The sequence below is a fragment of the Myotis daubentonii genome, chromosome X (genome assembly GCF_963259705.1).
Source record: "Myotis daubentonii chromosome X, mMyoDau2.1, whole genome shotgun sequence".
NCBI classification, from domain to species: Eukaryota; Metazoa; Chordata; class Mammalia; order Chiroptera; family Vespertilionidae; genus Myotis; species Myotis daubentonii.
In genome coordinates, this window is record NC_081861.1 from 112,276,990 (window position 1) to 112,348,389 (window position 71,400).

The 71,400-nt window shown below is 42.1% G+C and overlaps 5 protein-coding genes across 5 annotated transcripts; all 5 read left to right on the forward strand.

The window, feature by feature from the left end:
• The first annotated feature begins 27,298 nt into the window (after positions 1-27,298).
• Positions 27,299-27,679, forward strand: LOC132225007 (huntingtin-interacting protein M-like). Its single transcript, XM_059680210.1, has one exon. It carries the CDS (start codon positions 27,299-27,301, stop codon positions 27,677-27,679), a length of 381 nt encoding a protein of 126 aa, XP_059536193.1.
• Positions 27,680-34,409: 6,730 nt separating this feature from the next.
• Positions 34,410-34,790, forward strand: LOC132225006 (huntingtin-interacting protein M-like). The gene has a single exon (XM_059680209.1). The coding sequence runs from the start codon at positions 34,410-34,412 to the stop codon at positions 34,788-34,790; it is 381 nt and encodes a 126-aa protein (XP_059536192.1).
• A 6,730-nt stretch (positions 34,791-41,520) lies between these two features.
• On the forward strand, positions 41,521-41,901 carry LOC132225004 (huntingtin-interacting protein M-like). The gene has a single exon (XM_059680208.1). The coding sequence runs from the start codon at positions 41,521-41,523 to the stop codon at positions 41,899-41,901; it is 381 nt and encodes a 126-aa protein (XP_059536191.1).
• A 6,724-nt stretch (positions 41,902-48,625) lies between these two features.
• Positions 48,626-49,006, forward strand: LOC132225003 (huntingtin-interacting protein M-like). The gene has a single exon (XM_059680207.1). The coding sequence runs from the start codon at positions 48,626-48,628 to the stop codon at positions 49,004-49,006; it is 381 nt and encodes a 126-aa protein (XP_059536190.1).
• A 6,724-nt stretch (positions 49,007-55,730) lies between these two features.
• Positions 55,731-56,111, forward strand: LOC132225002 (huntingtin-interacting protein M-like). Its single transcript, XM_059680206.1, has one exon. The coding sequence runs from the start codon at positions 55,731-55,733 to the stop codon at positions 56,109-56,111; it is 381 nt and encodes a 126-aa protein (XP_059536189.1).
• The last annotated feature ends 15,289 nt before the right edge of the window (positions 56,112-71,400 follow it).

A 71,400-nucleotide genomic window follows, 5' to 3' on the forward strand; every position in this document is an offset into this window, starting at 1 on the left:
ACATCGAGTGGCTGAATGGATAAAAAAACATGACCCATAAATCTGCTGTCTACAAGAAACCCACCTCATTAGAAGGGACCCACACAGACTGAAAGTGAAAGGATGGAAAAATATCTTTCAGGCAAATGGAAAGGAAAAGAAAGCTGGGGTAGCAATACTTATATCGGACAAAATAGACCTCAAAGTGAAGGCCATAACAAGAGATAAGGAAGGCCACTTCATAATAATAAAGGGATCAATACAACAAGAAGATATAACCCTGGTAAACATATATGTACCCAATGTAGGAGCACCCAAATTCATAAACTCCTGGAAGATATCAAAGGAGAGATAGACAACAATACAGTCATAGTAGGAGTCTTTGATACACCACTGACAGCACTGGGTAAGTCCTCTAGACAAACAATCAGCAAAGATACAGCAATCCTAAATGACTCACTTGATCAGATGGACTTAACAGACATCTTCAGAACACTTCACCCCAAAGCCAGGGACTATACATTCTACTCATGTGCTCACAAGACATATTCAAAAATAGGCCATATATTGGGTCACAAGCAAAGTATCCCCAAATTCAAAAAGATTGAAATCATAAAAAGCATCTTCGCAGACCCCGATGGCATAATATTAGAAATAAACTACAGGAGACGGAAGATGGCGGTGATATAGGCAGAGGCGTCCCAGGTCGTGTCCCGGAGCAAATGGAGGGAGCAGCTGAAACTAGTAACACTCACACCGAATTGGCAAAATTGCTCAGCTGGTGAGAGGATTTGCAGCCGGGAAGAGCAGAACTCCCCTGGAAAGGTAAAAAAAAAACACAGGGATTTGGGCAGGAAAGTTTGCCAGACCTCTGAGCCCAGAGAGTCGGAGGGAGACAGCGTGGCAGACAGCCGCGTCCCTTGGGACAGGCACAGCCCCTGATGGGGGGAAAGGAGAACCGCGGGATTCCTGGCGCCGCCGGGGGAATTGAGATCTGGGTTCTGTGATCACGGAGGACTGAGCCTAAAGGGGGCAGCCTGAAGAGCTGACCAGACCATGCAGTCCCGGTAAGAGAAGAAGCTTACAGAAATCAAGCCTTCCCTGTTTCCGCGGCCAGCGTTTGTTTGTTTGTTTTCACTGAATCCTGTTCATGGGACATTTCGGATACAGACACTCACCTGTGCTGAAGAGAGGGAGAGTGTGCGGAGGAGCAGAATCTGGGGAGAGACTGGGGAAAGAGGGGTAGCCAGCAGAGGTGGCAGTGAATTGAGTGCTGAGACACCCCTGAGCCCAGGACTGGGGCAGCCATCCTCTCCGGAGAATGAGACTCCTCCCCCCAGCCCCCAGGCAAGGAGCACAGCCACACCCAGATTCCACCCTGTATGAGATCAAGGATTAAGATAACCTGATCAGTCCCTGGGAGTTAACAGGGTCTGGCCTATAGAGGGATTTTAAATCCCAGAAACAACATAGCGCTGGTAACTAACTATTACGCAGTCAGCTCTGAGCAGTGAAGTTCCACTGGACAGAGAGGCCCTATAGCCTCAGAGGCCAACCCCAGAACACTGCCACCCAGAGGCTGACCCACAAACTGACTCCTTGCTAAACACAAAATAAGGCAGTCTGGGAAATAAATGCGGCATGCTTTAAAATAAGGACTGTGGTTTACAACACAGAGGAACAGTATATCGCAGGGAAACTCAACACTCTCCTGAATACCTGGAAGGTCTAAGGCCAGCCACACTGAAGAATAGAAGAAACGAAGGACCTTCACTCCTGCAATTTTTTTTTCTTTTTTCACTTTTTAACTAAGAAACCAATTTTTTTTCTCTTTTCTTTTTCTGTTCTTTTTTTTTCTTTTCTTCTTTTTCCATCACCTGCTTTTACCCTTTTAATTACTACCTTCTTATTTTTAACCAGTATTATTACTGCTACCATTTTACCATTTTTTAAAGTGCCATTTTATTTTCTCTTTATTTTATTTTGGGATTAGTGTTCTCCATTCTATTTTCATCGTTATATTATTGGTTGTTTCTAGTTTGCATTCATATCCAGGGAGCTGTTGCTGGAATTTGTTGGGATTCGTGGCGGTTCTATAGGAGTATTCTCCTCATATAAAAAGTCTCTTCCCCTCTTCCACTTCATTCTCTCTTTTCGCTCTTTTTTTTCTTTTCTCTTTTCTTTTCTTTTCTTTTCCTTTCTTTTCTCACTTTTATGTTCCCCCCTCCTTTTTCCCAATTTCATTTTTGCACTCCCCTTTTTGATCTCTACTTTTCTTTTCTTTTTTCTCTTTTATCTTTTTCTCTTCCTTCTTCCTTATCCCCTAATTCTCTTAATTCGGGTGGTCACCTTTATTTGGGGTTATTAATATCATGAATATATTTGTGTATAGTGCCTGGTATGTGGTGCCTTGTTGTGTAGTATTTTGTGCCTTTAAATCAACGCAGCAGATCCAAGCAACAGCAACCTCCTGAGCACCACACCCTCTGCTGAGGAACAGCAGCTGTACGTGAAACCTCGCCCCACCAGCCAGAAGAGCCACCACAGCTGTGAACAGCACCCACCAGAGGAGCTGCTGCCAACTGAAGAGCAGCTGTTACCGCAACCTCCCGAAGAGCAACCACAGACCAAGGAGTCACTGCCACCAAGGGAGCAACCACTGAATGACTCAAAGTCTAGATATGTCAGTAAGATCAAACATGGGTAGACAAAGAAACCCCCAAAGGAAAGAGAAGGAGGACTCTCCAGAAAAGCAGCTAAGTAATACAGAGGCATGCAACATGACAGAAAAAGCATTCAGAATAAGGGTCCTAGAGTGCATAAACCGGATGGAGGAAAAAATCGACAACCTCTGCAAGAAGCAAGAAGAAACAGATGAAAAAATCGGTAACATATGGAAGAAGCTAGAAGAAACAGATGAAAAAATCAACAACTTAAGTAAGACCCAAGAAGAAATGAAGGGTGATATAGCTGCAAAAAAAAAAACACCATTGAAAGTATCAACAGTAGGCTAGGAGAAGTGGAGGACCCAAACTGTACTGCAATTGCAGAAAAAAATTAAAAGAGCGGAGGAGAGCCTAAGGGAGCTTTGGGACAACATGAAATGAAACAATATACAAATAATAGGAGTACCAGAACAACAGAAGGATGAACAAGGATTAGAAAACCTATTAGAAGAAATAATATCAGAAAACTTCCCTGAGGTGGGGAAGAAAAAAGTCACACAAGCCCAGAGAGTCCCAAACAAGGTGAACCCGAAAAGACCCACACCAAGACACATCATAATTACCATAGCAACTGTTCAGGACAAAGAGAGAATCTTACAGGCTGCAAGAGAGAGATGGAAAGTTACATACAAGGGATCTCCCATTAGATTGTCAAATGATTTCTCAACAGAAACACATCAGGCCAGAAAAGAATGGACTGAAATTTACAAAGTGATGCAAAGCAAAGGACTGAATCCAAGAATACTCTATCCAGCAAGGCTATCATTCAAACTTGAAGGGGAAATAAGAAGCTTCACAGACCAAAAAAAGGCTAAGGGAGTTTATCACCACCAAGCCAGCAATGCAAGGAATGCTAAAGGGACTGGTATAAAAATAAGAAATAAAAAGCTGAGAAAGAAAACAGCCACACCCAAAAAGAAATGGCTACAAACAAGTACCTTTCAATAATAACTTTAAACGTCAACGGACTAAATGCTCCAACCAAAAGACATCGAGTGGCTGAATGGATAAAAAAACATGACCCATAAATCTGCTGTCTACAAGAAACCCACCTCATTAGAAGGGACCCACACAGACTGAAAGTGAAAGGATGGAAAAATATCTTTCAGGCAAATGGAAAGGAAAAGAAAGCTGGGGTAGCAATACTTATATCGGACAAAATAGACCTCAAAGTGAAGGCCATAACAAGAGATAAGGAAGGCCACTTCATAATAATAAAGGGATCAATACAACAAGAAGATATAACCCTGGTAAACATATATGTACCCAATGTAGGAGCACCCAAATTCATAAACTCCTGGAAGATATCAAAGGAGAGATAGACAACAATACAGTCATAGTAGGAGTCTTTGATACACCACTGACAGCACTGGGTAAGTCCTCTAGACAAACAATCAGCAAAGATACAGCAATCCTAAATGACTCACTTGATCAGATGGACTTAACAGACATCTTCAGAACACTTCACCCCAAAGCCAGGGACTATACATTCTACTCATGTGCTCACAAGACATATTCAAAAATAGGCCATATATTGGGTCACAAGCAAAGTATCCCCAAATTCAAAAAGATTGAAATCATAAAAAGCATCTTCGCAGACCCCGATGGCATAATATTAGAAATAAACTACAGGAGACGGAAGATGGCGGTGATATAGGCAGAGGCGTCCCAGGTCGTGTCCCGGAGCAAATGGAGGGAGCAGCTGAAACTAGTAACACTCACACCGAATTGGCAAAATTGCTCAGCTGGTGAGAGGATTTGCAGCCGGGAAGAGCAGAACTCCCCTGGAAAGGTAAAAAAAAAACACAGGGATTTGGGCAGGAAAGTTTGCCAGACCTCTGAGCCCAGAGAGTCGGAGGGAGACAGCGTGGCAGACAGCCGCGTCCCTTGGGACAGGCACAGCCCCTGATGGGGGGAAAGGAGAACCGCGGGATTCCTGGCGCCGCCGGGGGGAATTGAGATCTGGGTTCTGTGATCACGGAGGACTGAGCCTAAAGGGGGCAGCCTGAAGAGCTGACCAGACCATGCAGTCCCGGTAAGAGAAGAAGCTTACAGAAATCAAGCCTTCCCTGTTTCCGCGGCCAGCGTTTGTTTGTTTGTTTTCACTGAATCCTGTTCATGGGACATTTCGGATACAGACACTCACCTGTGCTGAAGAGAGGGAGAGTGTGCGGAGGAGCAGAATCTGGGGAGAGACTGGGGAAAGAGGGGTAGCCAGCAGAGGTGGCAGTGAATTGAGTGCTGAGACACCCCTGAGCCCAGGACTGGGGCAGCCATCCTCTCCGGAGAATGAGACTCCTCCCCCCAGCCCCCAGGCAAGGAGCACAGCCACACCCAGATTCCACCCTGTATGAGATCAAGGATTAAGATAACCTGATCAGTCCCTGGGAGTTAACAGGGTCTGGCCTATAGAGGGATTTTAAATCCCAGAAACAACATAGCGCTGGTAACTAACTATTACGCAGTCAGCTCTGAGCAGTGAAGTTCCACTGGACAGAGAGGCCCTATAGCCTCAGAGGCCAACCCCAGAACACTGCCACCCAGAGGCTGACCCACAAACTGACTCCTTGCTAAACACAAAATAAGGCAGTCTGGGAAATAAATGCGGCATGCTTTAAAATAAGGACTGTGGTTTACAACACAGAGGAACAGTATATCGCAGGGAAACTCAACACTCTCCTGAATACCTGGAAGGTCTAAGGCCAGCCACACTGAAGAATAGAAGAAACGAAGGACCTTCACTCCTGCAATTTTTTTTTCTTTTTTCACTTTTTAACTAAGAAACCAATTTTTTTTCTCTTTTCTTTTTCTGTTCTTTTTTTTTCTTTTCTTCTTTTTCCATCACCTGCTTTTACCCTTTTAATTACTACCTTCTTATTTTTAACCAGTATTATTACTGCTACCATTTTACCATTTTTTAAAGTGCCATTTTATTTTCTCTTTATTTTATTTTGGGATTAGTGTTCTCCATTCTATTTTCATCGTTATATTATTGGTTGTTTCTAGTTTGCATTCATATCCAGGGAGCTGTTGCTGGAATTTGTTGGGATTCGTGGCGGTTCTATAGGAGTATTCTCCTCATATAAAAAGTCTCTTCCCCTCTTCCACTTCATTCTCTCTTTTCGCTCTTTTTTTTCTTTTCTCTTTTCTTTTCTCGCTTTTATTTTCCCCCCTCCTTTTTCCCAATTTCATTTTTGCACTACTTTTTTTGGTCCCTACTTTTCTTTTCTTTTTTCTCTTTTATCTTTTTCTCTTCCTTCTTCCTTATCCCCTAATTCTCTTAATTCGGGTGGTCACCTTTACTTGGGGTTATTAATATCGTCAATATATATTTGTGTATAGTGCCTGGTACGTGGTGCCTTGTTGTGTTGTATTTTGTGCCTTTAAATCAACGCAGCAGATCCAAGCAATAGCAACCTTCTGAGCACCACATCCTCTGCTGATGAACAGCAGCTGTACGTGAAACCTCGCCCCACCAGCCAGAAGAGCCACCACAGCAGTGAACAGCACCCACCAGAGGAGCTGCTGCCAACTGAAGAGCAGCTGCTACCGCAACCTCCCGAAGAGCAACCACAGACCAAGGAGTCACTGCCACCAAGGGAGCAACCACTGAACGACTCAACGTCTAGATATGTCAGTGAGATCAAACATGGGTAGACAAAGAAACCCCCAAAGGAAAGAGAAGGAGGACTCTCCAGAAAAGCAGCTAAGTAATACAGAGGCATGCAACATGACAGATAAAGAATTCAGAATAAGGGTCCTAGAGTGCATAAACCGGATGGAGGAAAAAATCGACAACCTCTACAAGAAGCAAGAAGAAACAGATGAAAAAATCGGTAACATATGGAAGAAGCTAGAAGAAACAGATGAAAAAATCGATAACATATGGAAGAAGCTAGAAGAAACAGATGAAAAAATCAACAACTTAAGTAAGACCCAAGAAGAAATGAAGAGTGATATAGCTGCAATGAAAAACTCCATTGAAAGTATCAACAGTAGACTAGGAGAAGCGGAGGACCAAATTAGTGAATTAGAAGACAAGGAAGCAAAACACACCCAAAATGTACTGCAATTGGAGAAAAAAATTAAAAGACAGGAGGAGAGCCTAAGGGAGCTTTGGGACAACATGAAACGAAACAACATACGAATAATAGGAATACCAGAACAACAGAAGGATGAACAAGGATTAGAAAACCTACTCGAAGAAATAATATCAGAAAACTTTCCTGACATGGGGAAGAAAAAAGTCACACAAGTCCAGAGAGTCCCAAACAAGGTGAACCCGAAAAGACCCACACCAAGACACATCGTAATCACCATGGCAAATGTTCAGGACAAAGAGAGAATCTTACAGGCTGCAAGAGAGAGACGGAAAGTTGCATACAAGAGATCTCCCATTAGACTGTCAAATGATTTCTCAACAGAAACACATCAGGCCAGAAAAGAATGGACTGAAATTTACAAAGTGATGCAAAGCAAAGGACTGAATCCAAGAATACTGTATCCAGCAAGGCTATCATTCAAACTTGAAGGGGAAATAAGAAGCTTCACAGACAAAAAAAAGGCTAAGGGAGTTTATCACCACCAAGCCAGCAAAGCAAGGAATGCTAAAGGGACTGGTATAAAAATAAGAAATAAAAAGCTGAGAAAGAAAACAGCCACACCCAAAAAGAAATGGCTACAAACAAGTACCTTTCCATAATAACTTTAAACATAAATGGACTAAATGCTCCAAACAAAAGACATTGAGTGGCTGAATGGATAAAAAAAACATGACCCATACATCTGCTGTCTACAAGAAACCCACCTCATTAGAAGGGACTCACACAGACTGAAAGTGAAAGGATGGAAAAATATCTTTCAGGCAAATGGAAAGGAAAAGAAAGCTGGGGTAGCAATACTTATATCGGACAAAATAGACCTCAAAGTGAAGGCCATAACAAGAGATAAGGAAGGCCACTTCATAATAATAAAGGGATCAATACAACAAGAAGATATAACCCTGGTAAACATATATGCACCCAATGTAGGAGCACCCAAATTCATAAAAAAACTCCTGGAAGATATCAAAGGAGAGATCGACAACAATACAATCCTAGTAGGGGACTTTAATACACCACTGACAGCCCTGGATAAGCCCTCTAAACAATCAATCAGCAAAGATACAGCAATCCTAAATGACTCACTAGATCAGATGGACTTAATAGACATCTTCAGAACACTTGACCCCAAAGCCAGGGAATACACATTCTACTCAAATGCTCATAAGACATATTCAAAAATAGACCATATATTGGGTCACAAGCAAAGTATCCCCAAATTCAAGAAGATTGAAATCATAAAAAGCGTCTTCGCAGACCACGATGGCATAATATTAGAAATAAACTACAATAAAAACAACCCAAAATACTCAAACAACTGGACGCTGAATAGCATGCTATTAAATATTGATTGGGTTACCAATGAGATCAAAGAAGAAACTAAAAACATCCTGGAAACTAATGACAATGAAAACACAACAATCCAAAACCTATCGGACACAATGAAAGCAGTCCTGAGAGGGAAGTTTATAGCTCTACAGGCCTATCTCAAAAAACAAGAAAAAATGGTAGTAAATCACCTAACTCCACAACTCTAAGAATTAGAAAGAGAGCAACAAGAAAACCCCACAGTGAGCAGAAGGAAGGAGATAATAAAGATTAGAGCAGAAATAAATGACATAGAGACCAAAAAAACAATACAGAAAATCAATGAAACCAAGAGCTGGTTCTTTGAAAGGATAAACAAGATTGACAAACCTCTAGCCAGACTCACCAAGAAGCAGAGAGAGAGGACCCAAATAAATAAAATCAGAAACGATAGAGGCGAAATAACAACAGACCCCACAGAAATACAAATGGTTGTTAAAAAATACTATGGACAGCTCTACTCCAACAAACTAGACAACCTGGAGGAAATGGACAAATTCCTAGAAAAATACAACATTCTAAAAGTCAATCAGGAAGAACCTAAAAACTTCAACAGGACAACAACTATGGAAGAAATTGAAGCAGTCATCAAAAAGCTTCCATCAAACAAAAGCCCAGGACCAGACTGCTTCACAGGGGAGTTTTACCAAACATTCAAGGAAGAACTAAAACCTATCCTCCTCAGACTACTACAAAAAATTCAAGAGGAAGGAACACTTCCAAGCTCATTCTATGAAGCCAGCATCACCCTAATACCAAAACCAGGTAAAGACAACACAATGAAAGAGAATTACAGGCCAATATCCCTCATGAACATAGATGCCAAAATCCTCAACAAAATCTTAGCAAATCGGATCCAGCAGTACATCAGAAAGATCATACACCATGACCAAGTAGGATTTATCCCAGGGATGCAAGGATGGTACAATATCCGCAAATCAATAAACGTGATACATCACATAAACAAATTGAAAGAAAAAAACCACATGGTCATATCAATTGATGCAGAGAAAGCATTTGACGAAATTCAACACCCATTTTTGATAAAAACTCTCAGCAAGGTGGGAGTAGAAGGATCATACATCAACATAATAAAAGCCATATATGACAGGCCCACAGCCAACATCATACTCAATGGACAAAAACTAACACCATTTCCCCTAAGAACAGGAACAATACAGGGATGTCCCCTCTCACCACTCCTGTTCAACATAGTACTGGAAGTGTTAGCCATCGCAGTTCGGCAAGAAGAAGAAATAAAAGGCATCCAAATTGGAAAAGAGGAAGTAAAACTGTCCTTATTTGCAGCTGACATGATATTATACATACAAAACCCTAGAGATTCCATCAAAAAGCTACTAGACTTAATATATTAATTTGGCAATGTAGCAGGATACAAAATTAACCCCAAGAAATCTGAGGCATTTCTATACACCAATAGTGAACTTTCAGAAAGAGAGATTATAAAAACAATCCCGTTTTCCATTGTACCAAAAAAATTAAGCTACCTAGGAATAAACTTAACTAAAGAGGTAAAAGACCTCTACTCAGAAAACTACAGGACGTTGAAAAAAGATATAGAGGAAGACATAAACAGATGGAAGAACATACCGTGTTCATGGATTGGTAGAATCAACATCGTTAAAATGTCCATACTACCCAAAGCAATCTATAAATTCAACGCACTTCCCATTAAAATACCAACGGCATACTTCAGAGATCTAGAACGAACTCTCCAAAAATTCATCTGGAATAAAAAAAGACCCCGAATAGCTGCAGCAATCCTGAAAAAGAACAAAGTAGTTGGGATCTCAATACCAGATATCAAGTTGTATTACAAAGCCACTGTTCTCAAAACTGCCTGGTACTGGCACAAGAATAGGAATATAGATCAATGGAATAGAAGAGAGAGCCCAGAAATCGGCCCGAACCAATATGCTCAATTAATATTTGACAAAGGAGGCAAGAACATACAATGGAGCCAAGATAGTCTCACTCAATAAATGGTGTTGGGAAAATTGGACAGATATATGCAAGAAAATGAAACTAGACCACCAACTTACACCATACACAAAAATAAACTCAAAATGGATAAAGGACTTAAATGTACGACAAGAAACCATAAAAATTCTAGAAGAATCCAAAGGCAACAAAATCTCAGACATATGCCGAAGCAATTTCTTCACTGATACAGCTCCTAGGGCACTTGAAACTAAAGAAAAAATGAACAAATGGGACTACATCAAAATAAAAAGCTTCTGCACAGCAAAAGAAACCATCAACAAAACAATGAGAAAACCCACTGTGTGGGAAAACATATTTGCCAATGTCATATCTGATAAAGGCCTAATCTCCAAAATTTATACGGAACTCATACAACTTAACAAAAGGAAGATAAACAATCCAATCAAAAAATGGGCAAAGGATCTAAATAGACACCTTTCAAAAGAGGACATTCAGAAAGCCAAGAGACATATGAAAACATGCTCAAAGTCACTAATCATCCAAGAGATGCAAATCAAAACAACAATGAGGTACCATCTCACACCTGTCAGACTGGCTATCATCAACAAATCAACAAACGACAAGTGCTGGATGGGATGTGGAGAAAAAAGGAACACTTGTGCACTGCTGGTGGGAATGCAGACTGGTGCAGCCACTATGGAAGACAGTATGGAGTTTCCTCAAAAAACTGAAAATGGAACTCCCATTTGACCCAGTGTTCCCACTTCTAGGAATATATCCCAAGAAACCAGAATCACCAATCAGAAAGGATATATGCACCCCTATGTTCATAGCAGCACAATTCACCATAGCTAAGATCTGGAAACAGCCTAAGTGCCCATCAGTAGATGAATGGATCAGAAAACTGTGGTACATCTACACGATGGAATACTATGCTGCTCTAAAAAGGAAGGAACTCTTACCGTTTGCAACAGCATGGATGGAACTGGAGAGCATTATGCTAAGTGAAATAAGCCAGTCAGAGAAGTATAAATACCACATGATCTCACTCATTTGTTGAATATAATGAACAACATAAACTGATGAACAGGACTGATCCAGAGACGGAGAGGCATTGATTGGAATGTCAGGCCTTGGAAGGAAGGTAGGGGAGGGTGGAGGTAAGGGGGAAAGATCAACCATATTACTTATATGCAAGCATATAGGCCTAACCAATGGACACGGACAACGGGGGGGGGGGGGTGAGAGCATGAGTAGGGGGGTAGGATAGGGTAGGGGGTAACGTGGAGATAAGGACACATATGTAACATCTTAATCAATAAAAAATATATTTTTTTTAAAAAAGGCCCCATGGCTCCAAACTGCCCTCCCTGGCCGTCCTGACTGCCCCCAACTGGACTCCCCAGCCGACCTCATGGCCCCCAAATGTCCTCCTTGGCCAGCCTTATGGCCCCCAATGGCCCTCCCCAACAGGCCTCATGGCCCCCAACATCCCTTCCTGACAGGTCTCATGGCCTCCAACAGCCCGCTCAGGCTGGGCACATGGCCCCCAACTGACCTCCGCTGCCGGCCTCATGGATCCCACATGCCCTCTCCTGCCAGCCTAATGGCCCTCAACTTCCCTCCCTGGCCAGATCCATGGTGCCAATCTGCCCTCCCTGGCCAGCCTCATGGCCCCCAACAGCCCTCCCTGACAGACCTCATGGCCCCCAACGGACCTCCCAGGCCTGGCACATGGCCCCCAACTGTCCTCCCCTTCGGACACATTGGTCCCTACTGCCCCCTCTTACAAACCTGCTTGCCCCTAACCGCCCCCCCCACCGCAGTCTTATAGGCCCCAATGCCCTCCCCTACCGGCCTCATGGCCCCCAGCTGCTCTACCCTGCCAGCCTAATGGCCCTCAACTTCCCTCCCCTCTGGACACATTAGTCCCCAACTACCCTCTCCGGGCTGCCTTATTGGTCTCAACTGCCCCCCCCCCCCGCCAGCTTGCTTGCCCACAACTTCCCCCCCGCACCGGCTTCATGGCCCCCAATGCCCTCCCCTGCCAGCCTCATGGCCCCCAACTTCCCTGGATGGCGTAATGGCCCCCAAATGTCCTCATCTGCCAGCCTCATGGCCCCCAACTTCCCTCCCCTGCCGACCTGATGGCCTTCAACTACCCTCCCCTGCTGGACACATTAGTCCCCAATGCCCTCCCCAGCCTGCCTGATTGGCGTCAACTGCCCCCCTTTGCCAGCCTGCTCGCCCCCAACTGCCCTCCCTTGCCAGCCTCATGGCCCCCAACTGCCCTCCCCAACAGGCCTTATGGACCCCAACTTCCCTCCCTGGCTGGCCTCATGGCCCCCAACTGCCCTTTCTGACCGGCCTTATGGACCCCAACTGCCCTCCCCTGTCGGCCTCATGGCCCCCAACTGCACTACCTGGCTGGAATCACGGCCCCAAAGTGTCCTCCCTGGCTAGCCTCATTGCCCCCAACTGCCCTCTCCAGCTGGTTTCATTGCCCCCAACTGCCCTTGCCTGCCAGCCTCATGGCCTCAATGGACCTCCCTGCCAGCCTGATCACCTCTAACTGCCTCTGCCTTCCTGATTGCCCCTAACTGCTTTCCCCTGTTGGCCTGATCCCACCTCCAACTGCCCTCCCCTGCCAGCCTGATCTCATCCCCAATGTCCCTCCCCTGCCGGCCTGATCTTGCCCCCAACTGTCCTCCCCGCCAGCCTGATCTCGCCCCTACTTTCTTCTTCTGCATGTCTGATTGTCCCCAACTGCCCTCCCCTGCAGGCCTGATCACCCCTAACTGCCTCTAACTCGGCCTCCCCCCCATCCCCCATGGCTTTGTCTGGAAGGAAGTTGGACGTCCAGAAGATTGCTGATCGACACGGTCTAATTAGCATATTACCCTTTTATTAGTATAGATGTGCGTATGTTGAGAAATTGATAGTATAATGAGAGATCCCTTGTAGGTAAGTTTCTGTCTTTCTCTTGAAGCCTTAAGATTCTCTCTTTGTTGTTAACGTTTGCCATTATATTTATGATGTGTCTTCGTATAGGACTTTTTGGGTACATCTTGCTTGAGACTCTGTGCTTGTGTGACTTTTTTCTTCCCCAAGTCAGGGAAGTTTTCTGTAATTATTTCTTCAAATAGGTTTTCTAATCCTTGCTCCTCCTCTTGTCCTTCTGGAACCCCTATTATATGGATGTTGCTTCATTTCATGTTGTCCCAAAGCTCCCTTAAACTCTCTTCCTGCTTTCTAATTTTTTTCCTCCAATTGCTCTTCTGATTGTTTTCTACCTATCTTCTAACTTGCTTATTCAGTCCTCTGCTTCTTCTATTCTACTCTTGAAACCTTCCATTTTGTTCTTTATTTCAGCTATATCAGGCCAGCTATATCATTCTTCCTTTCCCCTGTATTTTTACATATGTTGGTGCAGTTTTCATCTAGGCGGTTATCTTCTTTATGACCATCACTCTGAATTATTTTTCTGACACATTGCTTGCCTCCATTTAATTTAGTTTCTTTTCTGTTAATTTCTCCTTTTCCTTCTTTTGGGGATTGTTGCTTTGTCTCTCCACTTTTGCTGCCTCTTTCTGGCCAGTGGCTCACTCCTAATCTCCATAATTGAATGCTTCATTTCTGGAATTTCTGATTTGTTCTTTTTAAAAGTTTCACTATCTTTGGGAAAGCATTCATTTTTTCATTGATTTGTTTTCTGAGTGCATTGAATTGCTTGTCTGCATTTTCTTGTATTTCTGAATATTTTCAGAATTGCAATCTTGAAATCTCTTTCATTTATATCACATATTTCCATGTGTTCCAGCTTGCTTTCTAGGGATTTTTTCTTTTCTTTCTGGTCATCCTCATTATAGTAGTTATATGTGGTATTTGCTGTCCTCTGTTTCTAGGTATGTATGTCTGTCTATATTACTGGCCTTCTATAGCAGCTTTCTTTGAAGAGGTCTTTCTACTATCTTCCAGTGGATTTCGCTGAATCTCAAGATTTTTTTTAACCTATTATTAACTCCCAGACTTGTTGTCCACTGCTTCCATAAGAGAGTATATCAGGGCTGCTTGGGGGTAGGGTTTGTTTTGCCCTCACTGTAATGTTGACCCCTGACCTTGGTGGGGTTCCCACCCCAAGCATACCACATGTGGATCAGTCACAGAGGGAAACAGAAGTTTTACTGCAATAGCTCTTGGTTTACAGATAGCATGATCCTTGACCTGACACCAAGGGCAACAGGAGGTGAGTTTTGTGAGTCCAAGTGGTGGCAGGACTCTTTGGTTCTGTTTCTTTGTCTGAAACACCACCACTGAGCCTGACAGTGGAGAGTAGCATGGCAGAACCCTGTACTCTCAGTGTCTGCTGGCTCAGTCACTGTTTGCTTCACTTGCCCTGCTGGACTGCCCCCTGCAACTCCCTGTTCCTTCCAGCCACCAAAGGAAATACTTGCTACTGCTGGCTTCCTCCCCTCTCCAGGTCTAGTCATGAGCTCCAAGCTACAGGGCTGCTTCCACAGGTCATCTGAGCATCCCCCCTTCTCATTTCCCCATCTATTCCCGGTTGCCAATCCTTAGATGTTTCAATGTCTGGGTCTCTCAGGCATGCCTCTGTAATGAGTAGGGCACTCTTTGTTGAGTTATAGTTGGTTAACTTGTTGAAATTTCAGGTGGGGAGGCCATGGGGATCTCTCACACTGCTATTCCTCTGAAGTCTGCTTGTTACTATAACATAAGATTTGTTACTTTGGCCGAAACCGGTTTGGCTCAGTGGATAGAGCGTCGGCCTGTGGACTGAAGGGTCCCAGGTTCGATTCCGGTCAAGGGCATGTACCTGGGTTTCGGGCACATCCCCAGTGGGAGGTGTGCAGGAGGCAGCTGGTCGATGTTTCTCTCTCATCGATGTTTCTAACTCTCTCTATCTCTCTCCCTTCCTCTCTGTAAAAAATCAATAAAATATATTAAAAAAAATGATTTGTTACTTTGGCAAGTGTTTTAATCTTGCTATCTCAGTTTTCCTAATTATAAAATGGGAATAATCATAGCACTTAACTCTAGGGGTTTTTCTGATAATTAAATGAGAATACCCAGAACAAAGGCCAGCATATATTAAGTACTTAATAGTTAGTTACTATTAATTACTATCTGTGATTTATTTAGTAATAGTGAGCTTAATACATTTGCATTTATGAAATATAAATTACATTTGGTGGAATTAAAAGAATCTTGAGTTGGGACATATTGAAGAAGAAGAAATTTCTATTTTTTTTTTTTACTTTATTAATGGTTTCGTAAGAAGTTTCACTTTTTGTGAAACATCTTTGAATACTGTACGTCTTATTACAAAGAATAAGGAAAGTATACAGCCAGCAATACTTTAGTATCATTAATATATTCTTTCTGTGTTTGTTGCTATTACAGATTTTAAAGAACTCATAACTTCTGCAACCTCTAAATACCTGTCATGAGTATGTTGTTTTTCAAACTATGGCCCCATGATCATTTGATTTTTAGATCCCTTAGTTTCCAGTTAAAGCTGGTCTTTAAATCAGCAGCTTCCTGGACAGCAGTCAGATTGAACAAATCAGAATCCAGGAGGTGGATTTCACCAGGTTCTCTTTGCTCCATAGGTTATTTTTATACAGAGAAAAAGTTTGAGAAATTCTAATCTAGTATGACATAAGAAACTGCTATCAATCATTTTGCCTTCTGATTTTCAAAAAAGTGAGAATTTTCTTCTTCTTTTTTCCTTCTTCTTAAGGGTAGCCTGTTTAATAGGGCTGATTGATATCTTTTGAGATAAATGGTAATAGTGCACTTGCAATTTATTATACTGTAATTTTTGTTTGAAAGTAATTTCTTTAAAAATATTTATTGAGGTAACAATACCTCTTTCCATGATTTCAGTTACCTGCGCTCAACCATGGTCTGAAAATATTAAGTAGAAAATTATAGAAATAAACAATTCATAAGTTTTAAATTGTGTGCCATTCTGAGTAATATGATGAAATCTCTAGCTCCATCAAGCTGAGGATGTGAATCGTCCCTTTGTCCAGAGCATCCATACTGTATAGATGTTGCCAACACATTAGTCATTTAGTAGCCATCCCGGTTATCATATGGACTGTTATAGTATTGCAGTGCTTGTGTTCAAGTAATCATTATTAGCTCAAGAAAGCCATATAATTTGAATTTGGTTGGTCTCTTTTTTATTGTAAAGCTAATAGCAACACTCCTTTCAAATCTCTAAAACCTAGGGTGGATGGAAGCTAAAACAATTATTTCAATAGTTTTAATTTTAACAATTGGAGTGAAAATCCACATATCTTATAGTTCCTTTGACAATAATGTTACTTTTTTTTTTTTACTTTCACTATCCTTATCTTGGATTAAAAAATGTGTAGCATTTATACATATTTTATAACTATTAAGTTATTTTCAGGATGTTTCAGAAACATGTCAAGATGTTTCTTTTTTATTTCTAGAAGATAATTGATTATATAGTTTTCATAGAGATAAACTTTAAAATTTATTATTATACCCAGTCATCTGATCAAAGTTCTATAATAAAACCTAGATATTGTTCTGTTGAAATTTTAGCAGTAACATTGTTTATGTCTGCTGTAGAAACTCCCCCCCCCCAATTAAAATTATAAAGCAGAAAGTTTTAATCTAAAACAAGGACTGCGAGAACATTGTTAAATATGTATTATATAAATTATGTATAGCTAGTCTCCAATGTTTTCTTCATAGATCATTGGAGATTAACTGTGTGCTTTCCCTTTCAACTGGCTCATCTGTTGATAATTTACTTTTATTTGTATGTAGTTTTCTGTATCTATCACCCAGATTATATTCAAATGCAGGATTCTTTTTTTGTGGTTGTGGTTCTGTGAGCCACCGATTCACTCTGGATTCTTATGTGCTCATATCCATTGGGTCAGATATTAGAAAAGAACTTCACTACCTATCACAGTGGAAATACAATGGGAAATGAATTTCTTGTGCTTGAGTGATGCTTGCATTGTCACAGCACTAATCTCTTAAGGAATTATATGACAAGATCAGTGATAAAATAATTGTAAATTCTGTCACATTACTTTCCAATTTAAGGCTTTAAGACAGTAGAGCTAATTCTATCCAGAATAGTTTATACAGTTTCTTTAATCATTCCAACCCTCTCAATTTACATCTAGCTGTATTTTTATTGTTTATTTTACAAATGTATTATAGGTCCAGAGTGTACAATACCAGACTATAAATCTTATAATGAAATATAAATTTATTTTAGATACTGTATTATATTACAAATACATATAAATGTGCATGCTCACCAATTTTGCAGCTTTAGTAGATATATGATTATTTGCCACAAGAATATAGCATAATAAATTTCAAAAGTTCTATTGATACTATGATTCTCCTTTTCCCATACGTTCAATGTATATGTTCTGTGCATCTCACTTAATAAAAGTATAATATTTGGTATATTTGTGAGGAACATAAATTATCCTATTTAGTTGGACTCTTATTCACATAGCCCTAGAGCTAAGGCACAAAGAAAATATTCATACCATGCCTTTGTGTTATTAATGTCTGTACAGATAAATTATATTTTTATTTCTCACAAGATCATTGACATTTTCTCTTCCAATATTCTTTTCATATTGAAAACACATATTTTTGTAATATGTAATCCATATTTATGGATGGATTACATATCCATACATAATATCCATATTTATGTACTATACATTTTACATATATTTAACGTTATTTTTGAGATAACTAATTACAATTATATTTATTTTTCACTATTAAAAAAGTAATAGTCTTTTTATTTTGTAAATGGAAAAGCAATTGAAATTTTTAAAAATACTTTACTAAATTAGTTTAAATATATATTAATAAGGTGCATTGGAATAAGTATTTGTTTTTTTGTTGTTGTTGTTTTCTTTTTTTTTTATTGCTTATAGTAATACAAAGGGTATTACATATGTATCCATTTTTCCCCCCGCCCTAGACAGTCCCCTAGCCTCCCCTATCGCCCAGTGTCTTATGTCCATTGGTTATGCTTATATGCATGCATACAAGTCCTTTGGTTGATCTCTTACCCCCCTACCTCCTGTCCCCCAACCCTCCCCGGCCTTCCCGCTGCAGTTTGACAATCTGTTTGAGGCAGCTCTGCCTCTGTATCTATTTTTGTTCAAAAGTTTATAATGGTCTCTGTTATCCATTAATCAGTGAGATCATGTGGTATTTATACTTCTCTGACTGGCTTATTTCACTTAGCATAATGCTCTCCAGTTCCATCCATGCTGTTGCAAATGGTAAGAGTTCCTTCCTTTTTAGAGCAGCATAGTATTCCATCGTGTAGATGTACCACAGTTTTCTAATCCATTCATCTACTGATGGGCACTTAGGCTGTTTCCAGATCTTAGCTATGGTGAATTGTGCTGCTATGAACATAGGGGTGCATATATCCTTTCTGATTGGTGATTCTGGTTTCTTGGGATATATTCCTAGAAGTGGGAACACTGGGTCAAATGGGAGTTCCATTTTCAGTTTTTTGAGGAAACTCCATACTGTCTTCCATAGTGGCTGCACCAGTCTGCATTCCCACCAGCAGTGCACAAGTGTTCCTTTTTCTCCACATCCCATCCAGCACTTGTCGTTTGTTGATTTGTTGATGATAGCCAGTCTGACAGGTGTGAGATGGTACCTCATTGTTGTTTTGATTTGCATCTCTTGGATGATTAGTGACTTTGAGCATGTTTTCATATGTCTCTTGGCTTTCTGAATGTCCTCTTTTGAAAGGTGTCTATTTAGATCCTTTGCCCATTTTTTGATTGGATTGTTTATCTTCCTTTTGTTAAGTTGTATGAGTTCCGTATAAATTTTGGAGATTAGGCCTTTATCAGATATGACATTGGCAAATATGTTTTCCCACACAGTGGGTTTTCTCATTGTTTTGTTGATGGTTTCTTTTGCTGTGTAGAAGCTTTTTATTTTGATGTAGTCCCATTTGTTCATTTTTTCTTTAGTTTCAAGTGCCCTAGGAGCTGTATCAGTGAAGAAATTGCTTCGGCATATGTCTGAGATTTTGTTGCCTTTGGATTCTTCTAGAATTTTTATGGTTTCTTGTCGTACATTTAAGTCCTTTATCCATTTTGAGTTTATTTTTGTGTATGGTGTAAGTTGGTGGTCTAGTTTCATTTTCTTGCATATATCTGTCCAATTTTCCCAACACCATTTATTGAGTGAGACTATCTTGGCTCCATTGTATGTTCTTGCCTCCTTTGTCAAATATTAATTGAGCATATTGGTTCGGGCCGATTTCTGGGCTCTCTCTTCTATTCCATTGATCTATATGCCTATTCTTGTGCCAGTACCAGGGAGTTTTGAGAACAGAGGCTTTGTAATACATCTTGATATCTGGTATTGAGATCCCACCTACTTTGTTCTTTTTCAGGATTGCTGCAGCAATTCGGGGTCTTTTTTTATTCCAGATGAATTTTTGGAGAGTTCGTTCTAGATCTCTGAAGTATGCCGTTGGTATTTTAATGGGAAGTGCGTTGAATTTATAGATTGCTTTGGGTAGTATGGACATTTTAATGATGTTGATTCTACCAATCCATGAACACGGTATGTTCTTCCATCTGTTTATGTCTTCCTCTATATCTTTTTTCAATGTCCTGTAGTTTTCTGAGTAGAGGTCTTTTACCTCTTTAGTTAAGCTTAATTTCTTTGGTGCTATGGTAAACGGGATTGTTTTTATAATCTCTCTTTCTGAAAGTTCACTATTGGTGTATAGAAATGCCTCAGATTTCTTGGGGTTAATTTTGTATCCTGCTACATTGCCAAATTCATGTATTAAGTCTAGTAGCTTTTTGATGGAGTCTCTAGGGTTTTGTATGTATAATATCATGTCAGCTGCAAATAAGGACAGTTTTACTTCCTCTTTTCCAATTTGGATGCCTTTTATTTCTTCTTCTTGCCGAATTGCAATGGCTAACACTTCCAGTACTAAGTTGAACAGGAGTGGTGAGAGGGGGCATCCCTGCCTTGTTCCTGTTCTTAGGGGAAATGGTGTTAGTTTTTGTCCATTGAGTATGATGTTGGCTGTGGGCCTGTCATGTATGGCTTTTATTATGTTGAGGTATGATCCTTCTACTCCCACCTTGCTGAGAGTTTTTATCAAAAATGGGTGTTGAATTTCGTCAAATGCTTTCTCTGCATCAATTGATATGACCATGTGGTTTTTTTCTTTCAATTTGTTTATGTGATGTATCACGTTTATTGATTTGCGGATATTGTACCATCCTTGCATCCCTGGGATAAATCCTACTTGGTCATGGTGTATGATCTTTCTGATGTACTGCTGGATCCGATTTGCTAAGATTTTGTTGAGGATTTTGGCATCTATGTTCATGAGGGATATTGGCCTGTAATTCTCTTTCATTGTGTTGTCTTTACCTGGTTTTGGTATTAGGGTGATGCTGGCTTCATAGAATGAGCTTGGAAGTGTTCCTTCCTCTTGAATTTTTTGTAGTAGTCTGAGGAGGATAGGTTTTAGTTCTTCCTTGAATGTTTGGTAAAACTCCCCTGTGAAGCCGTCTGGTCCTGGGCTTTTGTTTGATGGAAGCTTTTTGATGACTGCTTCAATTTCTTCCATAGTTGTTGTCCTGTTGAAGTTTTTAGGTTCTTCCTGATTGAGTTTTGGAATGTTGCATTTTTCTAGGAATTTGTCCATTTCCTCCAGGTTGTCTAGTTTGTTGGAGTAGAGCTGTCCATAGTATTTTTTAACAATCATTTGTATTTCTGTGGGGTCTGTTGTTATTTCGCCTCTATCGTTTCTGATTTTGTTTATTTGGGTCCTCTCTCTCTGCTTCTTGGTGAGTCTGGCTAGAGGTTTGTCAATCTTGTTTATCCTTTCAAAGAACGGGCTCTTGGTTTCATTGATTTTCTGTATTGTTTTTTTGGTCTCTATGTCATTTCTGCTCTAATCTTTATTATCTCCTTCCTTCTGCTCACTGTGGGGTTTTCTTGTTGCTGTCTTTCTAATTCTTTGAGTTGTGGAGTTAGGTGATTTACTACCATTTTTTCTTGTTTTTTGAGATAGGCCTGTAGAGCTATAAGCTTCCCTCTCAGGACTGCTTTCATTGTGTCCCATAGGTATTGGATTGTTGTGTTTTCATTGTCATTAGTTTCCAGGATGTTTTTAATTTCTTCTTTGATCTCATTGGTAACCCAATCAATATTTAATAGCATGCTATTCAGCTTCCAGTTGTTTGAGTATTTTGGGTTGTTTTTATTGTAGTTTATTTCTAATATTATGCCATCGGGGTCTGCGAAGATGCTTTTTATGATTTCAATCTTCTTGAATTTGGGGATACTTTGCTTGTGACCCAATATATGGTCTATTTTTGAATATGTCTTGTGAGCACATGAGTACAATGTATATTCCCTGGCTTTGGGGTGAAGCGTTCTGAACATGTCTGTTAAGTCCATCTGATCTAGTGAGTCATTTAGGATTGCTGTATCTTTGCTGATTGTTTGTCTAGAGGACTTACCCAGTGCTGTCAGTGGTGTATTAAAGTCCCCTACTATGATAGTATTTTTGTCAATCTCTCCTTTGATATCTTCCAGGAGTTTTTTTATGAATTTGGGTGCTCCTACATTGGGTGCATATATGTTTAACAGAGTTATATCTTCTTGTTGTATTGATCCCTTTAGTATTATGAAGTGGCCTTCCTTATCTCTTGTTAAGGTCTTCACTTTGAGGTCTATTTTGTCCGATATAAGTATTGCTACCCCAGCTTTCTTTTCCTTTCCATTTGACTGAAAGATATTTTTCCATCCTTTCACTTTCAGTCTGTGTGAGTCCCTTCTAATGAGGTGGGTTTCTTGTAGACAGCAGATGTATGGGTCATGTTTTTTTTTATCCATTCAGCCACTCGATGTCTTTTGGTTGGAGCATTTAGTCTGTTTACGTTTAAAGTTATTATTGAAAGGTACTTGTTTGTAGCCATATCTTTTTGTTTGTGGCTGTTTTCTCTCTGAGCTTTTTCTTTTTTCTTTTTATACCAGTCCCTTTAGCATTCCTTGCATTGCTGGCTCGGTGGTGATAAACTCCCTTAGCCTTTTTTTGTCTGTGAAGCTTCTTATTTCCCCTTCAAGTTTGAATGATAGCCTTGCTGGATAGAGTATTCTTGGATTCAGTCCTTTGCTTTGCATCACTTTGTAAATTTCTGTCCATTCTTTTCTGGCCTGATGTGTTTCTGTTGAGAAATCATTTGATAATCTAATGGGAGATCCCTTGTATGTGACTTTCCGTCTCTCTCTTGCGGCCTGTAAGATTTTCTCTTTGTCCTGAACATTTGCCATGGTAATTATGATGTGTCTTGGTGTGGGTCTTTTTGGGTTCACCTTGTATGGGACTCTCTGGGCTTGTGTGACTTTTTTCTTCCCCACCTCAGGGAAGTTTTCTGATATTATTTCTTCGAATAGGTTTTCTAATCCTTGTTCATCTTTCTGTTGTTCTGGTACCCCTATTATTCGTATGTTGTTTTGTTTCATGTTGTCCCAAAGCTCCCTTAGGCTCTCCTCCTGTCTTTTAATTTTTTTCTCCAATTGCAGTACATTTTGGGTGTGTTTTGCCTCCTTGTCTTCTAATTCACGAATTCGGTCCTCCACTTCTCCTAGCCTACTGTTGATACTTTCAATGGTGTTTTTTTATTGCAGCTATATCACTCTTCATTTCTTCTTGGGTCTTACTTAAGTTGTTGATTTTTTCACTGTTTCTTCTTGCTTCTTGCAGAGGTTGTCGATTTTTCCCTCCATCCGGTTTATGCACTCTAGGACACTTATTCTGAATTCTTTTTCTGTCATGTTGCATGCCTCTGTATTACTTAGCTGATTTTCTGGAGAATCCTCCTTCTCTTTCCTTTGGGGGTTTCTTTGTCTACCCATGTTTGATCTCACTGACATATCTAGACGTTGAGTCGTTCAGTGGCTGCTCCCTGGGTGGCAGTGATTCCTTGGTCTGTGGTTGCTCTTCGGGCGGTTGCGGTAGCAGCTGCTCTTCAGTTGGCAGCAGCTCCTCTGGTGGGTGCTGTTCACAGCTGTGGTGCCTCTTCTGGCTGGTGGGGGGCGGTTTCACGTACAGCTGCTGTTCCTTAGCAGAGGGTGTGGTGCTCAGTAGGCTGCTATTGCTCGGATCTGCTGCGTTGATTTAAGGGCACAAAATACAACACAACAAGGCACCACGTACCAGGCACTAAACACAAATATAGTCACAATATTAATAACCCCAAATAAAGGTGACCACCCGAATTAAGAGAATTAGGGGATAAGGAAGAAGGAAGAGATAAAGATAAAAGAGAAAAAAGAAAAGAAAAGTAGAGATCAAAAAGGGGAGTGCAAAAATGAAGTTCAGAAAAAGAAGGGGGGAAAATAAAAGCGAGAAAAGAAAAGAAAAAAAAGAGCGAAAAAAGAGAATGAAGTGGAAGAGGGGAAGAGACTTTTTATATGAGGAGAATACTCCTATAGAACCGCCACGAATCCCAGCAAATTCCAGCAACAGCTCCCTGTAGATGGATGCAAACTAGAAACAACCAATAATATAACGATGAAAATAGAATGGAGAACCCTAATCCCAAAATAAAATAAAGAGAAAATAAAATGGAACTTTAAAAGATGGTAAAATGGTAGCAGTGATAATGCTGGTTCAAAAATAAGAAGGTAGTAATTAAAAGGGTAAAATCAGGAAAAAGAAGATGGAAAAAGAAGAAAAAAGGAAGAAGAAGAAAAAAAAAAGGAGAAAAAAAAGAAAAAAGAAAAAAAAATTGGTTTCTTAGTTAAAAGGTTAAAAAAGAAGAAAAAAAAATTGCAGTAGTGAAGGTCCTTCGGTTCTTCTATTCTTCAGTCTGGCTCACCTTTAGTCCTGGAGGTAATCAGGAGAGTGTTGAGTTTCCCTGTGATACACTGTTCCTCTGTGTTGTAAACCACAGTCCTTATTTCAAAGCAGGCCTTATTTGTTTCTCAGACTGCCTTATTTTGTGTTTAGCAAAGAGTCAGTTTGTGGTGCAGCCTCTGGGTGGCAGTGTTCTGGGGTTGGCCTCTAAGGCTATATGGCATTGAAAATCCTTCTATAGGCCAGACCCTGTTAACTCCCAGGGACTGATCAGATTATTTTAATCCTTGATCTTGTTCAGGGTGGAATCTGGGTGTGGCTGTGCTCCTTGTCTGGGGGCTGGGGGGAGGAGTCTCACTCTCAGGAGAGAATGGCTGCCCCAGTCCTGGGCTCAGGGGTGTCTCAGCACTCAATTCGCTGCCACCTCTCCCGGCTCCCCCTCTCTCCCCAGTCTCTCCCCAGATTCCACTCGTCTGCACACTCTCCCTCTCTTCAGCACAGGTGAGTGTCTGTATCCGAAATGTCCCATGAACAGGATTCAGTGAAAAGAAACAAACAAACGCCGGCCGCGGAAACAGGGAAGGCTTGGTTTCTGTAAGCTTCTTCTCTTACCGGGACTGCATCGTCTGGTCAGCTCTTCAGGCTGCCCCCTTTAGGCTCAGTCCTCTGTGATCACAGATCCCAGCTCTCAACTCCCCAGGCTGTGCCAGGAATCCCGCGGTTCTCCTTTCCCCCAGTCAGGGGCTGTGCCTGTCCCAAGAGACGCCGCTGTCTGCCACGCAGTCTCCCTCCGACCCTCTTGGCTCAGAGGTCTGGCAAACTTTCCAGCCCAGATCCCTGGTTTTCTTACCTTTCCAGGGGAGTTCTGCTCTTCCCAGCTGGAAATGGTCTCACCAGCTGAGCAATTTCGCCAATTCGGTGTGGGTGTTACTAGTTTCAGCTGCTCACTCCATTTGCTCCGGGACACGACCTGGGACGCGTCTGCCTATATCGCCGCCATCTTCTGTCTCTCTAATAAAGATTAATTTTAAAAAGGAAGTGAGGAGCACAGCTGAGAAGGCCTTTATTGTCTTAGAGCAGCGGTTCTCAACCTATGGGTCGCAAACCCTTTGGGGGTCGAACGACCCTTTCACAGGGGTCACCTTAGACCATCGGAAAACACATATAAAATTACATATTGTTTTTGTGATTAATCACTATGCTTTAATTATGTTCAATTTGTAACAAGGAAAATACATCCTGCATATCAGATATTTACATTGTGACTCATAACAGTAGCAAAATTACAGTTGTGAAGTAGCAACGAAAATAATTTTATGGTTGGGGATCATCACAACATGAGGAACTGTATTAAAGGGTCGCTGCATTAGGAAGGTTGAGAACCACTGTCTCAGAGAATACCTAATCATCAAAAACAGACTATTGATAAACATATGAATATCAGATGTTGTTGGTGAAGATTTAGAGGGAAAATATTGGAATCTGGAGGAGAGGAAATTCTTGTTATCTAGGGGCAGAAATCACAGGTGAATTGTAACAATGAACATGTAGCTGAGCAGGTTCCCAAGGAAAGTGTTGAAGGCATGACATTGCTTTTTCTTGCTATTTTAAAGAAAATACATAAATTGAGGGAAGAACTGTTAAGCAAAAAAGAACCAGTACATGAAGATACAAGAAATTCTCAGCCTATCCAGATTGTGAAAGACATTAAAATGAGAGGATTCACTGTCAGGAAAGTGTCCCATGGAGATAAAATCAAGGATGTAGCTAGTCATCCATGTGCTAGTACAGCTGAGGAATCAAAAGGTCAGAGTATTCAGAGGGCTCTTTGAAGCAATAGAGGATATGAATCATGGATGTTCCCAGCTATCTTAGCAGAAGCAACAAATAGAGATGAGATTTTCCAAGAGGGATGTGGGAAGGAGCTTCTTGTCTAAGGACATGAATCCCCACGACATACATGGGAGACTACGGGATTTTTGCATATGTTAAATCAACAGAAACAATGTCATTTTTAACTGAAAGAATAGACAGAGGATGAAATGATAGAAGGTTGTGGTACTTCCAGGTGTTCACAAGCAGAAAATGGGCTGATAAACTACTCAACTGCAAACATGTGCTCAATTCAAAAGGAAAGATGATTCTGAGTGCAGAACATAGAGGGCAGAGCTGTGGAGCCAGGTGAATTCATGGGATCAGAAGGAAGAGCCTCACCTCAACAATGATCATTTCCAGGCCTTGAAGCTATGGAGGTTTGTGTGCTTCAATATTGAAGTTGCTTGGGTCAGAGACTCCTTTCTTCCTTCTACATTCTCTCTTTTGGAATAGACATATTTATGACTGTGATCAGCTATAAATGAACCAAAAACAAAGCAGAAACACAATATTAGTAGAGAGGAAAATGAAAATGATAAAAAACAAAAACAAAAATAAACATCTCTTGGTGCTTTGGCTTCACCTAGGACAGCCAAGAAAAAGCACATCTGGGCTTAAAATGATTCTTAAAAATGAGGCTCAACAACATCTACCTGATTCTGACAGATGAATCTACTGAGCAACTCATTGTGACTTCCAAAATGATTACAATATATTTTTCAAAAGGTGTAAAAAACCAAAACATTCATACAGATATAAAATGAACATGTGTTAAAAGATTCTATTTTCTCAATGAGGGAATGGCAAGGTGTTATAACTGGTTGAAAAGAGAAAACAAATTTAGATACGGGAATATTAATCAAGAACATTTCAACGAATGTATAAATGGATGTAAAACTGGTTTCCTGACATCATCACAGGGGGACAATTTAATATCTGCTAGACAAGACAGTTTACATGTTTATCAGTAACCTACAACTACTCCAAGGTTGTAAAGGACCTTAAAGACAATGTAAGGTTAGAATCAGATGGCATGGAATTGTGTCCTTAAGATGGGAAAAGTTTTCTATTGAAACACACTTATTTTTGCAATGTTAAAATCAAGCAGAAAATGACAGTTCCCTCAAAAGTCAGGGGCCAGTCGCTAGAGTTACAGGTCCCTGTAGGGGACATTTCTAGGCTGAGGTCTGATGAGGTCACAATGGACACCTATGACGACCCAAAGTCCAGGATGTCATAAAGGGCTCCCTGACCAATGAGGGGCTAGAGTGCAGAGATCTAAGACGCAGAGCTGAGCGGTGGTGTCTTCAAAGACCTAGTCCAGCTATACGTACAGTTAAGAAGGGCTGATCGGACTGAAATCAACAACCATGTCACAAAATCAAAGCCCTGCGAACTCCACCAAGACTCCAGACCACGATTTAACCGCCGAGTTGCAGTCTCCTTTGACCTACGTGGATCGCCTTCTTCAAAACAATCAACAGAATCAAGATCAAAGTTCCGGCGCAAATGACTTGGTTATGGTCATGCTCGACTCCCTGACGGACTACATCGTGGAGATGGTGGGCATGGAGGTCAACAACCAACGTGCGGCAAGTGCTGCAAGTGCTCCAAGTGCGCCAAGTGTGCGGAGCGCGCCGACTGCCCAGCCAGAGGCGGAGAGGGCAGCCAACAGCCATGAAGTGCCGCCGCGCTACCGTGATGCAGCCTTCACTCTGTTCGACCCAAAGCGTGCATCTAGAAGAGGCTGAAAGCCTGCGTCCCCGAGCCTGGCAAGAGTCATTGGAGCAGCCCAAGCTAAATGTCGCCTAGCTGAGGAAGCCAGGTTCTGTTGTCAACTAATGTCATTAAAGGACTGAACAGCACCGCAATACTTCTGATTCCGCTGTTTCTGTCATTTGGTGGGAGAAGTAGCTGCGAGACATCCAGGAGATATCTCATGGAGAATTGGAAGGTAGAAGGTGTGGGCAGTGTGGGAATGGTAGAATCGGGGACTTAAGGGAGCAGTTTCTAATGGCGACGGTGCGCGGGGAGGGGCGCTGGTGGGAGTAACTGGCGGAGGTTGTTGGGGAAGAGAAGACTTTCACAAGGGTTTTGAACAAGTCAAGGCTGGGGTGGGGGATGGCTCCCAGAATGATTGTGGTAACTGGGGTGGGCCTGAAGACCATGACTGAGGCGCCAAAGGATTTATTCCTAATTGGGAATGTCTAAAAGTAGGAAGTGGTGGCAACGGGGGTGGCAGAGAGGGTAGCATAGCAGTTGGCATGAACTTCATGGGATTGGGGCTTTACAGGAGGACTGAGGAGTGGTGGGAAAAAAACAAAGAAACCTATATAAAAGGAATTAGAGTCCGCTGATTTCATTTATTTATATACTGCCCCATTACAAAAAAGGACTTGAGACAGGGATTATTAAGTAGTGCTTTAACTGCCATTACAGTATATTATTTTGTCCTCTTTTGTGGATACTGCTACTTTAAACAGTAATATATAAAAGCTACTCTCTGGTCTAAGACTTAAAATTCAAGCAAGTCTTAATGATTTTAATTTCTTCTTTGATCTCATCGGCAACCCAGTCAATATTTAATAGCATGCTATTCAGCTTCCAGGTATTTGAGTATTTTGGGTTGTTTTTATTGTAGTTTATTTCTAATATTATGCCATCGGGGTCTGCGAAGATGCTTTTTATGATTTCAATCTTCTTGAATTTGGGGATACTTTGCTTGTGACCCAATATATGGTCTATTTTTGAATATGTCTTGTGAGCACATGAGTACAATGTATATTCCCTGGCTTTGGGGTGAAGCGTTCTGAACATGTCTGTTAAGTCCATCTGATCTAGTGAGTCATTTAGGATTGCTGTATCTTTGCTGATTGTTTGTCTAGAGGACTTACCCAGTGCTGTCAGTGGTGTATTAAAGTCCCCTACTATGATAGTATTTTTGTCAATCTCTCCTTTGATATCTTCCAGGAGTTTTTTTATGAATTTGGGTGCTCCTACATTGGGTGCATATATGTTTAACAGAGTTATATCTTCTTGTTGTATTGATCCCTTTAGTATTATGAAGTGGCCTTCCTTATCTCTTGTTAAGGTCTTCACTTTGAGGTCTATTTTGTCCGATATAAGTATTGCTACCCCAGCTTTCTTTTCCTTTCCATTTGCCTGAAAGATATTTTTCCATCCTTTCACTTTCAGTCTGTGTGAGTCCCTTCTAATGAGGTGGGTTTCTTGTAGACAGCAGATGTATGGGTCATGTTTTTTTTTATCCATTCAGCCACTCGATGTCTTTTGGTTGGAGCATTTAGTCTGTTTACGTTTAAAGTTATTATTGAAAGGTACTTGTTTGTAGCCATATCTTTTTGTTTGTGGCTGTTTTCTCTCTGAGCTTTTTCTTTTTTCTTTTTATACCAGTCCCTTTAGCATTCCTTGCATTGCTGGCTCGGTGGTGATAAACTCCCTTAGCCTTTTTTTGTCTGTGAAGCTTCTTATTTCCCCTTCAAGTTTGAATGATAGCCTTGCTGGATAGAGTATTCTTGGATTCAGTCCTTTGCTTTGCATCACTTTGTAAATTTCTGTCCATTCTTTTCTGGCCTGATGTGTTTCTGTTGAGAAATCATTTGATAATCTAATGGGAGATCCCTTGTATGTGACTTTCCGTCTCTCTCTTGCGGCCTGTAAGATTTTCTCTTTGTCCTGAACATTTGCCATGGTAATTATGATGTGTCTTGGTGTGGGTCTTTTTGGGTTCACCTTGTATGGGACTCTCTGGGCTTGTGTGACTTTTTTCTTCCCCACCTCAGGGAAGTTTTCTGATATTATTTCTTCGAATAGGTTTTCTAATCCTTGTTCATCTTTCTGTTGTTCTGGTACCCCTATTATTCGTATGTTGTTTTGTTTCATGTTGTCCCAAAGCTCCCTTAGGCTCTCCTCCTGTCTTTTAATTTTTTTCTCCAATTGCAGTACATTTTGGGTGTGTTTTGCCTCCTTGTCTTCTAATTCACGAATTCGGTCCTCCACTTCTCCTAGCCTACTGTTGATACTTTCAATGGTGTTTTTTTATTGCAGCTATATCACTCTTCATTTCTTCTTGGGTCTTACTTAAGTTGTTGATTTTTTCACTGTTTCTTCTTGCTTCTTGCAGAGGTTGTCGATTTTTCCCTCCATCCGGTTTATGCACTCTAGGACACTTATTCTGAATTCTTTTTCTGTCATGTTGCATGCCTCTGTATTACTTAGCTGATTTTCTGGAGAATCCTCCTTCTCTTTCCTTTGGGGGTTTCTTTGTCTACCCATGTTTGATCTCACTGACATATCTAGACGTTGAGTCGTTCAGTGGCTGCTCCCTGGGTGGCAGTGATTCCTTGGTCTGTGGTTGCTCTTCGGGCGGTTGCGGTAGCAGCTACTCTTCAGTTGGCAGCAGCTCCTCTGGTGGGTGCTGTTCACAGCTGTGGTGCCTCTTCTGGCTGGTGGGGGGCGGTTTCACGTACAGCTGCTGTTCCTTAGCAGAGGGTGTGGTGCTCAGTAGGCTGCTATTGCTCGGATCTGCTGCGTTGATTTAAGGGCACAAAATACAACACAACAAGGCACCACGTACCAGGCACTAAACACAAATATAGTCACAATATTAATAACCCCAAATAAAGGTGACCACCCGAATTAAGAGAATTAGGGGATAAGGAAGAAGGAAGAGATAAAGATAAAAGAGAAAAAAGAAAAGAAAAGTAGAGATCAAAAAGGGGAGTGCAAAAATGAAGTTCAGAAAAAGAAGGGGGGAAAATAAAAGCGAGAAAAGAAAAGAAAAAAAAGAGCGAAAAAAGAGAATGAAGTGGAAGAGGGGAAGAGACTTTTTATATGAGGAGAATACTCCTATAGAACCGCCACGAATCCCAGCAAATTCCAGCAACAGCTCCCTGTAGATGGATGCAAACTAGAAACAACCAATAATATAACGATGAAAATAGAATGGAGAACCCTAATCCCAAAATAAAATAAAGAGAAAATAAAATGGAACTTTAAAAGATGGTAAAATGGTAGCAGTGATAATGCTGGTTCAAAAATAAGAAGGTAGTAATTAAAAGGGTAAAATCAGGAAAAAGAAGATGGAAAAAGAAGAAAAAAGGAAGAAGAAGAAAAAAAAAAGGAGAAAAAAAAGAAAAAAGAAAAAAAAATTGGTTTCTTAGTTAAAAGGTTAAAAAAGAAGAAAAAAAAATTGCAGTAGTGAAGGTCCTTCGGTTCTTCTATTCTTCAGTCTGGCTCACCTTTAGTCCTGGAGGTAATCAGGAGAGTGTTGAGTTTCCCTGTGATACACTGTTCCTCTGTGTTGTAAACCACAGTCCTTATTTCAAAGCAGGCCTTATTTGTTTCTCAGACTGCCTTATTTTGTGTTTAGCAAAGAGTCAGTTTGTGGTGCAGCCTCTGGGTGGCAGTGTTCTGGGGTTGGCCTCTAAGGCTATATGGCATTGAAAATCCTTCTATAGGCCAGACCCTGTTAACTCCCAGGGACTGATCAGATTATTTTAATCCTTGATCTTGTTCAGGGTGGAATCTGGGTGTGGCTGTGCTCCTTGTCTGGGGGCTGGGGGGAGGAGTCTCACTCTCAGGAGAGAATGGCTGCCCCAGTCCTGGGCTCAGGGGTGTCTCAGCACTCAATTCGCTGCCACCTCTCCCGGCTCCCCCTCTCTCCCCAGTCTCTCCCCAGATTCCACTCGTCTGCACACTCTCCCTCTCTTCAGCACAGGTGAGTGTCTGTATCCGAAATGTCCCATGAACAGGATTCAGTGAAAAGAAACAAACAAACGCCGGCCGCGGAAACAGGGAAGGCTTGGTTTCTGTAAGCTTCTTCTCTTACCGGGACTGCATCGTCTGGTCAGCTCTTCAGGCTGCCCCCTTTAGGCTCAGTCCTCTGTGATCACAGATCCCAGCTCTCAACTCCCCAGGCTGTGCCAGGAATCCCGCGGTTCTCCTTTCCCCCAGTCAGGGGCTGTGCCTGTCCCAAGAGACGCCGCTGTCTGCCACGCAGTCTCCCTCCGACCCTCTTGGCTCAGAGGTCTGGCAAACTTTCCAGCCCAGATCCCTGGTTTTCTTACCTTTCCAGGGGAGTTCTGCTCTTCCCAGCTGGAAATGGTCTCACCAGCTGAGCAATTTCGCCAATTCGGTGTGGGTGTTACTAGTTTCAGCTGCTCACTCCATTTGCTCCGGGACACGACCTGGGACGCGTCTGCCTATATCGCCGCCATCTTCTGTCTCTCTAATAAAGATTAATTTTAAAAAGGAAGTGAGGAGCACAGCTGAGAAGGCCTTTATTGTCTTAGAGCAGCGGTTCTCAACCTATGGGTCGCAAACCCTTTGGGGGTCGAACGACCCTTTCACAGGGGTCACCTTAGACCATCGGAAAACACATATAAAATTACATATTGTTTTTGTGATTAATCACTATGCTTTAATTATGTTCAATTTGTAACAAGGAAAATACATCCTGCATATCAGATATTTACATTGTGACTCATAACAGTAGCAAAATTACAGTTGTGAAGTAGCAACGAAAATAATTTTATGGTTGGGGATCATCACAACATGAGGAACTGTATTAAAGGGTCGCTGCATTAGGAAGGTTGAGAACCACTGTCTCAGAGAATACCTAATCATCAAAAACAGACTATTGATAAACATATGAATATCAGATGTTGTTGGTGAAGATTTAGAGGGAAAATATTGGAATCTGGAGGAGAGGAAATTCTTGTTATCTAGGGGCAGAAATCACAGGTGAATTGTAACAATGAACATGTAGCTGAGCAGGTTCCCAAGGAAAGTGTTGAAGGCATGACATTGCTTTTTCTTGCTATTTTAAAGAAAATACATAAATTGAGGGAAGAACTGTTAAGCAAAAAAGAACCAGTACATGAAGATACAAGAAATTCTCAGCCTATCCAGATTGTGAAAGACATTAAAATGAGAGGATTCACTGTCAGGAAAGTGTCCCATGGAGATAAAATCAAGGATGTAGCTAGTCATCCATGTGCTAGTACAGCTGAGGAATCAAAAGGTCAGAGTATTCAGAGGGCTCTTTGAAGCAATAGAGGATATGAATCATGGATGTTCCCAGCTATCTTAGCAGAAGCAACAAATAGAGATGAGATTTTCCAAGAGGGATGTGGGAAGGAGCTTCTTGTCTAAGGACATGAATCCCCACGACATACATGGGAGACTACGGGATTTTTGCATATGTTAAATCAACAGAAACAATGTCATTTTTAACTGAAAGAATAGACAGAGGATGAAATGATAGAAGGTTGTGGTACTTCCAGGTGTTCACAAGCAGAAAATGGGCTGATAAACTACTCAACTGCAAACATGTGCTCAATTCAAAAGGAAAGATGATTCTGAGTGCAGAACATAGAGGGCAGAGCTGTGGAGCCAGGTGAATTCATGGGATCAGAAGGAAGAGCCTCACCTCAACAATGATCATTTCCAGGCCTTGAAGCTATGGAGGTTTGTGTGCTTCAATATTGAAGTTGCTTGGGTCAGAGACTCCTTTCTTCCTTCTACATTCTCTCTTTTGGAATAGACATATTTATGACTGTGATCAGCTATAAATGAACCAAAAACAAAGCAGAAACACAATATTAGTAGAGAGGAAAATGAAAATGATAAAAAACAAAAACAAAAATAAACATCTCTTGGTGCTTTGGCTTCACCTAGGACAGCCAAGAAAAAGCACATCTGGGCTTAAAATGATTCTTAAAAATGAGGCTCAACAACATCTACCTGATTCTGACAGATGAATCTACTGAGCAACTCATTGTGACTTCCAAAATGATTACAATATATTTTTCAAAAGGTGTAAAAAACCAAAACATTCATACAGATATAAAATGAACATGTGTTAAAAGATTCTATTTTCTCAATGAGGGAATGGCAAGGTGTTATAACTGGTTGAAAAGAGAAAACAAATTTAGATACGGGAATATTAATCAAGAACATTTCAACGAATGTATAAATGGATGTAAAACTGGTTTCCTGACATCATCACAGGGGGACAATTTAATATCTGCTAGACAAGACAGTTTACATGTTTATCAGTAACCTACAACTACTCCAAGGTTGTAAAGGACCTTAAAGACAATGTAAGGTTAGAATCAGATGGCATGGAATTGTGTCCTTAAGATGGGAAAAGTTTTCTATTGAAACACACTTATTTTTGCAATGTTAAAATCAAGCAGAAAATGACAGTTCCCTCAAAAGTCAGGGGCCAGTCGCTAGAGTTACAGGTCCCTGTAGGGGACATTTCTAGGCTGAGGTCTGATGAGGTCACAATGGACACCTATGACGACCCAAAGTCCAGGATGTCATAAAGGGCTCCCTGACCAATGAGGGGCTAGAGTGCAGAGATCTAAGACGCAGAGCTGAGCGGTGGTGTCTTCAAAGACCTAGTCCAGCTATACGTACAGTTAAGAAGGGCTGATCGGACTGAAATCAACAACCATGTCACAAAATCAAAGCCCTGCGAACTCCACCAAGACTCCAGACCACGATTTAACCGCCGAGTTGCAGTCTCCTTTGACCTACGTGGATCGCCTTCTTCAAAACAATCAACAGAATCAAGATCAAAGTTCCGGCGCAAATGACTTGGTTATGGTCATGCTCGACTCCCTGACGGACTACATCGTGGAGATGGTGGGCATGGAGGTCAACAACCAACGTGCGGCAAGTGCTGCAAGTGCTCCAAGTGCGCCAAGTGTGCGGAGCGCGCCGACTGCCCAGCCAGAGGCGGAGAGGGCAGCCAACAGCCATGAAGTGCCGCCGCGCTACCGTGATGCAGCCTTCACTCTGTTCGACCCAAAGCGTGCATCTAGAAGAGGCTGAAAGCCTGCGTCCCCGAGCCTGGCAAGAGTCATTGGAGCAGCCCAAGCTAAATGTCGCCTAGCTGAGGAAGCCAGGTTCTGTTGTCAACTAATGTCATTAAAGGACTGAACAGCACCGCAATACTTCTGATTCCGCTGTTTCTGTCATTTGGTGGGAGAAGTAGCTGCGAGACATCCAGGAGATATCTCATGGAGAATTGGAAGGTAGAAGGTGTGGGCAGTGTGGGAATGGTAGAATCGGGGACTTAAGGGAGCAGTTTCTAATGGCGACGGTGCGCGGGGAGGGGCGCTGGTGGGAGTAACTGGCGGAGGTTGTTGGGGAAGAGAAGACTTTCACAAGGGTTTTGAACAAGTCAAGGCTGGGGTGGGGGATGGCTCCCAGAATGATTGTGGTAACTGGGGTGGGCCTGAAGACCATGACTGAGGCGCCAAAGGATTTATTCCTAATTGGGAATGTCTAAAAGTAGGAAGTGGTGGCAACGGGGGTGGCAGAGAGGGTAGCATAGCAGTTGGCATGAACTTCATGGGATTGGGGCTTTACAGGAGGACTGAGGAGTGGTGGGAAAAAAACAAAGAAACCTATATAAAAGGAATTAGAGTCCGCTGATTTCATTTATTTATATACTGCCCCATTACAAAAAAGGACTTGAGACAGGGATTATTAAGTAGTGCTTTAACTGCCATTACAGTATATTATTTTGTCCTCTTTTGTGGATACTGCTACTTTAAACAGTAATATATAAAAGCTACTCTCTGGTCTAAGACTTAAAATTCAAGCAAGTCTTAATGATTTTAATTTCTTCTTTGATCTCATCGGCAACCCAGTCAATATTTAATAGCATGCTATTCAGCTTCCAGGTATTTGAGTATTTTGGGTTGTTTTTATTGTAGTTTATTTCTAATATTATGCCATCGGGGTCTGCGAAGATGCTTTTTATGATTTCAATCTTCTTGAATTTGGGGATACTTTGCTTGTGACCCAATATATGGTCTATTTTTGAATATGTCTTGTGAGCACATGAGTACAATGTATATTCCCTGGCTTTGGGGTGAAGCGTTCTGAACATGTCTGTTAAGTCCATCTGATCTAGTGAGTCATTTAGGATTGCTGTATCTTTGCTGATTGTTTGTCTAGAGGACTTACCCAGTGCTGTCAGTGGTGTATTAAAGTCCCCTACTATGATAGTATTTTTGTCAATCTCTCCTTTGATATCTTCCAGGAGTTTTTTTATGAATTTGGGTGCTCCTACATTGGGTGCATATATGTTTAACAGAGTTATATCTTCTTGTTGTATTGATCCCTTTAGTATTATGAAGTGGCCTTCCTTATCTCTTGTTAAGGTCTTCACTTTGAGGTCTATTTTGTCCGATATAAGTATTGCTACCCCAGCTTTCTTTTCCTTTCCATTTGCCTGAAAGATATTTTTCCATCCTTTCACTTTCAGTCTGTGTGAGTCCCTTCTAATGAGGTGGGTTTCTTGTAGACAGCAGATGTATGGGTCATGTTTTTTTTTATCCATTCAGCCACTCGATGTCTTTTGGTTGGAGCATTTAGTCTGTTTACGTTTAAAGTTATTATTGAAAGGTACTTGTTTGTAGCCATATCTTTTTGTTTGTGGCTGTTTTCTCTCTGAGCTTTTTCTTTTTTCTTTTTATACCAGTCCCTTTAGCATTCCTTGCATTGCTGGCTCGGTGGTGATAAACTCCCTTAGCCTTTTTTTGTCTGTGAAGCTTCTTATTTCCCCTTCAAGTTTGAATGATAGCCTTGCTGGATAGAGTATTCTTGGATTCAGTCCTTTGCTTTGCATCACTTTGTAAATTTCTGTCCATTCTTTTCTGGCCTGATGTGTTTCTGTTGAGAAATCATTTGATAATCTAATGGGAGATCCCTTGTATGTGACTTTCCGTCTCTCTCTTGCGGCCTGTAAGATTTTCTCTTTGTCCTGAACATTTGCCATGGTAATTATGATGTGTCTTGGTGTGGGTCTTTTTGGGTTCACCTTGTATGGGACTCTCTGGGCTTGTGTGACTTTTTTCTTCCCCACCTCAGGGAAGTTTTCTGATATTATTTCTTCGAATAGGTTTTCTAATCCTTGTTCATCTTTCTGTTGTTCTGGTACCCCTATTATTCGTATGTTGTTTTGTTTCATGTTGTCCCAAAGCTCCCTTAGGCTCTCCTCCTGTCTTTTAATTTTTTTCTCCAATTGCAGTACATTTTGGGTGTGTTTTGCCTCCTTGTCTTCTAATTCACGAATTCGGTCCTCCACTTCTCCTAGCCTACTGTTGATACTTTCAATGGTGTTTTTTTATTGCAGCTATATCACTCTTCATTTCTTCTTGGGTCTTACTTAAGTTGTTGATTTTTTCACTGTTTCTTCTTGCTTCTTGCAGAGGTTGTCGATTTTTCCCTCCATCCGGTTTATGCACTCTAGGACACTTATTCTGAATTCTTTTTCTGTCATGTTGCATGCCTCTGTATTACTTAGCTGATTTTCTGGAGAATCCTCCTTCTCTTTCCTTTGGGGGTTTCTTTGTCTACCCATGTTTGATCTCACTGACATATCTAGACGTTGAGTCGTTCAGTGGCTGCTCCCTGGGTGGCAGTGATTCCTTGGTCTGTGGTTGCTCTTCGGGCGGTTGCGGTAGCAGCTACTCTTCAGTTGGCAGCAGCTCCTCTGGTGGGTGCTGTTCACAGCTGTGGTGCCTCTTCTGGCTGGTGGGGGGCGGTTTCACGTACAGCTGCTGTTCCTTAGCAGAGGGTGTGGTGCTCAGTAGGCTGCTATTGCTCGGATCTGCTGCGTTGATTTAAGGGCACAAAATACAACACAACAAGGCACCACGTACCAGGCACTAAACACAAATATAGTCACAATATTAATAACCCCAAATAAAGGTGACCACCCGAATTAAGAGAATTAGGGGATAAGGAAGAAGGAAGAGATAAAGATAAAAGAGAAAAAAGAAAAGAAAAGTAGAGATCAAAAAGGGGAGTGCAAAAATGAAGTTCAGAAAAAGAAGGGGGGAAAATAAAAGCGAGAAAAGAAAAGAAAAAAAAGAGCGAAAAAAGAGAATGAAGTGGAAGAGGGGAAGAGACTTTTTATATGAGGAGAATACTCCTATAGAACCGCCACGAATCCCAGCAAATTCCAGCAACAGCTCCCTGTAGATGGATGCAAACTAGAAACAACCAATAATATAACGATGAAAATAGAATGGAGAACCCTAATCCCAAAATAAAATAAAGAGAAAATAAAATGGAACTTTAAAAGATGGTAAAATGGTAGCAGTGATAATGCTGGTTCAAAAATAAGAAGGTAGTAATTAAAAGGGTAAAATCAGGAAAAAGAAGATGGAAAAAGAAGAAAAAAGGAAGAAGAAGAAAAAAAAAAGGAGAAAAAAAAGAAAAAAGAAAAAAAAATTGGTTTCTTAGTTAAAAGGTTAAAAAAGAAGAAAAAAAAATTGCAGTAGTGAAGGTCCTTCGGTTCTTCTATTCTTCAGTCTGGCTCACCTTTAGTCCTGGAGGTAATCAGGAGAGTGTTGAGTTTCCCTGTGATACACTGTTCCTCTGTGTTGTAAACCACAGTCCTTATTTCAAAGCAGGCCTTATTTGTTTCTCAGACTGCCTTATTTTGTGTTTAGCAAAGAGTCAGTTTGTGGTGCAGCCTCTGGGTGGCAGTGTTCTGGGGTTGGCCTCTAAGGCTATATGGCATTGAAAATCCTTCTATAGGCCAGACCCTGTTAACTCCCAGGGACTGATCAGATTATTTTAATCCTTGATCTTGTTCAGGGTGGAATCTGGGTGTGGCTGTGCTCCTTGTCTGGGGGCTGGGGGGAGGAGTCTCACTCTCAGGAGAGAATGGCTGCCCCAGTCCTGGGCTCAGGGGTGTCTCAGCACTCAATTCGCTGCCACCTCTCCCGGCTCCCCCTCTCTCCCCAGTCTCTCCCCAGATTCCACTCGTCTGCACACTCTCCCTCTCTTCAGCACAGGTGAGTGTCTGTATCCGAAATGTCCCATGAACAGGATTCAGTGAAAAGAAACAAACAAACGCCGGCCGCGGAAACAGGGAAGGCTTGGTTTCTGTAAGCTTCTTCTCTTACCGGGACTGCATCGTCTGGTCAGCTCTTCAGGCTGCCCCCTTTAGGCTCAGTCCTCTGTGATCACAGATCCCAGCTCTCAACTCCCCAGGCTGTGCCAGGAATCCCGCGGTTCTCCTTTCCCCCAGTCAGGGGCTGTGCCTGTCCCAAGAGACGCCGCTGTCTGCCACGCAGTCTCCCTCCGACCCTCTTGGCTCAGAGGTCTGGCAAACTTTCCAGCCCAGATCCCTGGTTTTCTTACCTTTCCAGGGGAGTTCTGCTCTTCCCAGCTGGAAATGGTCTCACCAGCTGAGCAATTTCGCCAATTCGGTGTGGGTGTTACTAGTTTCAGCTGCTCACTCCATTTGCTCCGGGACACGACCTGGGACGCGTCTGCCTATATCGCCGCCATCTTCTGTCTCTCTAATAAAGATTAATTTTAAAAAGGAAGTGAGGAGCACAGCTGAGAAGGCCTTTATTGTCTTAGAGCAGCGGTTCTCAACCTATGGGTCGCAAACCCTTTGGGGGTCGAACGACCCTTTCACAGGGGTCACCTTAGACCATCGGAAAACACATATAAAATTACATATTGTTTTTGTGATTAATCACTATGCTTTAATTATGTTCAATTTGTAACAAGGAAAATACATCCTGCATATCAGATATTTACATTGTGACTCATAACAGTAGCAAAATTACAGTTGTGAAGTAGCAACGAAAATAATTTTATGGTTGGGGATCATCACAACATGAGGAACTGTATTAAAGGGTCGCTGCATTAGGAAGGTTGAGAACCACTGTCTCAGAGAATACCTAATCATCAAAAACAGACTATTGATAAACATATGAATATCAGATGTTGTTGGTGAAGATTTAGAGGGAAAATATTGGAATCTGGAGGAGAGGAAATTCTTGTTATCTAGGGGCAGAAATCACAGGTGAATTGTAACAATGAACATGTAGCTGAGCAGGTTCCCAAGGAAAGTGTTGAAGGCATGACATTGCTTTTTCTTGCTATTTTAAAGAAAATACATAAATTGAGGGAAGAACTGTTAAGCAAAAAAGAACCAGTACATGAAGATACAAGAAATTCTCAGCCTATCCAGATTGTGAAAGACATTAAAATGAGAGGATTCACTGTCAGGAAAGTGTCCCATGGAGATAAAATCAAGGATGTAGCTAGTCATCCATGTGCTAGTACAGCTGAGGAATCAAAAGGTCAGAGTATTCAGAGGGCTCTTTGAAGCAATAGAGGATATGAATCATGGATGTTCCCAGCTATCTTAGCAGAAGCAACAAATAGAGATGAGATTTTCCAAGAGGGATGTGGGAAGGAGCTTCTTGTCTAAGGACATGAATCCCCACGACATACATGGGAGACTACGGGATTTTTGCATATGTTAAATCAACAGAAACAATGTCATTTTTAACTGAAAGAATAGACAGAGGATGAAATGATAGAAGGTTGTGGTACTTCCAGGTGTTCACAAGCAGAAAATGGGCTGATAAACTACTCAACTGCAAACATGTGCTCAATTCAAAAGGAAAGATGATTCTGAGTGCAGAACATAGAGGGCAGAGCTGTGGAGCCAGGTGAATTCATGGGATCAGAAGGAAGAGCCTCACCTCAACAATGATCATTTCCAGGCCTTGAAGCTATGGAGGTTTGTGTGCTTCAATATTGAAGTTGCTTGGGTCAGAGACTCCTTTCTTCCTTCTACATTCTCTCTTTTGGAATAGACATATTTATGACTGTGATCAGCTATAAATGAACCAAAAACAAAGCAGAAACACAATATTAGTAGAGAGGAAAATGAAAATGATAAAAAACAAAAACAAAAATAAACATCTCTTGGTGCTTTGGCTTCACCTAGGACAGCCAAGAAAAAGCACATCTGGGCTTAAAATGATTCTTAAAAATGAGGCTCAACAACATCTACCTGATTCTGACAGATGAATCTACTGAGCAACTCATTGTGACTTCCAAAATGATTACAATATATTTTTCAAAAGGTGTAAAAAACCAAAACATTCATACAGATATAAAATGAACATGTGTTAAAAGATTCTATTTTCTCAATGAGGGAATGGCAAGGTGTTATAACTGGTTGAAAAGAGAAAACAAATTTAGATACGGGAATATTAATCAAGAACATTTCAACGAATGTATAAATGGATGTAAAACTGGTTTCCTGACATCATCACAGGGGGACAATTTAATATCTGCTAGACAAGACAGTTTACATGTTTATCAGTAACCTACAACTACTCCAAGGTTGTAAAGGACCTTAAAGACAATGTAAGGTTAGAATCAGATGGCATGGAATTGTGTCCTTAAGATGGGAAAAGTTTTCTATTGAAACACACTTATTTTTGCAATGTTAAAATCAAGCAGAAAATGACAGTTCCCTCAAAAGTCAGGGGCCAGTCGCTAGAGTTACAGGTCCCTGTAGGGGACATTTCTAGGCTGAGGTCTGATGAGGTCACAATGGACACCTATGACGACCCAAAGTCCAGGATGTCATAAAGGGCTCCCTGACCAATGAGGGGCTAGAGTGCAGAGATCTAAGACGCAGAGCTGAGCGGTGGTGTCTTCAAAGACCTAGTCCAGCTATACGTACAGTTAAGAAGGGCTGATCGGACTGAAATCAACAACCATGTCACAAAATCAAAGCCCTGCGAACTCCACCAAGACTCCAGACCACGATTTAACCGCCGAGTTGCAGTCTCCTTTGACCTACGTGGATCGCCTTCTTCAAAACAATCAACAGAATCAAGATCAAAGTTCCGGCGCAAATGACTTGGTTATGGTCATGCTCGACTCCCTGACGGACTACATCGTGGAGATGGTGGGCATGGAGGTCAACAACCAACGTGCGGCAAGTGCTGCAAGTGCTCCAAGTGCGCCAAGTGTGCGGAGCGCGCCGACTGCCCAGCCAGAGGCGGAGAGGGCAGCCAACAGCCATGAAGTGCCGCCGCGCTACCGTGATGCAGCCTTCACTCTGTTCGACCCAAAGCGTGCATCTAGAAGAGGCTGAAAGCCTGCGTCCCCGAGCCTGGCAAGAGTCATTGGAGCAGCCCAAGCTAAATGTCGCCTAGCTGAGGAAGCCAGGTTCTGTTGTCAACTAATGTCATTAAAGGACTGAACAGCACCGCAATACTTCTGATTCCGCTGTTTCTGTCATTTGGTGGGAGAAGTAGCTGCGAGACATCCAGGAGATATCTCATGGAGAATTGGAAGGTAGAAGGTGTGGGCAGTGTGGGAATGGTAGAATCGGGGACTTAAGGGAGCAGTTTCTAATGGCGACGGTGCGCGGGGAGGGGCGCTGGTGGGAGTAACTGGCGGAGGTTGTTGGGGAAGAGAAGACTTTCACAAGGGTTTTGAACAAGTCAAGGCTGGGGTGGGGGATGGCTCCCAGAATGATTGTGGTAACTGGGGTGGGCCTGAAGACCATGACTGAGGCGCCAAAGGATTTATTCCTAATTGGGAATGTCTAAAAGTAGGAAGTGGTGGCAACGGGGGTGGCAGAGAGGGTAGCATAGCAGTTGGCATGAACTTCATGGGATTGGGGCTTTACAGGAGGACTGAGGAGTGGTGGGAAAAAAACAAAGAAACCTATATAAAAGGAATTAGAGTCCGCTGATTTCATTTATTTATATACTGCCCCATTACAAAAAAGGACTTGAGACAGGGATTATTAAGTAGTGCTTTAACTGCCATTACAGTATATTATTTTGTCCTCTTTTGTGGATACTGCTACTTTAAACAGTAATATATAAAAGCTACTCTCTGGTCTAAGACTTAAAATTCAAGCAAGTCTTAATGATTTTAATTTCTTCTTTGATCTCATCGGCAACCCAGTCAATATTTAATAGCATGCTATTCAGCTTCCAGGTATTTGAGTATTTTGGGTTGTTTTTATTGTAGTTTATTTCTAATATTATGCCATCGGGGTCTGCGAAGATGCTTTTTATGATTTCAATCTTCTTGAATTTGGGGATACTTTGCTTGTGACCCAATATATGGTCTATTTTTGAATATGTCTTGTGAGCACATGAGTACAATGTATATTCCCTGGCTTTGGGGTGAAGCGTTCTGAACATGTCTGTTAAGTCCATCTGATCTAGTGAGTCATTTAGGATTGCTGTATCTTTGCTGATTGTTTGTCTAGAGGACTTACCCAGTGCTGTCAGTGGTGTATTAAAGTCCCCTACTATGATAGTATTTTTGTCAATCTCTCCTTTGATATCTTCCAGGAGTTTTTTTATGAATTTGGGTGCTCCTACATTGGGTGCATATATGTTTAACAGAGTTATATCTTCTTGTTGTATTGATCCCTTTAGTATTATGAAGTGGCCTTCCTTATCTCTTGTTAAGGTCTTCACTTTGAGGTCTATTTTGTCCGATATAAGTATTGCTACCCCAGCTTTCTTTTCCTTTCCATTTGCCTGAAAGATATTTTTCCATCCTTTCACTTTCAGTCTGTGTGAGTCCCTTCTAATGAGGTGGGTTTCTTGTAGACAGCAGATGTATGGGTCATGTTTTTTTTTATCCATTCAGCCACTCGATGTCTTTTGGTTGGAGCATTTAGTCTGTTTACGTTTAAAGTTATTATTGAAAGGTACTTGTTTGTAGCCATATCTTTTTGTTTGTGGCTGTTTTCTCTCTGAGCTTTTTCTTTTTTCTTTTTATACCAGTCCCTTTAGCATTCCTTGCATTGCTGGCTCGGTGGTGATAAACTCCCTTAGCCTTTTTTTGTCTGTGAAGCTTCTTATTTCCCCTTCAAGTTTGAATGATAGCCTTGCTGGATAGAGTATTCTTGGATTCAGTCCTTTGCTTTGCATCACTTTGTAAATTTCTGTCCATTCTTTTCTGGCCTGATGTGTTTCTGTTGAGAAATCATTTGATAATCTAATGGGAGATCCCTTGTATGTGACTTTCCGTCTCTCTCTTGCGGCCTGTAAGATTTTCTCTTTGTCCTGAACATTTGCCATGGTAATTATGATGTGTTTTGGTGTGGGTCTTTTTGGGTTCACCTTGTATGGGACTCTCTGGGCTTGTGTGACTTTTTTCTTCCCCACCTCAGGGAAGTTTTCTGATATTATTTCTTCGAATAGGTTTTCTAATCCTTGTTCATCTTTCTGTTGTTCTGGTACCCCTATTATTCGTATGTTGTTTTGTTTCATGTTGTCCCAAAGCTCCCTTAGGCTCTCCTCCTGTCTTTTAATTTTTTTCTCCAATTGCAGTACATTTTGGGTGTGTTTTGCCTCCTTGTCTTCTAATTCACGAATTCGGTCCTCCACTTCTCCTAGCCTACTGTTGATACTTTCAATGGTGTTTTTTTATTGCAGCTATATCACTCTTCATTTCTTCTTGGGTCTTACTTAAGTTGTTGATTTTTTCACTGTTTCTTCTTGCTTCTTGCAGAGGTTGTCGATTTTTCCCTCCATCCGGTTTATGCACTCTAGGACACTTATTCTGAATTCTTTTTCTGTCATGTTGCATGCCTCTGTATTACTTAGCTGATTTTCTGGAGAATCCTCCTTCTCTTTCCTTTGGGGGTTTCTTTGTCTACCCATGTTTGATCTCACTGACATATCTAGACGTTGAGTCGTTCAGTGGCTGCTCCCTGGGTGGCAGTGATTCCTTGGTCTGTGGTTGCTCTTCGGGCGGTTGCGGTAGCAGCTGCTCTTCAGTTGGCAGCAGCTCCTCTGGTGGGTGCTGTTCACAGCTGTGGTGCCTCTTCTGGCTGGTGGGGGGCGGTTTCACGTACAGCTGCTGTTCCTTAGCAGAGGGTGTGGTGCTCAGTAGGCTGCTATTGCTCGGATCTGCTGCGTTGATTTAAGGGCACAAAATACAACACAACAAGGCACCACGTACCAGGCACTAAACACAAATATAGTCACGATATTAATAACCCCAAATAAAGGTGACCACCCGAATTAAGAGAATTAGGGGATAAGGAAGAAGGAAGAGATAAAGATAAGAGAGAAAAAAGAATAGAAAAGTAGGGATCAAAAAGGGGAGTGCAAAAATGAAATTGGGAAAAAGGAGGGGGGAAAGTAAAAGCGAGAAAAGAAAAGAAAAAAAAAGAGCGAAAAGACTGAATGAAGTGGAAGAGGGGAAGAGACTTTTTATATGAGGAGAATACTCCTATAGAACCGCCACGAATCCCAGCAAATTCAAGCAACAGCTCCCTGTAGATGGATGCAAACTAGAAACAACCAATAATATAACGATGAAAATAGAATGGAGAACACTAATCCCAAAATAAAATAAAGAGAAAATAAAATGGCACTTTAAAAGATGGTAAAATGGTAGCAGTGATAATACTGGTTCAAAAATAAGAAGGTAGTAATTAAAAGGGTAAAATCAGGAAAAAGAAGATGGAAAAAGAAGAAAAAAAAGAATTAGAAAAAAAAGGAGGAAAAAAAAGAAAAAAGAAAAAAAAATTGGTTTCTTAGTTAAAAGGTTAAAAAAGAAGAAAAAAAATTGCAGTAGCGAAGGTCCTTCGGTTCTTCTATTCTTCAGTCTGGCTCGCCTTTAGTCCTGCCAGGTAATCAGGAGAGTGTTGAGTTTCCCTGTGATACACTGTTCCTCTGTGTTGTAAACCACAGTCCTTATTTCAAAGCAGGCCTTATTTGTTTCTCAGACTGCCTTATTTTGTGTTTAGCAAAGAGTCAGTTTGTGGCGCAGCCTCTGGGTGGCAGTGTTCTGGGGTTGGCCTCTGAGGCTATATGGCATTGAAAATCCTTCTATAGGCCAGACCCTGTTAACTCCCAGGGACTGATCAGATTATTTTAATCCTTGATCTTGTTCAGGGTGGAATCTGGGTGTGGCTGTGCTCCTTGTCTGGGGGCTGGGGGGGAGGAGTCTCACTCTCAAGAGAGAATGGCTGCCCCAGTCCTGAGCTCAGGGGTGTCTCAGCACTCAATTCACTGCCACCTCTCCCGGCTTCCCCTCTCTCCCCAGTCTCTTCCAGATTCCACTCGTCTGCACACTCTCCCTCTCTTCAGCACAGGTGAGTGTCTGTATCCGAAATGTCCCATGAACAGGATTCAGTGAAAACAAACAAACGCCGGCCGCGGAAACAGGGAAGGCTTGGTTTCTGTAAGCTTCTTCTCTTACCAGGACAGCATGGTCTGGTCAGCTCTTCAGGCTGCCCCCTTTAGGCTCAGTCCTCTGTGATCACAGATCCCAGCTCTCAACTCCCCAGGCGGCGCCAGGAATCCCGAGGTTCTCCTTTCCCCCAGTCAGGGGCTGTGCCTGTCCCAAGGGACGCCGCTGTCTGCCACGCGGTCTCCCTCCGACTCTCTGGGCTCAGAGGTCTGGCAAACCTTCCTGCCCAAATCCCTGTTTTTTTTACCTTTCCAGGGGAGTTCTGCTCTTCCCCGCTGCAAATGGTCTCACCAGCTGAGCAATTTCGCCAATTCGGTGTGGGTGTTACTAGTTTCAGCTGCTCACTCCATTTGCTCCGGGACATGACCTGGGACACATCTGCCTATATCGCCGCCATCTTCTGTCTCTCTAATAAAGATTAATTTAAAAAAGGATGTGAGGAACACAGCTGAGAAGGCCTTTATTGTCTTAGAGCAGCGGTTCTCAACCTATGGGTCGCAAACCCTTTGGGGGTCGAACGACCCTTTCACAGGGGTCACCTTAGACCATCGGAAAACACATATAAAATTATATATTGTTTTTGTGATTAATCACTATGCTTTAATTATGTTCAATTTGTAACAATGAAAATACATCCTGCATATCAGATATTTACATTGTGATGCATAACAATAGCAAAATTGCAGTTGTGAAGTAGCAACGAAAATAATTTTATGGTTGGGGGTCATCACAACATGAGGAACTGTATTAAAGGGTCGCTGCATTAGGAAGGTTGAGAACCACTGTCTCAGAGAATGCCTAATCATCAAAAACAGACTATTGATAAACATATGAATATCAGATGTTGTTGGTGACGATTTAGAGGGAAAATATTGGAATCTGGAGGAGAGGAAATTCTTGTTATCTAGGGGCAGAAATCACAGGTGAATTGTAACAATGAACATGTAGCTGAGCAGGTTCCCAAGGAAAGTGTTGAAGGCATGACATTGCTTTTTCTTGCTATTTTAAAGAAAATACATAAATTGAGGGAAGAACTGTTAAGCAAAAAAGAACCAGTACATGAAGATACAAGAAATTCTCAGCCTATCCAGATTGTGAAAGACATTAAAATGAGAGGATTCACTGTCAGGAAAGTGTCCCATGGAGATAAAATCAAGGATGTAGCTAGTCATCCATGTGCTAGTACAGCTGAGGAATCAAAAGGTCAGAGTATTCAGAGGGCTCTTTGAAGCAATAGAGGATATGAATCATGGATGTTCCCAGCTATCTTAGCAGAAGCAACAAATAGAGATGAGATTTTCCAAGAGGGATGTGGGAAGGAGCTTCTTGTCTAAGGACATGAATCCCCACGACATACATGGGAGACTACGGGATTTTTGCATATGTTAAATCAACAGAAACAATGTCATTTTTAACTGAAAGAATAGACAGAGGATGAAATGATAGAAGGTTGTGGTACTTCCAGGTGTTCACAAGCAGAAAATGGGCTGATAAACTACTCAACTGCAAACATGTGCTCAATTCAAAAGGAAAGATGATTCTGAGTGCAGAACATAGAGGGCAGAGCTGTGGAGCCAGGTGAATTCATGGGATCAGAAGGAAGAGCCTCACCTCAACAATGATCATTTCCAGGCCTTGAAGCTATGGAGGTTTGTGTGCTTCAATATTGAAGTTGCTTGGGTCAGAGACTCCTTTCTTCCTTCTACATTCTCTCTTTTGGAATAGACATATTTATGACTGTGATCAGCTATAAATGAACCAAAAACAAAGCAGAAACACAATATTAGTAGAGAGGAAAATGAAAATGATAAAAAACAAAAACAAAAATAAACATCTCTTGGTGCTTTGGCTTCACCTAGGACAGCCAAGAAAAAGCACATCTGGGCTTAAAATGATTCTTAAAAATGAGGCTCAACAACATCTACCTGATTCTGACAGATGAATCTACTGAGCAACTCATTGTGACTTCCAAAATGATTACAATATATTTTTCAAAAGGTGTAAAAAACCAAAACATTCATACAGATATAAAATGAACATGTGTTAAAAGATTCTATTTTCTCAATGAGGGAATGGCAAGGTGTTATAACTGGTTGAAAAGAGAAAACAAATTTAGATACGGGAATATTAATCAAGAACATTTCAACGAATGTATAAATGGATGTAAAACTGGTTTCCTGACATCATCACAGGGGGACAATTTAATATCTGCTAGACAAGACAGTTTACATGTTTATCAGTAACCTACAACTACTCCAAGGTTGTAAAGGACCTTAAAGACAATGTAAGGTTAGAATCAGATGGCATGGAATTGTGTCCTTAAGATGGGAAAAGTTTTCTATTGAAACACACTTATTTTTGCAATGTTAAAATCAAGCAGAAAATGACAGTTCCCTCAAAAGTCAGGGGCCAGTCGCTAGAGTTACAGGTCCCTGTAGGGGACATTTCTAGGCTGAGGTCTGATGAGGTCACAATGGACACCTATGACGACCCAAAGTCCAGGATGTCATAAAGGGCTCCCTGACCAATGAGGGGCTAGAGTGCAGAGATCTAAGACGCAGAGCTGAGCGGTGGTGTCTTCAAAGACCTAGTCCAGCTATACGTACAGTTAAGAAGGGCTGATCGGACTGAAATCAACAACCATGTCACAAAATCAAAGCCCTGCGAACTCCACCAAGACTCCAGACCACGATTTAACCGCCGAGTTGCAGTCTCCTTTGACCTACGTGGATCGCCTTCTTCAAAACAATCAACAGAATCAAGATCAAAGTTCCGGCGCAAATGACTTGGTTATGGTCATGCTCGACTCCCTGACGGACTACATCGTGGAGATGGTGGGCATGGAGGTCAACAACCAACGTGCGGCAAGTGCTGCAAGTGCTCCAAGTGCGCCAAGTGTGCGGAGCGCGCCGACTGCCCAGCCAGAGGCGGAGAGGGCAGCCAACAGCCATGAAGTGCCGCCGCGCTACCGTGATGCAGCCTTCACTCTGTTCGACCCAAAGCGTGCATCTAGAAGAGGCTGAAAGCCTGCGTCCCCGAGCCTGGCAAGAGTCATTGGAGCAGCCCAAGCTAAATGTCGCCTAGCTGAGGAAGCCAGGTTCTGTTGTCAACTAATGTCATTAAAGGACTGAACAGCACCGCAATACTTCTGATTCCGCTGTTTCTGTCATTTGGTGGGAGAAGTAGCTGCGAGACATCCAGGAGATATCTCATGGAGAATTGGAAGGTAGAAGGTGTGGGCAGTGTGGGAATGGTAGAATCGGGGACTTAAGGGAGCAGTTTCTAATGGCGACGGTGCGCGGGGAGGGGCGCTGGTGGGAGTAACTGGCGGAGGTTGTTGGGGAAGAGAAGACTTTCACAAGGGTTTTGAACAAGTCAAGGCTGGGGTGGGGGATGGCTCCCAGAATGATTGTGGTAACTGGGGTGGGCCTGAAGACCATGACTGAGGCGCCAAAGGATTTATTCCTAATTGGGAATGTCTAAAAGTAGGAAGTGGTGGCAACGGGGGTGGCAGAGAGGGTAGCATAGCAGTTGGCATGAACTTCATGGGATTGGGGCTTTACAGGAGGACTGAGGAGTGGTGGGAAAAAAACAAAGAAACCTATATAAAAGGAATTAGAGTCCGCTGATTTCATTTATTTATATACTGCCCCATTACAAAAAAGGACTTGAGACAGGGATTATTAAGTAGTGCTTTAACTGCCATTACAGTATATTATTTTGTCCTCTTTTGTGGATACTGCTACTTTAAACAGTAATATATAAAAGCTACTCTCTGGTCTAAGACTTAAAATTCAAGCAAGTCTTAATGATTTTAATTTCTTCTTTGATCTCATCGGCAACCCAGTCAATATTTAATAGCATGCTATTCAGCTTCCAGGTATTTGAGTATTTTGGGTTGTTTTTATTGTAGTTTATTTCTAATATTATGCCATCGGGGTCTGCGAAGATGCTTTTTATGATTTCAATCTTCTTGAATTTGGGGATACTTTGCTTGTGACCCAATATATGGTCTATTTTTGAATATGTCTTGTGAGCACATGAGTACAATGTATATTCCCTGGCTTTGGGGTGAAGCGTTCTGAACATGTCTGTTAAGTCCATCTGATCTAGTGAGTCATTTAGGATTGCTGTATCTTTGCTGATTGTTTGTCTAGAGGACTTACCCAGTGCTGTCAGTGGTGTATTAAAGTCCCCTACTATGATAGTATTTTTGTCAATCTCTCCTTTGATATCTTCCAGGAGTTTTTTTATGAATTTGGGTGCTCCTACATTGGGTGCATATATGTTTAACAGAGTTATATCTTCTTGTTGTATTGATCCCTTTAGTATTATGAAGTGGCCTTCCTTATCTCTTGTTAAGGTCTTCACTTTGAGGTCTATTTTGTCCGATATAAGTATTGCTACCCCAGCTTTCTTTTCCTTTCCATTTGCCTGAAAGATATTTTTCCATCCTTTCACTTTCAGTCTGTGTGAGTCCCTTCTAATGAGGTGGGTTTCTTGTAGACAGCAGATGTATGGGTCATGTTTTTTTTTATCCATTCAGCCACTCGATGTCTTTTGGTTGGAGCATTTAGTCTGTTTACGTTTAAAGTTATTATTGAAAGGTACTTGTTTGTAGCCATATCTTTTTGTTTGTGGCTGTTTTCTCTCTGAGCTTTTTCTTTTTTCTTTTTATACCAGTCCCTTTAGCATTCCTTGCATTGCTGGCTCGGTGGTGATAAACTCCCTTAGCCTTTTTTTGTCTGTGAAGCTTCTTATTTCCCCTTCAAGTTTGAATGATAGCCTTGCTGGATAGAGTATTCTTGGATTCAGTCCTTTGCTTTGCATCACTTTGTAAATTTCTGTCCATTCTTTTCTGGCCTGATGTGTTTCTGTTGAGAAATCATTTGATAATCTAATGGGAGATCCCTTGTATGTGACTTTCCGTCTCTCTCTTGCGGCCTGTAAGATTTTCTCTTTGTCCTGAACATTTGCCATGGTAATTATGATGTGTTTTGGTGTGGGTCTTTTTGGGTTCACCTTGTATGGGACTCTCTGGGCTTGTGTGACTTTTTTCTTCCCCACCTCAGGGAAGTTTTCTGATATTATTTCTTCGAATAGGTTTTCTAATCCTTGTTCATCTTTCTGTTGTTCTGGTACCCCTATTATTCGTATGTTGTTTTGTTTCATGTTGTCCCAAAGCTCCCTTAGGCTCTCCTCCTGTCTTTTAATTTTTTTCTCCAATTGCAGTACATTTTGGGTGTGTTTTGCCTCCTTGTCTTCTAATTCACGAATTCGGTCCTCCACTTCTCCTAGCCTACTGTTGATACTTTCAATGGTGTTTTTTTATTGCAGCTATATCACTCTTCATTTCTTCTTGGGTCTTACTTAAGTTGTTGATTTTTTCACTGTTTCTTCTTGCTTCTTGCAGAGGTTGTCGATTTTTCCCTCCATCCGGTTTATGCACTCTAGGACACTTATTCTGAATTCTTTTTCTGTCATGTTGCATGCCTCTGTATTACTTAGCTGATTTTCTGGAGAATCCTCCTTCTCTTTCCTTTGGGGGTTTCTTTGTCTACCCATGTTTGATCTCACTGACATATCTAGACGTTGAGTCGTTCAGTGGCTGCTCCCTGGGTGGCAGTGATTCCTTGGTCTGTGGTTGCTCTTCGGGCGGTTGCGGTAGCAGCTGCTCTTCAGTTGGCAGCAGCTCCTCTGGTGGGTGCTGTTCACAGCTGTGGTGCCTCTTCTGGCTGGTGGGGGGCGGTTTCACGTACAGCTGCTGTTCCTTAGCAGAGGGTGTGGTGCTCAGTAGGCTGCTATTGCTCGGATCTGCTGCGTTGATTTAAGGGCACAAAATACAACACAACAAGGCACCACGTACCAGGCACTAAACACAAATATAGTCACGATATTAATAACCCCAAATAAAGGTGACCACCCGAATTAAGAGAATTAGGGGATAAGGAAGAAGGAAGAGATAAAGATAAGAGAGAAAAAAGAATAGAAAAGTAGGGATCAAAAAGGGGAGTGCAAAAATGAAATTGGGAAAAAGGAGGGGGGAAAGTAAAAGCGAGAAAAGAAAAGAAAAAAAAAGAGCGAAAAGACTGAATGAAGTGGAAGAGGGGAAGAGACTTTTTATATGAGGAGAATACTCCTATAGAACCGCCACGAATCCCAGCAAATTCAAGCAACAGCTCCCTGTAGATGGATGCAAACTAGAAACAACCAATAATATAACGATGAAAATAGAATGGAGAACACTAATCCCAAAATAAAATAAAGAGAAAATAAAATGGCACTTTAAAAGATGGTAAAATGGTAGCAGTGATAATACTGGTTCAAAAATAAGAAGGTAGTAATTAAAAGGGTAAAATCAGGAAAAAGAAGATGGAAAAAGAAGAAAAAAAAGAATTAGAAAAAAAAGGAGGAAAAAAAAGAAAAAAGAAAAAAAAATTGGTTTCTTAGTTAAAAGGTTAAAAAAGAAGAAAAAAAATTGCAGTAGCGAAGGTCCTTCGGTTCTTCTATTCTTCAGTCTGGCTCGCCTTTAGTCCTGCCAGGTAATCAGGAGAGTGTTGAGTTTCCCTGTGATACACTGTTCCTCTGTGTTGTAAACCACAGTCCTTATTTCAAAGCAGGCCTTATTTGTTTCTCAGACTGCCTTATTTTGTGTTTAGCAAAGAGTCAGTTTGTGGCGCAGCCTCTGGGTGGCAGTGTTCTGGGGTTGGCCTCTGAGGCTATATGGCATTGAAAATCCTTCTATAGGCCAGACCCTGTTAACTCCCAGGGACTGATCAGATTATTTTAATCCTTGATCTTGTTCAGGGTGGAATCTGGGTGTGGCTGTGCTCCTTGTCTGGGGGCTGGGGGGGAGGAGTCTCACTCTCAAGAGAGAATGGCTGCCCCAGTCCTGAGCTCAGGGGTGTCTCAGCACTCAATTCACTGCCACCTCTCCCGGCTTCCCCTCTCTCCCCAGTCTCTTCCAGATTCCACTCGTCTGCACACTCTCCCTCTCTTCAGCACAGGTGAGTGTCTGTATCCGAAATGTCCCATGAACAGGATTCAGTGAAAACAAACAAACGCCGGCCGCGGAAACAGGGAAGGCTTGGTTTCTGTAAGCTTCTTCTCTTACCAGGACAGCATGGTCTGGTCAGCTCTTCAGGCTGCCCCCTTTAGGCTCAGTCCTCTGTGATCACAGATCCCAGCTCTCAACTCCCCAGGCGGCGCCAGGAATCCCGAGGTTCTCCTTTCCCCCAGTCAGGGGCTGTGCCTGTCCCAAGGGAGGGGGCTGTCTGCCACGCGGTCTCCCTCCGACTCTCTGGGCTCAGAGGTCTGGCAAACCTTCCTGCCCAAATCCCTGTTTTTTTTACCTTTCCAGGGGAGTTCTGCTCTTCCCCGCTGCAAATGGTCTCACCAGCTGAGCAATTTCGCCAATTCGGTGTGGGTGTTACTAGTTTCAGCTGCTCACTCCATTTGCTCCGGGACATGACCTGGGACACATCTGCCTATATCGCCGCCATCTTCTGTCTCTCTAATAAAGATTAATTTAAAAAAGGATGTGAGGAACACAGCTGAGAAGGCCTTTATTGTCTTAGAGCAGCGGTTCTCAACCTATGGGTCGCAAACCCTTTGGGGGTCGAACGACCCTTTCACAGGGGTCACCTTAGACCATCGGAAAACACATATAAAATTATATATTGTTTTTGTGATTAATCACTATGCTTTAATTATGTTCAATTTGTAACAATGAAAATACATCCTGCATATCAGATATTTACATTGTGATGCATAACAATAGCAAAATTGCAGTTGTGAAGTAGCAACGAAAATAATTTTATGGTTGGGGGTCATCACAACATGAGGAACTGTATTAAAGGGTCGCTGCATTAGGAAGGTTGAGAACCACTGTCTCAGAGAATGCCTAATCATCAAAAACAGACTATTGATAAACATATGAATATCAGATGTTGTTGGTGACGATTTAGAGGGAAAATATTGGAATCTGGAGGAGAGGAAATTCTTGTTATCTAGGGGCAGAAATCACAGGTGAATTGTAACAATGAACATGTAGCTGAGCAGGTTCCCAAGGAAAGTGTTGAAGGCATGACATTGCTTTTTCTTGCTATTTTAAAGAAAATACATAAATTGAGGGAAGAACTGTTAAGCAAAAAAGAACCAGTACATGAAGATACAAGAAATTCTCAGCCTATCCAGATTGTGAAAGACATTAAAATGAGAGGATTCACTGTCAGGAAAGTGTCCCATGGAGATAAAATCAAGGATGTAGCTAGTCATCCATGTGCTAGTACAGCTGAGGAATCAAAAGGTCAGAGTATTCAGAGGGCTCTTTGAAGCAATAGAGGATATGAATCATGGATGTTCCCAGCTATCTTAGCAGAAGCAACAAATAGAGATGAGATTTTCCAAGAGGGATGTGGGAAGGAGCTTCTTGTCTAAGGACATGAATCCCCACGACATACATGGGAGACTACGGGATTTTTGCATATGTTAAATCAACAGAAACAATGTCATTTTTAACTGAAAGAATAGACAGAGGATGAAATGATAGAAGGTTGTGGTACTTCCAGGTGTTCACAAGCAGAAAATGGGCTGATAAACTACTCAACTGCAAACATGTGCTCAATTCAAAAGGAAAGATGATTCTGAGTGCAGAACATAGAGGGCAGAGCTGTGGAGCCAGGTGAATTCATGGGATCAGAAGGAAGAGCCTCACCTCAACAATGATCATTTCCAGGCCTTGAAGCTATGGAGGTTTGTGTGCTTCAATATTGAAGTTGCTTGGGTCAGAGACTCCTTTCTTCCTTCTACATTCTCTCTTTTGGAATAGACATATTTATGACTGTGATCAGCTATAAATGAACCAAAAACAAAGCAGAAACACAATATTAGTAGAGAGGAAAATGAAAATGATAAAAAACAAAAACAAAAATAAACATCTCTTGGTGCTTTGGCTTCACCTAGGACAGCCAAGAAAAAGCACATCTGGGCTTAAAATGATTCTTAAAAATGAGGCTCAACAACATCTACCTGATTCTGACAGATGAATCTACTGAGCAACTCATTGTGACTTCCAAAATGATTACAATATATTTTTCAAAAGGTGTAAAAAACCAAAACATTCATACAGATATAAAATGAACATGTGTTAAAAGATTCTATTTTCTCAATGAGGGAATGGCAAGGTGTTATAACTGGTTGAAAAGAGAAAACAAATTTAGATACGGGAATATTAATCAAGAACATTTCAACGAATGTATAAATGGATGTAAAACTGGTTTCCTGACATCATCACAGGGGGACAATTTAATATCTGCTAGACAAGACAGTTTACATGTTTATCAGTAACCTACAACTACTCCAAGGTTGTAAAGGACCTTAAAGACAATGTAAGGTTAGAATCAGATGGCATGGAATTGTGTCCTTAAGATGGGAAAAGTTTTCTATTGAAACACACTTATTTTTGCAATGTTAAAATCAAGCAGAAAATGACAGTTCCCTCAAAAGTCAGGGGCCAGTCGCTAGAGTTACAGGTCCCTGTAGGGGACATTTCTAGGCTGAGGTCTGATGAGGTCACAATGGACACCTATGACGACCCAAAGTCCAGGATGTCATAAAGGGCTCCCTGACCAATGAGGGGCTAGAGTGCAGAGATCTAAGACGCAGAGCTGAGCGGTGGTGTCTTCAAAGACCTAGTCCAGCTATACGTACAGTTAAGAAGGGCTGATCGGACTGAAATCAACAACCATGTCACAAAATCAAAGCCCTGCGAACTCCACCAAGACTCCAGACCACGATTTAACCGCCGAGTTGCAGTCTCCTTTGACCTACGTGGATCGCCTTCTTCAAAACAATCAACAGAATCAAGATCAAAGTTCCGGCGCAAATGACTTGGTTATGGTCATGCTCGACTCCCTGACGGACTACATCGTGGAGATGGTGGGCATGGAGGTCAACAACCAACGTGCGGCAAGTGCTGCAAGTGCTCCAAGTGCGCCAAGTGTGCGGAGCGCGCCGACTGCCCAGCCAGAGGCGGAGAGGGCAGCCAACAGCCATGAAGTGCCGCCGCGCTACCGTGATGCAGCCTTCACTCTGTTCGACCCAAAGCGTGCATCTAGAAGAGGCTGAAAGCCTGCGTCCCCGAGCCTGGCAAGAGTCATTGGAGCAGCCCAAGCTAAATGTCGCCTAGCTGAGGAAGCCAGGTTCTGTTGTCAACTAATGTCATTAAAGGACTGAACAGCACCGCAATACTTCTGATTCCGCTGTTTCTGTCATTTGGTGGGAGAAGTAGCTGCGAGACATCCAGGAGATATCTCATGGAGAATTGGAAGGTAGAAGGTGTGGGCAGTGTGGGAATGGTAGAATCGGGGACTTAAGGGAGCAGTTTCTAATGGCGACGGTGCGCGGGGAGGGGCGCTGGTGGGAGTAACTGGCGGAGGTTGTTGGGGAAGAGAAGACTTTCACAAGGGTTTTGAACAAGTCAAGGCTGGGGTGGGGGATGGCTCCCAGAATGATTGTGGTAACTGGGGTGGGCCTGAAGACCATGACTGAGGCGCCAAAGGATTTATTCCTAATTGGGAATGTCTAAAAGTAGGAAGTGGTGGCAACGGGGGTGGCAGAGAGGGTAGCATAGCAGTTGGCATGAACTTCATGGGATTGGGGCTTTACAGGAGGACTGAGGAGTGGTGGGGAAAAACAAAGAAACATATATAAAAGGAATTAGAGTCCGCTGATTTCATTTATTTATATACTGCCCCATTACAAAAAAAGGACTTGAGGCAGGGATTATTAAGTAGTGCTTTAACTGCCATTACAATATATTATTTTGTCCTCTTTTGTGGATACTGCTACTTTAAACAGTAATATATAAAAGCTACTCTCTGGTCTAAGACTTAAAATTCAAGCAAGTCTTAATGTTTTTAATTTCTTCTTTGATCTCATTGGTAACCCAATCAATATTTAATAGCATGCTATTCAGCTTCCAGGTGTTTGAGTATTTTGGGTTGTTTTTATTGTCGTTTATTTCTAGTATTATGCCATCATGGTCTGTGAGGACGCTTTTTATGATTTCAATCTTCTTGAATTTGGGGATACTTTGCTTGTGACCCAATATATGGTCTATTTTTGAAGATGTCCCATGAGCACCTGAGAAGAACGTCTATTCTCTGGCTTTGGGGTGAAGTGTTCTGAAGATGTCTATTAAGTCCATCTGATCTAGTGAGTCATTTAGGATTGCTGTATCTTTGCTGGTTGTTTGTCTATAGGACTTATCCATTGCTGTCAATGGTGTATTAAAGTCCCCTACTATGATTGTATTGTTGTCGATCTCTCCTTTGATATCTTCCAGGAGTTTTTTTATGAATTTGGGTGCTCTTACATTGGGTGCGTATATGTTTACCAGGGTTATATCTTCTTGTTGTATTGATCCCTTTAGTATTATGAAGTGGCCTTCCTTATCTCTTGTTATGGCCTTCACTTTGAGGTCTATTTTGTCCGATATAAGTATTGCTACCCCAGCTTTCTTTTCCTTTCCATTTGCCTGAAAGATATTTTCCCATCCTTTCACTTTCAGCCTGTGTGAGTCCCTTCTAATGAGGTGGGTTTCTTGTAGACAGCAGATGTATGGGTCATGTTTTTTTATCCATTCAGCCACTCGATGTCTTTTGGTTGGAGCATTTAGTCCATTTACGTTTAAAGTTATTATTGAGAGGTACTTGTTTGTAGCCATTTCTTTTTTGTGTGTGTGTGGCTGTTTTCTTTCTGAGCTTTTTATTTCTTCTTTTTACACCAGTCCCTTTAGCATTCCTTGCATTGCTGGCTTGGTGGTGATAAACTCCCTTAGCCTTTTTTTGTCTGTGAAGCTTCTTATTTCCCCTTCAAGTTTGAATGATAGCCTTGCTGGATAGAGTATTCTTGGATTCAGTCCTTTGCTTTGCATCACTTTGTAAATTTCTGTCCATTCTTTTCTGGCCTGATGTGTTTCTGTTGAGAAATCATTTGATAATCTAATGGGAGATCCCTTGTATGTGACTTTCCGTCTCTCTCTTGTGGCCTGTAAGATTTTCTCTTTGTCCTGAACATTTGCCATGGTAATTATGATGTGTCTTGGTGTGGGTCTTTTTGGGTTCACCTTGTATGGGACTCTCTGGGCTTGTGTGACTTTTTTCTTCCCCACCTCAGGGAAGTTTTCTGATATTATTTCTTCGAATAGGTTTTCTAATCCTTGTTCATCTTTCTGTTGTTCTGGTACCCCTACTATTCGTATGTTGTTTCGTTTCATGTTGTCCCAAAGCTCCCTTAGGCTCTCCTCCTGTCTTTTAATTTTTTTCTCCAATTGCAGTACATTTTGGGTGTGTTTTGCTTCCTTGTCTTCTAATTCACGAATTCGGTCCTCCGCTTCTCCTAGCCTACTGTTGATACTTTCCATGGTGTTTTTTTATTGCAGCTATATCACTCTTCATTTCTTCTTGGGTCTTACTTAAGTTGTTGATTTTTTCACTGTTTCTTCTTGCTTCTTGCAGAGGTTGTCGATTTTTCCCTCCATCCGGTTTATGCACTCTAGGACCCTTATTCTGAATTCTTTTTCTGTCATGTTGCATGCCTCTGTATTACTTAGCTGCTTTTCTGGAGAGTCCTCCTTCTCTTTCCTTTGGGGGTTTCTTTGTCTACCCATGTTTGATCTCACTGATATATCTAGACGTTGAGTCATTCAGTGGCTGCTCCCTGGGTGGCAGTGACTCCTTGGTCTGTGGTTGCTCTTCGGGCGGTTGCGGTAGCAGCTGCTCTTCAGTTGGCAGCAGCTCCTCTGGTGGGTGCTGTTCACAGCTGTGGTGCCTCTTCTGGCTGGTGGGGGGCGGTTTCACGTACAGCTGCTGTTCCTTAGCAGAGGGTGTGGTGCTCAGTAGGCTGCTATTGCTCGGATCTGCTGCGTTGATTTAAGGGCACAAAATACTACACAACAAGGCACCACGTACCAGGCACTAAACACAAATATAGTCACAATATTAATAACCCCAAATAAAGGTGACCACCCGAATTAAGAGAATTAGGGGATAAGGAAGAAGGAAGAGATAAAGATAAAAGAGAAAAAAGAATAGAAAAGTAGGGATTAAAAAGGGAAGTGCAAAAATGAAATTGGGAAAAAGAAGGGGGGAAAATAAAAGCGAGAAAAGAAAAGAAAAAAAAGAGCGAAAAAAGAGAATGAAGTGGAAGAGGGGAAGAGACTTTTTATATGAGGAGAATACTCCTATAGAACCGCCACGAATCCCAGCAAATTCCAGCGACAGCTCCCTGTAGATGGATGAAAACTAAAAACAACCAATAATATAACGATGAAAATAGAATGGAGAACACTAATCCCAAAATAAAATAAAGAGAAAATAAAATGGCACTTTAAAAGATGGTAAAATGGTAGCAGTGATAATACTGGTTCAAAAATAAGAAGGTAGTAATTAAAAGGTTAAAATCAGGAAAAAGAAGATGGAAAAAGAAGAAAAAAAAAAGAAGAAGAAAAAAAAGGAGAAAAGAAAAGAAAAAAGAAAAAAAATTGGTTTCTTAGTTAAAAGGTGAAAAAAGAAGAAAAAAAATTGCCTTGTTTCTCAGACTGCCTTATTTTGTGTTTAGCAAAGAGTCAATTTGTGGCTCAGCCTCTGGGTGGCAGTGTTCTGGGGTTTGCCTCTGAAGCTATATGGCATTGAAAATCCTTCTATAGGCCAGACCCTGTTAACTCCCAGGGACTGATCAGATTATTTTAATCCTTGATCTTGTTCAGGGTGGAATCTGGGTGTGGCTGTGCTCCTTGCCTGGGGGCTAGGGGGAGGAGTCTCACTCTCAGGAGAGAATGGCTGCCCCAGTCCTGGGCTAAGGGGCGTCTCAGTACTCAACCTTCAATTCGCTGCCACCTCTCCTGGCCCCCCTTCTCTCCTCAGTCTCTCCCCATATTCCACTCCTCTGCACACTCTCCCTCTCTTCAGCACAGGTGAGTGTCTGTATCCGAAATGTCCCATGAACAGGATTCGATGAGAACAAACAAACAAATGCCAGCCGCGGAAACGGGGAAGACTTAGTTTCTTTAAGCTCCTCTCTTACTGGCACTGCATGGTCTGGTCAGCTCTTCAGGCTGCCCCCTTTAGGCTCAGTCCTCCGTGGTTACAGAACCCAGTTCTCAAATCCCCTGGCAGCGCCAGGAATCCCGCAGATCTCCTTTCCCCCAGTCAGGGGCTGTGCCTGTCCCAGGGGACGCGGCTGTCTGCCATGTGGTCTCCCTCTGACCTTCTGGGCTCAGAGGTCTGGCAAACTTTCCTGCCCAAATCCCTGGGTTTTTTTTACCTTTCCAGGGGAGTTCTGCCCTTCCCAGCTGCAAACCGTCTCACCAGCTGAGTAATTTCGCCAATTCGGGGTGGGTGTTACTAGTTTCAGCTGCTCACTGCATTTGCTCTGGGACACAACCTGGGACGCGTCTGCCTATATCGCCGCCATCTTCTTTCCCAAGCAAGTCTTAATGATTACTGAATATTACAGTATAAACACAATTATAAATCTCGTTCTCAAATGGAACACCTATCTTGTTATCATATTTAATAGAGTAACAGAGTTATCAGTGGCTGAATACATGTTCTGTATAAATTCCCATCCCAACTGATGGACTCAAAGCACATATAAGTTTGATAAACACTTTTATGTGCTGTGTTACCTTTTTTTAAAAGTTTTTGCATTATGTGTTGTAGAAAACCAACCCCTCTCCTGTGAGTGTCAACATTTTCACCAATGTTCACTGCCCTCTGCTGCTTCTCTGCCTGTCACACTGGGCTGGTCAGAGGCTGCCTAGCCAGCTTCAACAATGCGATCGGAGGACGTGACTTTGCCATCCGCAGACAGACTTTCTGGCCATGGGATCCTGGACAGTCAGTCATCTGTTCCCTCTGAGCAGCAGTTCCCTGCTGTGTGAAATGGGCATAATAGGAGTTCCTCCAAGTTTGGGTTTTCCCCAAGATTAAGTCAATCTGTGTGGGTAACTGCGGAATAACACAGTGTCCGGAACAGAGCACACCCTTATAAATAGCTGTGTATGTCTCCCTCCCTGTAGGCCAGATGCTTAGGTGTGCTTCCAAGGGGCTGCTGAGCCTGGTTCTCAGTGATTGTTGGAGGCTTGGGCCACTGGCTGTGAAAGCCATGGCCTGCTGAGCTTTGTAGAGAGACTGGAGAGTGTCACACAGAGGGAGAGGCAGAGGTACATGTACATCTAGAACCAGACAGTCCTCACCCTGGTTTCCTCTTGGCTCCCTTCTGCCTGGTTATTCAGCCTCTCTCTGTCTCCTTCTACCGTCTCTGAAAGCCGCTTGGAGCTGGTTTAGCCTTTTCTCACTTCACAAGAGTGTCCTGAGAATGTGGCGGAGTTGTGCTTAGAGCTCGTTGGAATATGTGCTTGCATAACTCCAAGAAACCTTTCTTGACACCCGGTACCTAGTAAACCAAATATTTACAGAAATATCATTGTCAAGATGTTCCCCTCACAATTTTTTTCAGGTTTCATACTCTACTTTCATTTAATTTATTGGGGTGACATTAGTTAATACAATTATATAGGTTTCCAGGTGTACAGTTCTATAACACATCATCTGTATATTGTATTGTGTGTTCACCACTCTAAGTGAAGTTTCCTTCTATCACCATTTATCCCCCCTTTACCCTCTTCAACTTGCCTCCTCCCCTCTTTCCCTCTGGTAATCATACTCTTGTCTATGAGGTTTTTTTTCTTTGCTTAATCCCTTCACCTTTTCTATCCAGCCACCTTAACCTCTCCTGATGGATCTGGAGAGTATTATAGTAAGTGAAATAAGCCAGTCAGAGAAAGACAAATGCCATATGATTTAACATATGTGGAAACAAATGAGCAAAATAAACAGACAAAATAGAAACAGACTCATATATGCAAAGAACAGGCTGATAACTGTCAGAGGCACGGGGAGTTGAGAGGCTGGGTGAAAAAGATTGGTAGTTGCAGAACAGCCACAGAGATATGGTTTGCAGCATGGGGGATATAGTCAATAATGTCGAGATAACTGGATATGGGCCAGGTGGGTGCTTGGGGCAGTGGGGGACCACTCTGTAGAGTGCATGGTTTTCCAGCCACTTTGCTGTATAGCTGAAACTGGTATGGAATGCTACTGAATGTAAACTGTGGTTGAAAGAAAAAGCTATAGGGACTGTTTAGATAATTAGTATTTCAGAATATATGGGTCAAATCCAGTCTACCACCTGTCTTTGTAAATAAAATATTATTGGAACACAGGTATGCCCAATTGCTTACAAATAGTTTATACCTGCTTTCATGTTATCATGGCAGAGTTGATTAGTTGTGACAAAGAACATATGACCCACAAAGATTAATCTGACATTTTACAAAAAAAGTTTGCTGATTCCTGTTCTAGAATGATTATCAGACTGATTAATGCTATATGAGCTCTGTTCCCAATCAAAATTCTTCATTGATTTAAGTTGTTATATAAGTCTTTGCTTTTTATTTACAATCAATACAAAATGGCCAAAGGCCATGGAAATAATATCTACACTAATAAAAGAGAAAGATGCAAATTGATCATAACCTCACAATGCCCACCAGCCAATTAGGAGTGGGTTTCCATATTAACCTCATCATCTCCGTGGAGACTGACAGCAGGGATGAGGCAGCTCCCAGCAAGGCAAGGCCTGCTTGGCCATTGCCGTGGCGACCTGGGAGCAGGCAAGCCCAGCCTGCAGGCAGCTCCCAACATGGCCTGCTTGGCAGTCACTGCAGTGTGGAGCAGGCAGGCCCCACAGAGAGCAGAGAACCATTGGGAGCGGGCCTAAGCCATCAGTAGGACATCCCCTGAGGGCTCCTGGAATGGAGAGGGTGCAGGTCAGGCTGAGGGACACATACACACACACACACACACACACACACACACACACACACACACACCATGCACAAATTTTGTGCACCAGGCCTCTAGTATTTTATGTAATAAAACCATAACTTTAGGTCATTGACCATTATGTGAAAGGTTTGGAGGGGGCTGGGGACACTCACCTATGACATGAGGCCATAATGTATCAAAAGAGATTTTATTCCAGGCACCTGGATGCAGGTGGGCTGAGACCAAGAAAGGCATCAGCAAACAGACCAGGAAGAGATAGGTTTTTATTAATTTTTGCTGACTGCAAGCTGCTCTGCTGACATACAGGTCTGGCCTATCCTTGGTTCCTCCCATGCCAGGTGTCTTCTGATTATGTGAGCTATGCTGTGCTCAAGGCTGCAAGCTTTCTGCAATATATCTGCTAAGCACAATAATTTTTTCCCTGCCTCGTTTTAATCTCTTTAACCCTTTCATTCCCATCTTAAAGGGTATATACAAAGGAAAAGAAGGGGGATGAAGTTGCCTTTTCTCTTTGTTTCATGCATGGGAGGGGCTGTCATGGACGCCTAAGGAGTAAATTCAGATTATTTCCTGGGATATAGGCATGTAGGGTACCTTTTGCAGGGTAAGGGAAAACTCTCCTACTGTCTTAACTAGGATTTGGAATTTTGTTTGTATAAATTTGGTAACTATTCTGAAAATGCAGGGCCTGAAGAGGAGGAGTAGGAGAAATAGTGTTAGGGAGCCTGTAAGGGGTCAAAGCCAGGTTAATTTGGGCAGAGCTGCTTGTAGGCTGGATCATATAGACTGCTCTGTGCTGTCCTGACTGATCTCCTTTAGCCATTGAGTATTCTGTAGAATACATTGTGTTCTTTCCTCTATTTGACCTTAGAGCGTAGATAAAAACAACAGGAGGTGTTAGCAATTAAACAAACCCTTCCTTCTGTGGCTAAAAGTTAGTCTATGGTGAGTAGAGGGGCCATTTTAGGGATATAAGAGATCTGCGAGATTTAGAAGCACTATGAAGGTAAACAGATGTGATCTGGAGAGAAATTCTGTAAATTGCCCTGGAACCAGAGGTCTGTAATGAGTTAAAAAAATATCTTGCACTGTTCGGATGGGATAGTCTGCTCCAGGTGGGGGAATGTTATCACTAACAATCTGCAAGAATGTGGAAGTCTGGGTATCTCATTTATTAGTTACTTGGCTGATATGTGAGAGGGGCTATTTTTCCAGGAAGGCTAGTGAGAAGGTAGGTTATTCTGGAGGCAAGGGGTTTTTGTTGTTGTTGTTGGTTGGTTTTTCCTCCAGTTTTGCCCCTTGTTAGGCATTTGGAGCTTTCTGCCCTGGTGAGTTTTTACACTTATATCTGGCCTATTGTCCTTGCTCTGGGGGTGAGGGATGATGAGGCCTGGCCACAAAAGGAGGTTGTGATGGTATGTAGGGGTGGTAGTACAAGTAGGGCTTGTAATATGGTGAAGACAAACTTTTATACGTTTTAGTATTATTGGGGTAAAAGTTTGAACAATAAGAGTTATGACAAATGGTCTGGTGGAAGGAAAGAGACATTAGTTTGGAGGGCTGTAGTCTAATATACCAAAATGAGGTTTGTTTTTAATTTATTTATTTTTAAGTGTTCTTGATTTAGGGAAGATAGAGTTGTCTAGATGGCTGTGGACTACTATTTTATTATTTCAGTTTTTCTATTCTGCTTGTTCTGGCTTACTGGCTTGTGTCATTTACAATATTTAAACCTTAATTTTCCAATGATGATTAAAAAGTAAACAGCCAGCATTTCTTAGATTGACATCGATGAACATTCTCACTTTTAAGAAATATATCTTTAACAAAGCATAAGATATTATATTAACAATTTTAAATTTACTTTATAATTTTCTGTAAAATTAGGTGAACTTAAAACTTGTTGAAATATTTAGATGTTTATCATTTAATATAGTAATGTTTTAAAGTTTTAATTTGCCAAAGACTTTGGGAAATTACGTATAGGCATATGAGGCTGGAGAAAAGGTGGGGGAAGGGAGAGCAGGCCTAACAGTCTGTTCCCAGCCCTCTAGCTGATTGGATTTAAAACTGGCATATTTTTCCTTAGAGATAATATGCTAAGGTTTGGGTGATAATGAGGTCAGCTTTTGATAGTAGCTGGACTGTTAAGTAACGTTTATAGTTTTGCAGTAAAGAACGTTGTTCTTTGGGAAGGGGTGTGTGTGAGAGAGAAGGCGCTGAGGTCAGAGAAGTTTTCAGAGCATTAAAGGGGTGAGAATGCTGGCCTTGGGATCTAAAGGCTCAGTGAGGAGTCACTTTGACATGTTATGTTATAGAGGAGTTTCGTGAGAAGACTGAAGTTGGGAACTCAGAGGCCAGAGTACCTAGGGAGCCCAAGAAAGGAGAGTATTTCTTGTTTAGAGGAGGGGACAGTGATGGAGAAGATAAGGCGTTTACCATCTAAGGCAGTGATGGTGAACCTTTTGAGCTCGGCGTGTCAGCATTTTGAAAAACCCTAACTTAACTCTGGTGCCATGTCACACATAGAAATTTTTTGATATTTGAAACCATAGTAAAACAAAGACTTATATTTTTGATATTTATTTTATATATTTAAATGCCATTTAACAAAGAAAAATCAACCAAAAAAATGAGTTCGAGTGTCACTTCTGACACGCATGTCATAGGTTCGCCATCACTGGTCTAAGGAATGGCGTGACTTTTTGGGGGTGAGAGCGAAACTGAAATAGGTGACAGTCATTTGGGACAACTGGGCTTTATGAGGGGATGTCTGTACTGTTTCAGTTGGGCAAGCAGAGTGGATAAGGGGTTATTTAGTAAGATGCAGTGTAAAGGCGAGGTGGCTAATGACTGTGAGACTAATTTGTCAACCCCCATATAGAGACTGAGGAGGGGACAAAGGTCCCAGGAATTCGGAAAGGGCAGTGGCCCCAGTGTTAATTAAAAAGGAGATTGGCTGAGGAGCCATAGGCTGGAGGTCTGGGGGATGGTCGGTGAGATCAAAAGTGGTGAAGGAAGAGGAGGATTTGATATTCTTTGTGTAGGGCAGTGGAAAATTACCAGCCCTGCACGGAGGGGAGTGCAGACCTTGAAGCTGTCCCCAGAGATGGATAGTCGGCACCAGGAACCGGCTGAAGAAGTTAGGCTCCGATTAATTGTCAAAATAAGCGGGAGGTGAGAATACCAGGCAGGAGTGATAAACTCCCATGCCCTTAGGACACAGCACAGACCCCTCTGGAATTTCTTTGTTCCCTTTACTCCCTCCTACATGAAAGATTTTAGTTTCCTTGATTGGCCATTTGGCCCGGGGTCTTGGCCAACAGGTCAAGCTGACCTAGCAGACAGGATGTCTTGTTAGAAGATAACAAATGTTCCAAGAGACCCCTGGCTGATGCATGAATCCACTTTGTCCCCGTTACACCCCACCCCTATTTTGAATTGTGTATAAAAAGCTGTAACTGTAGCCTCTCGGGGCTGCTGCTTTTCTGCGCGCGTCTTGCTGCGGCGGCGGCCCGGATTCCAATCTGCTAATAAAGAAACTCCCTCTCCAGATTGGCTTGGGAGAGGACCTGCTTCACCAAATTCTTGGCTTGCCGTGGTTGCCTGTCTCGCGGGTAATTTCTCCTCATAACACTTTGGGGGCTTAGAGTAAAAAAGGAAAAATCTGTGAGGGAGAGCAGCTGTTACAGAAAGAAGGATGTGTCCTTGAGTGTAAAAAAGCCCAGATATATGGGACCTCAGACCAGTTGCCCTGCCTTCAACAGAATTGCCAAGGTCAGTTAGAATTTGGAAATTGAAAGTGCCGTTTTATTGAGGCCAGAAGTCCTGTGTGAATTCTAGGGTTTGAAGGCTTTTAAGTAGACAGCCCAGGGGTGTAGTGTGGGGAATGGTCAACTGCGAATTCCTCAAGGCAATCGGAAGTGGCTTAAGGTCTGCTTTCTGTGACGTTAAGGCCGAGAAAGGCGTTCCCATCTCCCCCTAGGATTTATTGTTATCATGCTCCCCCAAATTGTTCTAGCCTATAGACATTATCCAATTCCAAAGCCACTTCCATGTTTTATATATCTGTTATGGCAGCAACCTACTTCCTGGGAACAAAACCTGTATTAGATTCCTATGGCTGCTATAATGCTTTGCAACAAATTTGGTGGCTTAAAACAACACATATTTAGTATCATACAGCTCTGGAGCCCAGAAGTCCCAGTCCATTTCATTGGGCTGAAAACAAGTTTCCAACCTGGCCCCACTCCCTCTGGAGGCTCTAGAGGAGAGTCAGTTTCCTGGCCTTTTCCAGTTCCCAGAGCTGCATTCCCTGTCTGTGCCCACCTCCTTCAGCCTCACACCCAGCAGTGTAGAATCTTGCTTCAGTGGTCAAATTTCCTTTTCTGTGTCACATTTATCTCTTCCCCTTCCTTCCTTCCTTCCTTCCTTCCTTCCTTCCTTCCTTCCTTCCTTCCTTCCTTCCTTCCTTCCTTCCTTCCTTCTTCCCTCCCTCCCTCCTCCCCTCCCTCCCTCCCTCCCTCCCTCCCTCCTTCCTTCCCTCCTCTTTCTTTCTTTCTTTCTTTCTTTCTTTCTTTCTTTCTTTCTTTCTTTCTTTCTTTCTTTCTTTCTTTCTTTCTTTCTTTCTTTCTTTCTTTCTTTCATATCCTTACCAGGGGATATTTTTCCATTGATGATTTTGTTATTGTTGTTTTTTGGGTTTCATTTATTTATTTATTTATTTATTAAATTTTATTGGGTAGACATTGGTCAACATGAACATATAGGTTTTATGTGTGGGTTTCTAAGTTAAAAAATCTGTATATAGCACCATGTGTCCACCACTCAAAGTCAGGTCTTCTGTCACCTCATATTTGGACCCCCTTCTCCCCACACCCTCCAGCAACCACCACACTGCTTTTTTGTTCATAAGTTTCAGTTTTATATCCCACATATGAGTGAAATAGAATAGTTCTTAGCTTTTTCTCTCTGACTTATTTCACTTAGCATAATGTTCTCAAGGTCCATCCATGTTGTTATAAATAGCAAGAGAGGGAAAGACAGAGAGAAACATTGATGTGAGAGAAACACATCGATTAGTTGCCTCCTGCACGAGCCTCAACCAGGGCTCGGGATGGGGAAAAGCCTGCAACTGAGGTATGTGCCCTTTACCAGAATCAAACCTGGGACTCTTCAGTCCACAAGCCCATACTCTATCCACTGAGCCAAACTGGCTAGCGCTATCTCTGCCTATCTATACTAATACAAGGGCAATATGCTAATTAGACCAGACATCTTCCAGAAGACCTTCTGGACGTCCTTCCGGACAAAGCCATGGTGGCAAAGGCTGAGGCAGAGGTGGTTAGGGGGTGACCAGGCCAGCAGGGGAGGGCAGTTAAGGGGATCAGGCAGGCAGGCTGGTGAGCAGTTAGAAGCCAGAGGTCTTGGGTTGGGAGAGGGATGTTAGACTGCCAGTTTATCTATTCTAATAAAAGGGTAATATGCTAATTAGACCGAACATCTTCTGGACAACCATTCAGATGTCCTTCTGGACAAAGCCATAGTGGCGGGGGCTGAGGCAGGGGTGGTTAGGGGTGACCAGGCCAGCAGGGGAGGGCAGTTAGGGGGATCTGGAAGACAGACAGAGTGGTTAGAGTAGGCAGGCAGGTGAGCAGTTAGGAGCCAGAGGTCCCAGATTGTGAGATGGATGTCCGACTGCCGGTTTATCCTAATATATAAAAACCCAGGGTCTGTCACATCTGCAACAACCAGAAGGCTTGACCAACCGGAAGTCAGTCCTGCTAGAAACCAAGCTCATGGCTGGTGATCACAGTGGCAGTGGCAAGAGCCTTTCCCTCCTCCGCGGCAGTTGGACAACTACCAAGGGCTCCCGGACAGTGAGAGGATGCAGACCAGGCTGAGGGACCCCCCCAGTTGCAAAAATTTTGTGCACCAGGCCTCTAGTGTTTATATACTTTCATTATAAAGTAGTTTTCTTCCTCCTTAGCTCCTGCCTGCTCTTCCTTCCTTCATTTAACAAATGTTTATTGTGCAGCTAGCCTGATATGAAGCCAGAGTTAGATGCTAGATAGTTAATGTTAAACAAAATAGACATTATCTCATCCTTATGGAGCATCCAGTCTAGTGGGAAAGACAGATGTTAAACAAATGCTAAAATAAGTAGTTCCAAACTCATCCATGGTCTAAAGCAGATTTTTTTAACCTTAGCACTGTTGACATTTTGGACTGGACAATTCTTTGTTGTTGGGCAGGAGGGTTGTCTGGCATAGGATTTTTAAAATTTATTTTTTAAATTTAATTTTATTGTTCAAAGTGTTACAAATAGTAGCACATATGTCTCTCCCCCCCCCCCCATTGACCTTTCCCCAGCCTCCCCTACCCCCTGGAACAGCCCCCCCCCCAGTGTTTTGTGTCCATTGGTTATGCTTATATACATGTATACAAGTCCTTTGGTTATTCTCTTACCTCCCCTCTCCAACCCTCCCAGCATTCCCACTGTAGTTTGACAGTCTGTTCGATGCTTCTCTGCCTCTGTATCTATTTTTGTTCATCAGTTTATAATGGTCTTTATTATCCATAAATGAGTGAAATCATGAGGTATATTTCTTTCACTGACTGGTTTATTTCATTTAGCATAATGCTCTCCAGTTCCATCCATGCTGTTTCAAATGGTAAGAATTCCTACTTTTTTACAGCAGTGTAGTATTTCATTGTGTAGATGTACCACAGTTTTCTAATCTGTTCATCTGCTGATGGGCATTTAGGCTGTAAATTGTGCTGCTATGAACATAGGGATGCATATATCCTTTCCGATTGGCATTTCTATTTTCTTGGGATATATTCCTGGAAGTGGTATTACTGGGTCAAATGGCAGATCCATTTTTAAATTTTGAAAAAACTCCATACTGTTTTCCACAGTGGCTGCTCCAGTCTGCATTCCCACTAGCAGTGAAGGAGGGTTCCTTTTTCTCCGCATTCTCTCCAGCACTTGTTGTTTGTTGATTTCTTGATGATAGCCATTCTGACAGGTGTGAGATGGTACCTCATTGTTGTTTTGATTTGCATCTCTCAGATGATTAGTGACTTTGAGCATGTTTTCATATGTTTCTTGGCTTTCTGAATGTCCTGTTTCAAAAAGTGTCTATTTAGGTTCTTTGACCATTTTTTGATTGTATTGTTTATTTTCCTTTTGTTAAGTTGTATGCTTGGCCTGTAAATGTTGGAGATTAAACCATTATCAGAGATAACATTGGCAAATATGTTCTCATATATAGTGGGCTTTCTTGTTGTTTTGTTGATGGCTTCTTTTGCTGTGCAGAAGCTTTTTATTTTGATGTAGTCCCATTTGTTTATTTTCTCTTGAGTTTCCACTGCCCTAGGAACTGTATCAGTAAAGATATTGCTACGATAATTTTCTGCTATTTTGATGCCTATGGCTTCTTTTAATATTTTTATGGTTTCCCGTCTTACATTTAAGTCCTTTATCCATTTTGAGTTTATTTTTGTGTATGGTGTAAGTTGGTGGTCTAGTTTCATTTTTTGCAAGTATCTGTCCAGTTTTCCCAACACCATTTATTGAAGAGACTGTCTTGTCTCCATTGTATGCTCTTGCCTCCTTTGTCAACTATTAATTGAGCATACTGGCTTGTGTCTATTTTTGGGTTCCCTGTTCTGTTCCATTGGTCTATACCTTATGCCTATTCTTGTGCCAGTACCAGGCAGTTTTGAGAGCAGTGGCTTTGTAGTATAGCTTGATATCTGGTATTGTGATCCCTTCAGTATTGTTCTTTTTTCTCAGGATTGCTGCAGCTATTTGGGGTCTTCTTTTATTCCAGACTAGAGGCCTGGTGCATGAAATTTGTGCACTAGGCGGTGTCCCTCAGCCCAGCCTGCACCCTCTCCATTATGGGACTCCTTGGGGGTTGTCTGACTGTGGGATCAGGCCTAAACCAGCAGTTGGACATCCCTCTCACAATCTGGGACTGCTGGCTCTTAACCACTATCTTGCCTGCCTGCCTGATTGCCTCTAACCTCTTCTACCTGCCAGCCTGATTGCCCCCTAACCACTACCCTTCTGGTCTGATTGATGCCTAACTGTTCCCCTGCCCTCCCCTGCTGACCTAATCGCCCCCAACTGCCCTCCCCTGAAGGCTTGATTGCCCCCAAATGCCCTCTCCTGTTGGCCTGGTCCCTCCCTCCCAATTGCCCTCCCCTGCCATCCTGATTGCCCCCAACAGCCCCCCCCCCCGCTGGCCTGTTCTCCCCCAACTGCCCTCCCTGCTGGCCATCTTGTGGTGGCCATCTTGTGACTAAATGGGGGTAGCCATCTTGTGATGACATGAGGGTGCGAGGGCCACTTAGGTTTTTATTAGTATAGATGAGTTTTTGGAGAATTTGTTCTAGGTCTTTGAAGTATGGCATAGGATTTTTAATAATACCCTTGGCCTCTACCTGCTAGATAAAAAGAGCACCCTCCAGTTGAGATGCCGAAAAGTATC

What these genes read in the sequence shown, in the direction of transcription:
- LOC132225007 (XM_059680210.1), top strand. Translation starts at nt 27,299, where the DNA reads ATGTCACAAAATCAAAGCCCTGCGAACTCCACCAAGACTCCAGACCAC.
- LOC132225006 (XM_059680209.1), top strand. Translation starts at nt 34,410, where the DNA reads ATGTCACAAAATCAAAGCCCTGCGAACTCCACCAAGACTCCAGACCAC.
- LOC132225004 (XM_059680208.1), top strand. Translation starts at nt 41,521, where the DNA reads ATGTCACAAAATCAAAGCCCTGCGAACTCCACCAAGACTCCAGACCAC.
- LOC132225003 (XM_059680207.1), top strand. Translation starts at nt 48,626, where the DNA reads ATGTCACAAAATCAAAGCCCTGCGAACTCCACCAAGACTCCAGACCAC.
- LOC132225002 (XM_059680206.1), top strand. Translation starts at nt 55,731, where the DNA reads ATGTCACAAAATCAAAGCCCTGCGAACTCCACCAAGACTCCAGACCAC.